This window comes from Chenopodium quinoa, unplaced genomic scaffold (genome assembly GCF_001683475.1).
Source record: "Chenopodium quinoa cultivar QQ74 unplaced genomic scaffold, ASM168347v1, whole genome shotgun sequence".
NCBI lineage: Eukaryota > Viridiplantae > Streptophyta > Magnoliopsida > Caryophyllales > Amaranthaceae > Chenopodium > Chenopodium quinoa.
Genome location: NW_018743381.1, coordinates 178090 through 238928, shown reverse-complemented (window position 1 = coordinate 238928; position 60839 = coordinate 178090). Strand labels below are relative to the sequence as shown.

At 37.2% G+C, this 60839-nt stretch overlaps 5 protein-coding genes across 5 annotated transcripts; 3 read left to right on the top strand and 2 right to left on the bottom strand.

Moving 5' to 3' along the window:
• Positions 1-11237: 11237 nt before the first annotated feature.
• LOC110738216 (calmodulin-like) lies at positions 11238-12378 on the top strand. The gene has a single exon (XM_021918588.1). The coding sequence runs from the start codon at positions 11597-11599 to the stop codon at positions 12098-12100; it is 504 nt and encodes a 167-aa protein (XP_021774280.1). The 5' UTR covers positions 11238-11596; the 3' UTR covers positions 12101-12378.
• Positions 12379-15512: 3134 nt separating this feature from the next.
• LOC110738215 (DNA replication complex GINS protein SLD5-like) lies at positions 15513-23731 on the bottom strand. Its single transcript, XM_021918587.1, has 6 exons — positions 23344-23731; positions 22075-22197; positions 21856-21935; positions 21667-21776; positions 16106-16181; positions 15513-16012 (listed from the first exon to the last, which is right to left on the bottom strand). Exons 1-6 carry the CDS (start codon positions 23506-23508, stop codon positions 15913-15915), a joined length of 654 nt encoding a protein of 217 aa, XP_021774279.1. The 5' UTR covers positions 23509-23731; the 3' UTR covers positions 15513-15912.
• A 1190-nt stretch (positions 23732-24921) lies between these two features.
• LOC110738213 lies at positions 24922-28953 on the top strand. The gene is made up of 4 exons (XM_021918585.1): positions 24922-25318; positions 25401-25535; positions 25644-26086; positions 28272-28953. The coding sequence occupies exons 1-4, from the start codon at positions 25214-25216 to the stop codon at positions 28399-28401; spliced, it is 813 nt and encodes a 270-aa protein (XP_021774277.1). The 5' UTR covers positions 24922-25213; the 3' UTR covers positions 28402-28953.
• Positions 28954-35496: 6543 nt separating this feature from the next.
• Positions 35497-37467, top strand: LOC110738214 (transcription factor bHLH147-like). The gene is made up of 2 exons (XM_021918586.1): positions 35497-35886; positions 36401-37467. Exon 2 carries the CDS (start codon positions 36516-36518, stop codon positions 37251-37253), a length of 738 nt encoding a protein of 245 aa, XP_021774278.1. The 5' UTR covers positions 35497-35886; positions 36401-36515; the 3' UTR covers positions 37254-37467.
• Positions 37468-53955: 16488 nt separating this feature from the next.
• On the bottom strand, positions 53956-56510 carry LOC110738189 (zinc finger MYM-type protein 1-like). Its single transcript, XM_021918563.1, has 4 exons — positions 56115-56510; positions 55309-55983; positions 54552-55185; positions 53956-54278 (listed from the first exon to the last, which is right to left on the bottom strand). Exons 1-4 carry the CDS (start codon positions 56508-56510, stop codon positions 53956-53958), a joined length of 2028 nt encoding a protein of 675 aa, XP_021774255.1.
• Positions 56511-60839: the final 4329 nt, after the last annotated feature.

Sequence of the window (60839 nt, the reverse complement as noted above, 5' to 3'; positions counted from 1 at the left end):
CATGTTGTAAACCGATATGTTGGTCGTTTTAAAGGCAAATTGGATGGTTCCGCCCACCTAATGGGACTCCCGGACGGTATTAGGGACCTTGATAAACATTTAGGCAACTTTTATTTCCGGGCGAAAAAAGTCAAAAATTTCAAAATTGAAGGCTAATATCCACGCTTCTGAGAAATTTTGGAGGATTCAGGGCCCGGTGTGGAAAAGTCTTGAAATTATAGATGATACATCTCGGGGTTATTTAATGCCGTTTGGAACCATATATGACCATTATTTGTTGTTATAAATAATCGTGGTAGGCTTGAGTTAATGAAATCGGTGCAAGTTATAAACAGGTAAATTGATCGTTTAAAGGCAAATTGGATGGTTCCACCCACCCAATTGGACCCCCAGAGGGTATTAGAAGCCATGGTAAGAATTTCGGCAAATTTTAATTTCCGAGGGAAAAAAAGTCAATAAATTCCAAAATTAAAGGCTAATATCTACGGTTTTTGAGAAATTTTGAAGGTTTTGTGGTCCAGTGTTGAAAAGTCTTGAAATTCTATGGGATAAATCTTGGGGTCATATATGCCGTTTAGAACAGTTTATCATCATTATTTTTGTCATAAATGTTGGTGGTATGCTTGAATTAATGAAATCGGTGCAAGTTATAAATCGGTAAATTATTGGTCGTTTAAAGACAAATTGGATGGTTCCACCAACCCAATTGGACTCCTGGAGGGTATTAGGGACCATGGTAAACATTTCATCAATTTTTATTTTCAGGGGGAAAAAAATCAAAATTTTTCAAAACTGAAGTCTTGAAATTCTAGGGAATAAATCTCGGGGTCATATGATGTCGTTTGGAACCATATATGATCATTATTGTCATAAATATTCGTGGTAGGCTTGAGTTTATGAAATCGGTGCAAGTTATAAACAGGTAAATAGGCCATTTAAAGGCAAATTGGATGGTTCCACCCGCCCAATTGGACTCTCGATGGGTATTAGGGACCACGTTAAACATTTCGGCAATTTTTATTTCCGTGTGAAAAAAGTCAAAAATTCCAAAATCGAAGGCTAATATCCATGCTTTTTAATAAATATTGAAGGTTTCGGGGCTCGGTGTCGAAAAGAAATGAGATTTTAAAGGATACATCTCGGAGTCATATAATGCACCATAATTGATCATTATATGTTTTCATAAATGTTCGTGGTAGGCTTGAGTTAATGAAATTGGTGCAAGTTGTAAATCGGTAAATTCGCTGTTTAAAGGCAAATTGGATGGTTACACCCACCTAATTGGACTCTCGGAGGGTATTACGGACCATGGTAAACATTTCTGCAATTTGAATTTGCGTGCGAAAAAAAAGTCAAAAAATTCCAAAATTGAAGACTAATATCCACGCTTTTTGTGAAATTTTGGAGGTTTTGGGGTCTGGTGTCGAAAATGTTTGAGATTTTAGGGAATACATCTCGGGGTCAAATAATGACGTTTGGAACCATATACATATATGGTCATTATATGTTGTCATAAATATTCGTGGTAGGCTGGAGTTAAAGAAATCGGTGCAAGTTGTAAACCGGTAAATTCGCCGTTTAAAGGAAAATTTTTATTTACAGGAGAAAAAAAGAAAAAAATTCTAAAATTGAAGCCTAATATCCACTTTTTTTGAGAAATTTTGGAGGTTTCGAAACTCGGTGTAGAAAAGACTTGAAATTTTAGGGAATATATCTCGAGGTCATATAATGTCGTTTGGAACCATTTATTATCATTATTTGTTGTCATAAATGATCGTGGTAGGCTTACCTAAATAAAATCGGTGCAAGTTGTAAACCGATAAATTGGCCGTTTAGAGGCAAATTGGTGGTTCCACCTACCCAATTTGACTAGCGGAGGATATTAGGGACCATGGTAAACATTTCAGCAATTTTTATTTTTGGTGAAAAAAATTCCAAAATTGAAGGCTAATATCCACGCGTTTTGAGAATTTTTTTAGGTTTCGGAGCCTGGTGTTGAAAATCTTTGAGATTTTAGGGGATAAATCTCGGGCTCATATAAACTGTTTTAAACCATAAATGATCATTATGTGTTGTCATAAATGTTTGTGGTAGGCTTGAGTTAATGAAATATGTGCAAGTTGTAAACTGTAAATTCGCCAATTAAAGGAAAATTGGATGGTTCCACATATCTAATTAGACTCCTGGATCGTATTAGGGACCATGGTAAATATTTTGGCAATTTTTATTAACAAATGAAAAAAAATTCAAAAAATTTCCAAAATTTCCAAAATTTTTGAGAAATTTTGGAGGTTTCGAGACCCGATATCGAAAATCCTTGAGATTTTAGGGGTTGCATATCGGGGTCATATAAAGCCATTTGGATCCATATATGATAATTATATGTTGCCATAAATGTTCAAGGTAGGCTTGAGTTAATGAAATCGGTGAAAGTTGTAAACCGGTAAATTGGCCGTTTAAAGTCAAATCGAATGGTTCTATCCAACCAATTAGACTCCCGGAGGGTATTAGAAGCCATGGCAAACATTTTTCCAATTTTTTTTCCGAGCTCAAAAAGTTAAAAAATTTCCCAAATTGAAGACTAATATCCACGCATTTTTCGAAATTTTGAAGGTTTCAGAATTCGGTCTCGAAAAGTCTTGAACAGTGAATACATCTTGGTGTCATATAATGTCGTTTGGAAACCATATATGATTATTATATGTTGTCATAAATGTTCGTGGTATGCTTGAGTTAATGATATCGGTGCAAGTTATAAATCGGTAAATTTGTCGTTTAAAGGCAAATTGGATGGTTCCACCCACCTAATGGGACTCTCGGAGGGTATTAGCGACCATAGTAAATATTTCGTCAATTTTTATTTCAGGACGAAAATAAGTAACAAATTTCCAAAATTGAAGCCTAATATCCACGTTTTTTGAAAAATTTTGGAGGTTTCGGTGCTCGTTGTCGATAAGCCTTAAGATTAAAGGGGATACATCTCGGGGTCATATAATGCAGTTTGGAATCATATATGATCATTGTATGTTGTCATAAATGTTCGTAGTAGGCTTTTATTAATGAAATCGCTGCAAGTTGTAAATCGGTAAATTGGTCGTTTAAAGGTAAATTGGATGGTTCCACCTACCCAATTGAACTCCGGGAGGGTATTATGGAACATGGTAAATATTTCGGCAATTTTTATTTCCGGGCGAAAAAAATTTAAAAAAATTCAAAAATTGAAGGCGAATATTCTCGATTTTTGAGAAATTTTTAGTCTTCGGGGCCCGGTGTCTAAAAGTTTTGAAATTCTAGTGAATACATCTCGGGGTCATATAATGTCATTTGGAACTATGTATACCATTTTTTGTTGTCATAAATGTTCGTGGTAGGCTTGAGTTGATGAAGTCGGTGTAAAATGTAAATTGGTAAATTGGTTGTTTAAAGGCAAATTGGATGGTTCCTCCCACCCAATTGGACTTCCGGGGGGTATTAGGTACCATGGTAAAAATTTTGGAAATTTTTATTTCCGTTCGAAAAAAAGTCAAAAAATGCTAATCTTTATGCTTTTTTAGAAATTAATTTCGAAGGTTTCGGGGCACGGTGTCAAAAATAAATGAGATTTTAGGGGACACATCTTGGGGTCATATTATGCTGTTTGGGACCGTAAAAGATCATTGTATGTTGTCATAAATGTTCGTGGTACGCTTGAGTTAATGAAATCGGTACAAGTTGTAAATTGGTAAATTCGTTGTTTAAAGGCAAATTGGACTGGGAGGGTATTAGGGACCATGGTAAACATTTCTGCAATTTTTATTTAATTTCCAGGTGAAAAAAAGTCAAAAATAGCTCAAAACTTGTAAAAATGTGATAATAAACACCCCCCTTTTTTATTGGTAGAATCCAAATAATGGGTATTAATCTACATTTTAACACTTTTAATTTTTTAAAAAAAAGTTAAAAGTGGGCCCAAAAAATGGAAAAAAAAAACGAGAAAAGGGCGATTATTGAAAAATTGGGGAAAATTACCTACTCTCAAGAGATGGGGATAAGGTTGGGAATGATGGGGGGTGTGTTTTTGACACTTTGGTACATAACATATTACCCTTATTGCACTTTTTTCGAGGTTTGGTTGTTTTTGATCGGGAATGATGGTAATAGTAGTGTGATTACACATAGTTACATTTTTTTCCATCACTATAGTCAAGTCACATCACTATTATGGTCATATGACATCAATTATATGCCATCATTGTACTGTAATCACATTATATTATGACATCACATCACTATACATGACATCATTATATTTCAAAATTTCCTCATCATCAAATGGAAACAAAACTCATTATTGGTATTTATAGACATCTTTATAGGTGTCTTATAGTTTCAAACCACTTTATATGACAACAAGAGTTACCCCACACGTTAAGTTCATTTTTTGAAAAAATGTCAAAAATTGACCTGAAATCGTATATAGCCTTTAATTTTGGACAATTTTCCACTTTTTTTAATCCGGAAAGATAATTTACCGAGATGCTTTCCACATACACTAATACACCACAGGTGTCCATTTGGGTGGGTAAAACCATCCAATATGCCTTTGATCGGTCAATTTACCTTTTTACAACTTGCACCAATTTATTAACTCAAGGCCGCCACAGATATTTATGACACCATATAATGATCATATATGGTTCAAAACAACATTATATGACCCCGGGATGTATCTTCTAGTATCTCAAGACTTTGCGACATCTGGTCCCAAAAATCTCTAAAATTGCCTAAAAAGCATGAATATAGCCTTCCATTTTGATAATTTTTGAACATTTTTTTACCCGAAAACAAAAATGTCCGAGAAGCTTCCTATAGACCCTAATACCCTCCAGGAGTCCAATTGGGTGGGTGGAACCATCCAATTTGCCTTTAAGCATCCAATTGAACCGTTTTCGTACACGCCTCTTGTATTGGCTATACGCTTTCACAAGGCTTTATGTAGCTTAGCCTACAACATTATATGACCCCGGGATGCATCCCGTAGAATTTCACCAAGAAAGCTTAGCCTACAACACGTGCCCTTGGGGGTCAAAGCCCCTAATGTAAGACGACAATCGGGCGGCGGGCGCATGCGTCGCTTCTAGCTCGGATTATGACTTAGAGACATTTAGTCATAATCCAGCACATGGTAGCTTTGCGCCAGTGGCTTTTCAACTAAGTGCGATGATTAATTGTGTGAATCAAATGGTTCCTTTCGTACTAGGTTGAATTACCATTGCAACACTGTCATCAGTAAGGTAAAACTAGCTTGTCTCACGACGGTCTAAACCCAACTCATGTTCCCTATTGGTTGGTGAACAATCCAACACTTGGTGAATTATGCTTCAAAATAATAGGAAGAGCCGACATCGAAGGATAAAAAAGCAACATCGCTACGAACGCTTGGCTACCATAAGTCAGTTATCCTTGCGGTAACTTTTCTAACACCTCTAGCTTTCAATTCAAAAGGTCTAAAGGATCGTTAGGCCACGCTTTCAAGGTTCATATTCGTACTGAAAATTAGAATCAAACGAGCTTTTACCCTTCTGTTTCACACGAGATTTCTGTTCTCGCTGAGCTCATCTTAGGACACCTACGTTATCTTTTAACATATTTGCCGCCTTAGCCAAACTTCCCACCTAACAATGTCCTCTGCTTAAATCGGTCCGCAAAGCGGACCTTAAATCTAAAAAGAGGGGTTGAATGTAGAATGATTTAGGATATACATTCATTTAAATTACCTTTTTGACTCATTCTTTCTATGAAATACTACCTCCGTTTTTTTTTATGTGCAACTTTGGCACATAAAACGGTTCACGAGGCAAAAGATTGAAGGGCAAAGATTAAGAAAGTATAATGGTGATTAATATATTGTAAGAGTATGTAATTAAGGTGGAGAGAGAATAATTTCACCACCAAGCCACCAAGACCAACCACCACCGCCGCCGCCTTCACCACCACCACTGTCGGCTTCACCACCACCGCCACTGGCTTCACCACCACCACTACCACCCCCACAAAACCACCACCACAACCGACCCCACGAAACCACCACCACCCTCACGTCTTTCCTTCTTTTTTCCGGCAGCCCCCTCCCTAACCAAAAAACCCAGATCTAACCCAGACCACCTAGACCCACATCTAACCCAGACTACCCCACCACCTAGACCCACATCTAACCTAGACCACCCCACCACCTACGCCACCAAGACCCAACCCTAACCCAGACCACCCCACCACCCAAACCCACCTCTAACCCAGAAAATCGAAACCCAGAAAATCAAAATCAAAACCCTGAAAATCAAAATCAAAATCAAAACCCTGAAAATCAAAATCAAAGATGAAAGAGAGAAAGCCGGTGGTCATAGGGAGCAACAATTGGGCCGGAATCATCACCGGTATCCGAGAACCTACCATCGCCGGCGCCGTGAACAAACTTGCAGGCGTTACCATTCGAAAAAGGGTCGTTCAAGAGACCCAGTTTTCGTTCAAGAATTCGGGTCTTTCATTGATGGGTTCGGGTTTGGATTCGTGTTTCTGGGTTTTGTCGATGAGAGGGAGGAAACGACGGTGGCGGAAATGGTGGTGGTGGAGAGGGCGGAGATCGGCGGAGACGACGATGAAATGGGGGTTGTTGGGGAGGTCGGAGTTAGGGTTTTGAGGGAGGAAAGAGGAGTAGGTGGAAACGATGAGGGTGTTGCAGGGGTGGAAAAGGAGGCCGGGGCGGGTTGAGACGACCGAGAGGATGGTGGAGATCAGGAGGAGAGAGAAAATGGAGGTCACCGACGATGACGCCATTGAAGGAGAAGTGAAGAGAGGAGAGAGAAAATGGCAGATTTGGGGGATATTGGGATTTCTGAGGTGATGAAGAAATTGGGAATGAATTTCTGAGGGGAGGTAGTCTTGGAGAAGGTACAATTAGGTTAATGATTTTAGATTAGATAAAAAAGTTATTGTGATTAAAATAAGATAAGGATAGCATTAAGAAAATCTGAATTTTTAAGTAAGGGTAAGTTTGTAATTTTCAGGGTTTTTATTTACCAAAAATAGAATGAAAAAGGAAAGTTGCACATAATAGTGAACGGACTAAAATGGCAAAAGTTGCACATAAAAAAAAAACGGAGGTAGTATTATCTTCTTGTCTTAGGAAGCTCTAAAAGCAACCTTGACTCTCTTTGCATCCCCTTAGCGTCGTCTGGCAATCTAGTGGCGCCTATTGTATGGTTGGTCATAATGCTGGTCATAACAGAAATACTTTTTGCAATAGCTTGTTATGTTCAATAAGTGGTTATATCAATAAAATAATATAATCACTTAAAATCATATGAGTCCTTAATAGAATCTTAGACTTATTTGAAGTAAGACACTACTTTGAGTCATGCTAAATATGCCCAAACAATGTCATTGACATTACTGCATATCAATTACATCAATCAACCCATAATTTTACCATACATTCTTAAATTTAGAAATGCATAATAAAATCATTTACCAAGTTGTGCAATTTTTATCATATACAAAACGTTAACTTGTAGCCATATTCATTTATTTGTGAGAATTATACATAAATTAGTGATAAATGGTATTTCTCTCAGACAAATGCCTCGTTTTGTCCTCACGATTTAAAGAATGGATTGATCAGACTCGTCATCTGTTGTAATCATCATCGAGAAATCCTTCACTTTTCTTTTTGTTGTCAAATTTACCGATTATAACTCATTTTTATTAACACTCATATAAATCTTCATTACTGTGTTAATCCTTCATGACATCATGTCCAAACAATTTACACATTGCAGCTTATTAATTGAAGCTATTAACTAAATTTAATGAAAATAAACTTAAAAGAAGGGATTTCTCTCAGACAAATGCCTCGTTTTGTCCTCACGATTTAAAAGAATGGATTAATCAGACTCGTCATCTGTTGTAATCATCATCGAGAAATCACTATCTTTTAATTATTTCATAACTATTAAATCAACAAATTAATATTAATTCTAATTTCTAGGATCCTCAGCTAAATGTTTGTAAATATATTTCATCAAATTAAAATTCAGCTCTGATGATTCGTATTTAGAACATCCTTGGACCCATAAACCCTCGGATGAATATCAATCTAGGATTAAAATCAATAAAAATGAATTGAAAAAGATCAGAAGAAGCTTTTCTAGGGCTTGCAATTATGCATCAGAAATTTCAGAGCCCAGTGCACATTCATCCTCTCAATTTTTAAATTAATTAAAAAATTTATTTAAAATTTTTTTTAAAAAAAAAATCAAGAGAATCCTCAGAAAACATGCTTGAAAGTTTGTCATCAAGGAAAGACAAATCTCAGGTCTCAAAGATTATTTACCATCACTGGACCCTCCAACTAAAATTATATAAATAAAACCCCAAATATTAAAATTAGATTTTTTAAGAAAATAAATAATTTAAGGAGAGAGAATATGGCAAGGTATAATTCATTGGACCTCATTAAATTTAAGGCACAATGACTCAACTCCTGCTATGAAAATCTCTGCCCCTTCATTTTAATTTCTTCAATAATTGAAGAGAAACTGGGGATATTTCCCAAGTATCGATGAAAATTGGATACTAGGGTTCCTCCAGAAAGAGGCAACATTGATTTGAAGATGAATTTTGGAGTGAAGAAGATTAATAAACCCAGAAAAGCGAAGAAAGAGAGCAGGAGAAGTTGACGATATGGAAGATGATTGTGAGTTGATGAATATATATTGAAAAAATTAGGGTTTTGCTAAAATAATACAAGCCCATGTTATGTCAACCTAATGTTTTATGAGGCCCATTTCATTTTTTATGAGTCAATGGATTGAAAACAAGCTGGATTGTGTTGTGTTGCCTACTTGCCTCTTAGATTGGGGTTGCCTCAAACTTTGAGTGTAGCCTTAAAACTTAAAGGAGTGATCAGTGATTTTGAAGGTTTTTTTTTTAGAAAAGTTAATTGACCTAATTCGGTAATTCGACTCTTACAGTTGAACCTAAATTAATGCCCTGTTCTCATTAGATTATTTTCAGTTCAGTTCAGCTCATAATTCCTTCTCTCATAAAATATTCATTTCAATTCAGTTCAGTTCAGTTCAGATATAATAAGTTCAATTCAATTCAGCTCATTTCAGTCGATGAGAAAAGACCCTAAGAATCACGGATAAATTTGGTGGTTTTTCCACTTTTGTGTGGGATAGAAAAACCATCATTAAAAATTCATTATATGACATTTTTATATCAATTTTGGCGGGCACTTGATAGTATAATGGAATGAATTTGAAATTAGGAATGAGATATAGGCGATAAGTAGCAAAGTAGATGAAACTTGATACTTAAAACTATGTGTTTGGTTTTGTTCAAAAATGAATTATTTTCTTTTGTTTGATTTTTGAAGAATGGTATGAGCCACTTACCTCCTCTTGATTTATAAACCCCATATCACGAGAGTTTAAAATGTTGGTTTTAAAGTTGACATCCCTCTTAGCTAGAATGAGTTTGGTGAGAACTGACCCCATACCTTACACACGCATGAAAGTTAAAGAACTAGTTAACTGTTCCAGTTTCTTATCTCACATTATTTCCGTTTAGCTGTTTGTTAAAATATCACCATCCTTTTTTTTTAATACAAATCTATAGCCATGAAACAATTCTACAACAATCTATCAAACAAAAAAGCAAAACCTTTTCTTTCGAAGGAGTAAAATCCTCTTAAAGAAGAAGAAAAGCCATTTCTTTCGAGGGAGAAACGTTCCTCCAAGAAGAGAAAGAGTTATTTTAAACCTAAAACAAACAAAAATAAAGTAAAAAGACACACACGCCAAAAAAAAAAAAAGATCGGAGCTTTCCACCGATGAAAACCCCTCCGAGACTCAACAATGGAGGCTAAGGTTTTTAGAGAAAGGAGAGGTGAGAGGAGTGAATCTTTTTGTTAAATATCACCATCTTTTCAAATACTCTAAATTGGACGATTAGGGACATTGGCGATCAAAGTTATATACTAATATGTTAACAACCATATCACCTTTTAAGATGTTACAACAAGTTAACACAGACAAATTATGCATTATTAAAATCTTCAAACATACAATAAAGTAATTACTACTAAACATACAATGAGTTACAATAAGAGGACTTATATATACTCGTAATTAAAAAGTGACAAGTAGTTTTGGACAATCAAAACGTTTCTAATAACATGTTAGTGTCTTCATATTCATATTCCTCTAATTTTAAGTATTCCAAAACGTTTCTTGTTGGGTTACAAAAAAGTCAAAATAACTATGTGGACAATTGCTTGCTTTACAAATCTAACCACAAATGACATAAGAAGCAAAAATGAAAAGAAGGTGGGGAATCAATTATTATAAGCATAATTCATTTGAAAATTCCAGCTCCACAACTTTTTGGTGCCGTTGCACAATCGAATAATTCCGATATAAGACTGCCATTCCACGCTTTTTTTTTTTTAAAAAAAAATGAAGTATGAACCACAACAATCTTTAGAAACAGCCAAAGTACAACTCCCAAAAACTAGTAAAGACAAACAATTCAACACGTTTCAAGGCTACGCCTAAATTCATTTTCGTCCATAATTTGACTCGACTCATCACATGACATCACGACATACGTTTTCTCACTTATAATTCTAAATGAAAAACCGTTTCCCAAGTATTCAAAACATTCGAGTCAAATATATGCATACTATTAGGAAAGTATGAATTTAGTTGACAAAATTTAATTTTAATGGGGATACTAATAAGAGAATTTATGATAAAATCATATAAAAGATACTCCGTATGTTGTAATAATTAGATTAAATGTATAAAGTAAGCCAAAGTTATATGGAATATGAAAAAATATTATACATGCATGTTTGGTAAGCTTTGATTAAGCATTATTATTACGGGGTAGTAAAATGGAAACAAACTAGGAGCAACAATAGTGACAATAATGGTGATTACGTTATGATATGGAGTGTTTTGTACGTTGTATCATCCCTTTGTACCAATGAATAGGTAATGTGAAAGGTTAATTTATGATATTCCATTGTACATTAAAAAAAAGAGACACGATAAATTTTACTCTGTATAGTAGAAAAACATAAAAGTTACTCCTACAATTTTAGATTTGTAAGTGGACTAAATTTTATTTTTTATATGAGTTGTCCAGGTCCATTTCATAAAATTTTTATTATTACTATTTAAAATAATAGGTAATTAAACAAGGTCGGGCGGACCACTACACTACTTTGATACTCCATAAGACCATAAGAGATACTCTACTTCATCATATCCTTTAAATTTTTTCTTTTTTTTTTTCACACGTCTGCTAATGAGACAAATTAAAAGACTAGAGGATCAAGTGATCATTCTAAGGACAAATGAAGTACTAGTATTGTTTTAATACTCTTAAATAATGTTTTTTTTAAAAAAAAAAGAAAAAGTCTTAAATCAAGGAGAGAGGCTAAAAACCTCTATAAATACCGCTAAACTCCTTAGTCCTTACACTCCTCTCAATTTTCTCTGGCAAAAAAACTAACTTTTGAAAAACCCTCCCTATTTATAACACAAAAACAATGTGTCCTACCGGAACTACCCTAACTCCGGCGAGTTTTTCCGACGAACCCACGTCAGGATTCCGGCGAGCATTCGACGTCCTAGACTTCGACCACGACGGTAAAATCTCCGGCAAAGACCTCCGATCATTTTACTCCTCATTCTCCGGCAGCGGCGACGACGAAGAAATGATTAAAGCAATGATTTCAGTAGCCGACGCAAACAAAGACGGGTACGTACAATACGACGAGTTTGAGAAGATTTTGAAGGAGAGGAGAGAGAAAGAGAAGGTGGAGAAAAGCTACGGTGACGGCGGGGTGATGGAAGAGATGTTCAAAGTAATGGATAAAGATGGTGATGGAATATTAGGGGTTAATGATTTGAAGGATTATTTGAAATTGGCTGGATTAGAGGTTGGTGATGACGAGATTAAGGCTATGATTAAAATGGGTTGTGGTCATGGTGGTGATGGTACTAATGGTGTTTCTTTTGATGGGTTTGTCAACATTTTTGGATCTTTATAAAATTAATTAGTAAGTTTTTTTTTTTTTAAAGCTTTTTTTTAAAGAAAAATTTGAATAGGTATGTGAAATTTTTTGTAAGTAATTTCACTTAATGTGGGATTGAATTTTGGGTTTGAGAAGTAATGTGAGGAAAAATTGCTTGTTGATATGATTATGATATGGTAATTAATTAATTATTGATAAATGAATGAATTTAAGTTATGTTTCCATGTTTGTTGAGTACAAATTTCTTTTACTCTTTTGCTTATCTCTCAAAATAAACATACTCGTATAAATTAAAATTATACAAATAAAAATTGATAGTGTAATGTAATTAGTGGAAGTTGAAGAGTTCTCAAAGTTTAGTGAGTCAAAGTAGGGTGATTGGGCAATTGGTGGTTGAATTATTTTGTGGCCACACTTTCCAAGGAAGATGTGGTAGTTTCAATATTTTTCCCACGGGCAACTAGCATTCATTAGTTGTAAAGTCATCAATTAATCAAAAGAAAATTAAATGTCAAAGCCAAACTAAAACTAGTAAACTATGCTCTCCCACGCAAATGGCCTAACCTTGTGGGCAATGCAACTCTTTTACCATTTCTATGCAATCTATTGATATACACTATGGCAAACATCTCTAAACGAGATATAGGAGTTTTGTATCAGCTAGCACAAGATAGAAAAACACTCATACATTCTATTTCAACAACATCATCGTGTGATGAAAATAGGCGAAAAGTGAACCAATAGATGTGTGCATAACGCATGATGATAAGAGTTATTTGAGTGAAATAATGGTAAGATTGGTAACTGACCAATTGGATGTTACTGGTATTATTTTTCCCCGTAACTACACAATTTGTGTTGTATGAGGAAAGTCCTACGGACATTTAGCTTTCATTAGTCATAAAATCACCGTTGAGCAACACAAAAAAACAAAATTAGAAAACCATACTTTTCCACATGTAACGACTAGCAACTAGCTTACTAATGAGCAATGCAACTCCTTTACTTTACAGGAAAACAATTAATAAGATATTATCAAAATAGTGACAAACATAAGAAATAGGTGAATTATATCATCTAACCAGGGTGAGTATTGAAATAAACAAATGAATAAATAAAAATTTAAAGCGCAAAAATCACTCTAATACTATTTTTTGACAATATCGTGTGATGAAGAAATACAAAGTATAGCCTTTTGCAACCTCTATGCTCTATCAATTTTTATTTTTAGAATTTTTATAATTATCAATGTAACAATTTGTTTTTGAATCCTTATTTTTTTTTTAAAACATATCAGTTAAGAAGGTCTTTATTTTTTAGGAAAAATTAGAAATAATTATCCCAACTTTCATCAATTTTGCTACAATAATCCCAACTTTGATTTATACCAGAATAATCCGAACTTTTGGGGTGTTAATTTTCTTCAATCCCTTACCGGTCAACAGAAGTCAATGACCTATTATATCAGGTAACTTGACACATGTCAAGTCTTGATTGGTCCAAAAAATTTTAAAAAATAAAAAACAAAAAAAAACTCAAAAATTGCAAACACACCAGCTAGCCTCTCCTTCTCCACCAACCCATCTAAACACCACCAGCCCGTGCCCAGACCGCCGCCTATGCATTGCCGGCCAGCCGCCTCTTTCCAGCGCCGACTTCTCCCCTCCCCTAAACCCCCTGCTATTCCCTTAAACAACCACGAAGTAAACCCCTCCCTCACTCCCAAAAACCCCTAACCGCCCTTCCCCCACCTCAAAACCCTAGCGGCTAGGATTTACGATGGTGGGGGAGGGGTGTTTGGGGGGTTTTTGAGAGTTAGGGAGGGGTGGAAAAAGAGTTTCGAGTGGTGGTGGTTTTCGCAGCCACCAAAATCCCAAATTCGCAGCAACCGATACCCTAAATCGGAAATTCAAGGGAGGAGTTTTTGGGGGTTTTCGGGTTTAGGAGGGAGACCGTGGTCGGTGCTGGTGAAGGGGAGTTCGATGATGTTGAGGTTGTCGGATTGACGGCGGAGATTTGCGGCGTTTAAAGGGGTGGTAAGGGGAGAGAGTGAAGGGTGTTTGGGAGAGAAGGCGGTGAGCGAGGTGGAGGAATGGTCGGAGGTGGCCTTGTGCTAAAAATGGCAGAGTGGGAAACCGCCTCAGGGGGAGGGGAAGGGGAAAGCGGCGAGTGGGAAACCGTCGCCGGGGAAGGGGGAGGGGAATTAGCGCCGTCGTTCAGGGTTAGACTAGTGATTGTTGGGGTTGGTCGGTGGTTTTTGGGGTTGCTGGTGGCTGGGGTTTGATTGGTTTTTTTTTTTTTTAATTTTTTATAAATTGTTTTAGCCAATTCAGTTGTGACAAGTGTCACTTTTATAAAAATAAAAATAAAAAATAACCCATTCAACCGGTTTTTGGGATTGAAAAAAAAGAGGAACTCCCAAAGTTCGGATTATTCCAAAATAAATCAAAGTTGGGATTATTGTAGCAAAATTGATGAAAGTTGGGATTATTATTTCTAATTTTTCCTATTTTTTATGAGATATAAAACATTCATTTATTGCAACTAAAAATTAACGTATGTGACAAACCAAAAACCGCAAAGACCGCAATTAGATTATAATTTGTTAGGTGCCAAAACAAAAACCAAAAAACCAATAACTTGCGTTCAATAATCTAATGACATTGCCCCTTTTGACCATTGGTACATACTTCCTTCGTTTTAATTTGTAATTATTTTATATTCAACATGTCTCTATACATAATTTCAACCATTGATATCTTTTATTATACATTTAAATATAAATAGATTTTTGTTGAGGAAAAAATATAATTAGTTTTTAATAATCTATTGAGATGTTACAAAAGTAAAAAAATAATAGGAAAATTATACAAATGTAAAAAAGTTTTTATTTTAATTTTTATTTTGAGGCTGAGATAGATATATTTGAGGCTTTATTTTCCAACCATTAAGGCAAATTATGAATGTGATAGGTGGAAAAAGATAAAAGTCATTATGTGATTCTGAAATTCATTTGGTCGGCCAAACTATTGTGTATAGGTAAAGGCTACACATACAATTGTTATATGTGAAAGAATTGTGACCACATTTAATTGCAAACATTGCAAGCTCGGGAGTCCTGCAAAAGCCACGTGCACTTTTGATTTTTCTTTTTAGGCCCGTGATCCAATGTCGATTTTTCTAGACGGGGATCTTGTCAAATTTCACAACAGTTCACCCACAAAGTTTTTATCAAGTCATCAGCTCATCACCATCCAAATTTGATTGTTACTTTACGTTTTCTATTCTTATCAAATAGTGTATTTAGTGTATAATTAGCGCATTTAAAAAAAGAAAAAGAAAAACTGAAGTACAAAAACTGGACAAACAAATAGCTATGAAGCAATTGACGAATTGAGCGAGAACTTCCACTAAAGGAAAATTCAAAACAAACAAATAGTACAGTTAAATATTGAGTAGTTTCAAATTTTCGATAATACATTTAACATCTCATTACATAACATTTGCCAGAGGAACCTTAATCTATTCTGGACAACCAGCCTCAAACATGTTCATAAAAATGAACATATACCAGACCCAAACTACTTGTCCCCAATTCAAGGTATTCTTTCTCCCTGATATCAGACCATAATGTAGAAATTCCAAGCTAGCAAAACGCTATTAGCACAATCAGTCATCAGCTGAGTGAAATGATCAAGGATGCTCAGACAAGCTACATTTTCATATTCTCTATAGATTAAGCTAGCTGTAATACGACCTCCAGTTTCACTGAGGGCCCAGGAGAAGAGGTTGAAGTTGTAAATGTTCAGGAATGATAAAGAGATCCCTCAAACAAGATCAACCTGCCCATTCTCCACAAAGGGCTTAATTGACTTGTAACGAAGAACATATAAATCACCAGCAACAAGGTCCACAATCTCATCCGCACTGTAAGACCATCAAAATTCAGACTTGTCATGCACTGATAGACAAGATTACGAATATTTGACATTACATTTGTTAGTAAAACAAGATCCTTACCTGTCATCAAGTGGAATGGCTCCAATAGAACTATCACTCTTGCAAAACACAAATGTATCCAAATTTGGCTCCGGAACTGGTGAAGAGAAGGTAGTATTTCAGCATGTGTAGAGCAGTAAAAAGTTGTTAAAAACATTAATATTGTGGTTTGGAATCTAAAACAATAAGAGCAGTTATCCTGCCCCAAGATTTTTCATTCTTGTTTGATGCCTCAATCGCCATAACTTCAATGTAATTCTCCGAACTTCTAGTATAAACAAGAATATAAAGAAACTTCTTCACCTTCTCATGTCTTGCTACTAGCTTTCCTCAAAAAATGAGGAAAAGAAAACCATCTTCAACTTTAACTGATCTAAGAGGGTGCAGATGATCAAGTAGCAAGGGCCCAAAAGGAATTGAGAGAACTGTAGACAGCGGAGAGGGCGGTACTCCATGAACACGTGTCACACTTGTGATCAGAAGCATGAATGCTCTTCTGTTATGATATTGAACATCAGTTTTATAGTAACATAGTTTTAAAATGTTTTCTCTGACTGCCGATGTACTTCATAAATTGAAGATCCCAGTGGAACCCTTCTTCTTCAAGCAAAGCAAAACTTGCCCTGATTAACTGACATACAACGCAGGGATACCCTTTATCTTCTCTGTATTTTTGTCAATTTCATCTATATGCCCGGCGTATCTTCTTCTCCAGAATTACTGCTTTGCAAGTAACAGATCCTATTGAGTTTTGACATCCATTAACTATTCCATTTTTCATGTTTGCTAGACAACTGGAAGCCAAAGTATGGAATTCGTTCTACCCCATAATTCAAATTTCCAATATTCCAGCAAGAAAAACAATCAATTCATCACCACTACAGCACTAAAAAACATTAAGTAATATGCTCACATAAAACTAAAACCAGTTTGTTGATTTCTTCTCCTGCTCTCTAAACCACGCATATCCTTGATATCTGCTTAACTGTCAGACAACCCCCTTCTCTTGCAAATCAAGCAAGTTTACTACTAAAATTTTCAAAATTCAGAAACAATTGAATTCAATGTTTAATATGAAGGTACAGTATAGCTCATGTCAGCAGCACCAAAGGACTAGATAGGAGACATTAGGAAAATTGCCCCTTTGGCTTTTCTAGAGAGGGAGAGAGAAAAAGAGAAGTAGCAATTTTCCAAAGAAAAGTATGTTTTTCCCCTCTTCCTCTAAAGTTTCTTTTTTCTTTTCTTAGCCCAAGCAGAGGGAAGGACACTCACATTTACCCTATATATCTCACCAGAGGGAAAAGTATGCACAGCTATATACATGTGTTAGGCCGCCGGAACATGCTCATGCAATCACTAGTACAATATTGTCCGCTTTGGGCCAAGCCCGCACGGTTTTTTTTTTTGGGCTCCTTCCCAAAAGGCCTTGTACTAGTGTATTGAGCACCACTTTATAAATAGTTCCTTCCCTTGTTATTTTTTCCATGTGGGACTTGGGATGAAATTCCCAACAATCCTTCCCTCAGACCAAGGACCACATCATCACTCATGGCCTTCCCTCGATCGATAAACTTGATCTGTTACTCACCCCCTTTCAGTACCGCCGATGCACTATCGGAACCTGCCGCCTGATTACACCATTAGCTAACCATGGCTCGCAAACCACTGGACCATGCCCACTTGCTCCAACCACAAGTTACAGGGCAACCCCACCGGTTACAGGCTCACCGCAAACCATCATACCATGCCCACCGGACCATGCCCACTCGCTCCAACCACGAGTTACAGGGCAACCCCACCGGTTACAGGACATCCCTTGGTCCCACCAGCTTGAACACCATCAAGAGGACTTTCGACACAAAGGGCACAGATCACCTAACTTCGAGGACACACGAGGAACACCCCCACATACTCCACGGCAGCCACCTGCCCCGGACCGAACTAGCCCGGCTCTGATACCATTTGTTAGGCCGCCGGAACCTGCTCATGCACACACTAGTACAATATTGTCCGCTTTGGGACAAGCCCGCACGGTTTTGTTTTTGGGCTCCTTCCCAAAAGGCCTTGTACTAGTGTATTGAGCACCACTTTATAAATAGCTCCTTCCCTTGCTATTTTTTCCATGTGGGACTTGGGATGAAATTCCCAACAACATGTACCCTTTATTCTAAGGACACTCAAAAATCAAATCCATTGCTCCTCAAACTTGGCATCTAGCACCACAAATCTGGAGTCCTTGGTGTTAACTTTCCACAACTTATCTTTGTATTGAATATCTAAATATGTTTTAATAAATAAAGTTCTTTGAATCATATATATCTCACCGGTCTTTGGTTGAAGATGATGGTTGGAGCTCACAGATTAAGGAGAAGCAAAAATTCCCTAGTTCTACTTCTGCGCTTAACCTTACATATGAACCACAAGATAAAAAATAAAAAAAAAAAAAAATAAAAAAAAAGAAGGCCACTGAAATCTCAATGATTAAGACCCCCATGACATGGATATGGCATTGGGTTGAGACCCTGTAGTTTGGACTCCCAAATTTCTTAACAGGCCAAGAGATGACGTATATCCTTGAACCTTACACAAATGAACATGTTCCTTAAAAAAATTGAGGACATACACCCAGATAAACCAAAACAAAGACTTGAGCTATAATCTTTAGCTTTAAAGTTTTAAGTCTTATGTTTAATTCTCTTCAAGATTTCTATGAAAGAGCCTAAGGGATTTACTTCCAGCCACTAACCCTTTGAAAGATAACTTCTTAAAATTTTCCCGCAATACCTGCAAGATCTAAATTACATCTTTTGACTTGATGGCTCCCAATTCTGGTAATTCTGCCATATATTGGAGCTTGATAAAGCTGAATGTCCACCTAACAAGCTGAATCACAAATATGGCAGAAGTCCTAGTGTTAGAATCCAACTCCTTTTGATGTATTAGATCCCCTTTAAGTGCTTTCCTAGAGTTTGGTTTATGCTTTCTTAGCTTAAGGTCCCATTATTGTGTTACTGTGAGATCAGTGTGGATTCTCCTTGTATGTCATTTAAAGCTCTTTAGAGAGTGAATGATTAATGAAATCTTAAGCCTTCTACCAAGTGTTGCTTTGCTCTTATGCTTGTTTGTTGTTAGACCTTTATAGATATTGTGTCTTACTTGCATAATTGCTCCCCTCCAAACCAACTTGATGCACTAAGAACTCGTGGTTCGGACCCGCTTGTGCCCGCCTTGAATTATCGGTCGTCACAAGCCCCGACCACCCGCACTCCGTCGCCCAAATAGACGTGAGTGCTGTTTGATTCAATTGCCCGCTTGTGTAGCTTTGTGCTCGCAAGCCCCTCTTCCGCTCAAGGCTAGCGTTCTTGCCGCCAAAAGGCTAGAGTGCGCCGCACGTTTCGGGGTCCAAACTCCCGAACCGTGACACCTAGCCTTCAGACCCCATGCTCAAATTAAACTTAAAGCCTGCCAACATCCCTTTTCATATTAATGAAAGTATGAAACTTAGGCCCTGTTTGGTAATTAGTTGGTAGCTGATTGTATTAGCTGGTTTGACTAGCTTGTTATAGTAGCTGGTTTGACTAGCTGGTTATGATTAGCTGATTGTATAAAAATGTTTGGTAAATAGCCGTTAATTGTTAGCTGTTTTAGTGTATTTAAGAAACAAAAAGCTAATTGTACAATAAGCTAATTTTAAAAAGCTCTTATAATGAGTTTTTTCTAAAAGCGTTTTTTAGCCCAAAAAGCTCTTTTAATAAGCTATATACCAAACACCCAAATTAGCTTTTTGAATTGGTCAAACATCTAATTGGACAAAATAAGCTAAAAGCTCTTTAAAAAGCTTTTTACCAAAATATGCAAGTTGTTGAAGAACATTCCAGGTTTAAGGGGTAGACTTGGAATCCCTAATATACCCAAACAAAATCATATTACTCACACCTTATCAGTCTTAAAAAAAAATGTTACAACAAGTTCAATTTATAAAAATAAATAAATAAATAAAAAACGCGCTATCCAAAGGGCTTAGATGCACGATTATCCATGAACCAAAGCAAATATCCCTGAAATTCTCACACCAATAGTAGGCAAACATTGCCAGGATCAACCATCATGTATCATTTAGCCTTTGTATTCAGAATAGATTCCCCACCCCCACAAAGTATGCTCTTACATAATAGAGGCCAACTTTTGTTATCAAACTAAAAGAGTCATTACCAAACACTTTGATCCACAACAAATACAATCCCTTGCATCCGCTATAAAGTAAGAGTTATGAATCTAGGCTAAGATCTCTTAGGGAATATGTTTTATTTCAATGTTCTCAAACTCCACCATTAGGATCCCTACAATTTTAGGGGTTGGTGACTTACCCAATCAGTTAATTTGGTAATCTATGTTCTCAAAATGGATACTATTAGAGCACTTTGCTTCTTGTCTAACAAATGCATGTTTCTAGTCCTTTAATACAAGGATAACAACAATGTCCTAATCAATCAATCAATCAAAGCCTTAATCCCATAAGTCGGGTCGGCTAACAATTTCCTAATGAATCTATTTAAATTTTCCTCGAGAAGATTCATATTCAACAATCATAACGCTCTTTAAGAGTCACATATAGAACCGAATCACTCAAAGGCATGATTAACTTTCAGCTTAATGGATTTCTGTATCGTTACTCTTATTCACTTCACTTACTATAAGATAGTCAACTCAAAACTCTAGTTACACTATCAAATCCTTCAATCCCCGCCCCCGCCCCCACACCCACACAAACAACTCACACACACATACTCTGAAAAAATACCGTCTTTAAAATAGTGTCCTTAAGATAAAGCTATGAGGCATAAGACACATGCAGATGCATGGAAAATTCAAGTGCTACAGTTTTTAAGGGTAAAGATAGATAAATTCACAGCATATCATCTACACCAACGAAATCATTAATGCAATTATATTGACAGGTTCAAGTTTCTTCTACTTTAATCAATCAATTAGACTTTAAGGAAAAGAGGAAGAACAAAAGGATGGATTCTGATCACATAAGCTATTTTTCTGCACTAACACTATGTTTGGATAGGAATAGTGAAGGGAAAGGAAAGAGAAAGAAAAGAGGGAAGGGAAAGGGAGGGGAGGGAGAAGTAACCTTCCATTTTCCTTCCATATCTCTCCAACATTGGAGAGATTTGGTTTATTATAAGGGGAAGGAAAATAGATCCTTCCAATTCCCTCCCCTTCCCTCCTTGCATTAGATATCCAACACAAAGGATAATGCATCTCTACTTTTCTCTTCTCTTCCTTTCCCTCTATATCTCTTTATCCAAACATAGTGTAAGACGTGTATATTTGCATCAGAGGGATTTTTTAAAAATTAAATGTCACAAAAGAGTTGAAGTTCCTTTCTTCCTTTCTTTTATCTAGGGGGGAAAATGGCATCCAAACAAGGTTTGCCATCATCATACGGAAAAAATAAATAAATAAATAAATAAATAAGGGAAAACAAACAAAATAAAAAACCCTGCACTTAACATGTAAACAAGCATGCATGAAAGCTTGGAAATAACCATAGGATGAGTATAAGAAGCTACCCATGTCATTTTCTTCACTAGCATTGGATTGCTTAAGATCAGACTGGTATCCAGTTGGCAGTTTTGACAGAACTGACTCATCAAGATAACTCTTCATATTTTCATAGCACCTGTAGCCACAAAATGAACCTTACAAAACTAACTAAAGAATTCCAGGCATTAAATGAAAAAAGGGGTTGCCACACTTGCCTTTTGGCGAAGTTTTGTTCCTCTTTTGAAAGTCGGTTCCAAAGGTCTGTTTTTGAGATATGAATCATATTCTTCTCTATCTGCAAAATGCTGTCAGTTTTTAAGTGAACAATAGAAGGAGATGCTATAACTCACAGGCTAAAGCTGGTTGGATCAATTGCAAATAATATAATCTGCTATAAAGTTTTTTTTTTAAAAAAAGGGAGAACCCAAAGCAACCTTTTGAAGACGAGTCCGAAGATATGATCTCAACATATATTGAGCCCGATCCATATCCATTTGATATATAGACACTATCAGAGGATCGAAACCACTTTTTGTAAACTCCTCGATGGTTTCCTCCTGAACATTTGACCAAAATTAGAATATTCCCAAATGTTATGAACATGATTAACAGATAAATAGGGCATTTAAAAAACCAGGTAAATTTAAGAGCACGTTAGGTGCTAAACTGCTCGTGCATATTTTCTCACATATCTTTATGATGTGAGTTTGATGCATTGGTCATCAGCCCACTAATCAACAACCATAAATAGAAGATTAAAATACAACATCCATTGTAACCAAGGTAGAAGGTTGCAATTAGAGCACAAAGCATATTACAAAAAGGGAAGGAAAAATCCCACGGTTGAATTTTCCTTGACATTTCATAAGTCACAATAGAATTATTTGTGAGAGGTAGGTCAGGTAACAGCACAAGGGATGAAAGACTTGAATAGAGTAAGTACAGTATATACAAGTAAACTCCAAGATTTACACCACATAAAAATCATAAGCTACTCGTAGGATATAAAATATCAAGCCAAAAATAAACCGTTTCAACGAATTTGTTCGTTTCAGGCCATACAGTATTCGTAACCTTTGATATCTAAACAAATTTCATCTCACTGACAGTCAGACCGCAATTTCATTACTTCCTGTACCCTAGACAAAGTTGGATCTCTGTAATTATAAGATATCATTAGAATTAGATCGTATAATTAGCTACTTAACCTAAGAAAGATAACACTCCGTTTTTAATAACACTTAGATCATAGTGTACTGGTGTACCCTATAAAAGAGAAGAAACCAAATGAAAATGAATCATTATACTTTTATCATTTTCCCTGTTGTTTACGACACTGCGTAAACATGATACAAACTATTTCAGAATTCACAATAACAATGCCATAGGCCCATAGAGCTACACTTCAGGATAATCGACACTTCAACAGATTGGTTACATACTAAATAAATTTTGCACTAGTAACTGCCTCTCTTTCACTTCACATACAATAAATCAGCTTAAAGCATAAACTGGAGCAAAAAGTATAGATTATACCATAATTTCTCAGCTAAAACCGTCAAATCTAAGCTACCAATATTTTCAGTGATTTAAACAAAGAAATTTCACAAATAGGAGAAATTTTACACTAACTCTAAAAATTGAATTGATAATATAATTATAAAGTGAAAATTAGGGTTTGTAATGAAGAGATAATTGTATACCATAAGTTGAATTTGCTCGCGAGATCTGAGAACCAAAGAAGACTGGAATTGAAGAATTTCGGGAGCAGATTTCTCGTTGCGCCAAGCTCTCTTTAAAAGCTCAACATCTGATGTCGCCATTAATGACTCGAATTCTTCCATGGAAAACCCTGATCCACTCGCCATTGTTACGCTCAGGACTCAGGAGACGGGAGAGATGAGAGAGAAAGAGGAGAGAGACGGGGAAGAGTTGAAGAGAGATTTGGCGGCAAATTCCAAATTTGTTTGCTACTCGATTACTGGAGTTGATATTTCAAACGCCAAACGAGCCCTAGAGGTTAAGAGAGTGAAATAAAAATTACTCCATGTTGTGGTTTTTTTAGGGGGTTTGAATTTTGAAATTCGTTATGCATTTGAATGCTAATGCCCAATAGCCTTAATTGCCAATTTGGCAATTTATCTTATAGGTTAACCGTTAAATAAATCAATATGTATTTTTTTTTTTTTGCTGCTAAGATACATGGACACTTCACCTAATAGCGCATTCATATCGAGTGTACGGAGTAGTGTAGTTAGTACTTCGTATTAGATAATGCAATGCTTATTTTCTTACTTTCTAACTAGTCTACTCAGAATCGCAAGCAAAAGCAAATATTTCCTCACATTCAAACTAGCTAAGACATTTATTTTTGAACCGACTAAGAGAATCTCAATTAGTACACAAAAGACATGCAAATTAAATAAAATTGAAAGCGTGTAGCTTACAACTGGAGGGAAAACATTGATGTAGCTTGATTAAGTAACCCTGCTTTGGTTTATAAAATAAAACTTCATTCATTCCAAGCTTGACGTATGTTATGGGATGTGACAAAGTTTTACACCGGTTGTCACTAGCCTACCGAAAACCTCATCCTTTATCCAGGTTTGGGACTGACAGCGGGAAACCCACTGACAAAGCTAAAACCTACTAACGGGAGACCGAAAATGACTTGGTTGGAAGGAGTTATAAAGTATATGGATTTACATAAGGAAAAATTTTGGATCGTAAGGGATGGAGGAGGAGGATCTTTGTCGATGATTACTTGGAATAATCAAATTTAGTTCATGTAACTGACCCCACTTATGGGATTAAGGTTTTGATTGATTGATATTTCCCTTACAATATGCAATTGTTCACTATTAAAGCAGTTTGTAGCTACAAAATACTCTAGCTTAAAAATTTAATGTATCTAGGTAAGTTACAAAATTACCATTGAAGATGCTCTAATAGGTTGTATAAGCAACCCAATAGCATTGAATTTCATAATATGTAGACCAAAATTCTTAGTTTAGAATAATGTACAAAAACTTATCAGTGCTTATTGAGATAAGAGATTGAATCTATTATTAACAAGACTACAAGATGCCTATAAGATTTTACTTGACTTAAGTTTGAGCAAAAATCTAGTCATGTTGGTTTTTGATAAATTTAACAAGAAACAACTAACAAATTGTCTTGTCCTACTTGTATACAGTATATTCGTTTGCACTATTTCATAAACCAAAAATGGATTCTATAAGTACTTGCAAATTTCTCCAAACTACTCATGGATTCAATGATTCATGGTTATGCACTTCACAGTTTTTGCAGTGGTGAGTTACTGAATGGTAAGTGGACTTCTTTTTATTTGGGCTTTATTGTCTTTAACTCAAAACCCAACCCAATCCAAACCCAAGCCCAATACTCCTAAGCTCGACTCCGTGTATCAGATTTACCATACACCAGCAAATCAGACGTCAACTATTTCTTCAGTCCACTTATATAAACACTTAGATCAACTGATCATCTATTTTCCCAAACAAATTAACAAATTTAATTCAAATTCTCCCGCCATTGAAGTAGAGAAAAAAAATGAAGGAAAATCAAACTCCTCGGAGCAAGGACATCATCCACCGCCGGCCGAAAGAATCTCCTTATTCCAAATCAATCTCCGATCAATCAAAGAAGCATCAAAAAGTAACAATTTCTAACCCTAATTTTTATTTTTTCCTTCTGCATGTTCATCATTTTGATTTCATTTTCTGGAAAAATCGATTAGATTACAAAGAAGAGCTTGAATGCTGAATTCGCTTCAGTTTCCGAAGATTTTTCGGCTGAATCAGTGCAGGAACCACTCAATTTATCGGTCATTTCTGAAAATTTGTGCGAAGAGAATTTAATTGGAGAATCTGAGGTAAAATTCGTTTCTCAACTTTTCAAAATTCCGACGAAAATTATCGATTAAATAATCGGCAAAATCGCTGAAAAATTTCGTTTTGTTTTCGTGTTTTTCGCTTCACAGAGCCTTCTGAGTTCAATTGGAGCAGAAAATCAGTCAATCATTACATCAGAGGAAGCATTTACACCAGTTTCGAAGATCTCAACAGTTTACGATGAATCAGTCAATTCCTCAATTGATTGCAGCAATGTAGTTGGATCAAACAGTTCCGTCGAGGTGGATTTGGTTGTGAATCTTCTGAAGCAAGCTAGAAGTCAAGTTTCCAGCTCCAGTGATGTTTCCGATACATCAAAGAAGCTTCTGGATGCATTGGTTGAGGCCTCTGTGAGAGACTTGAGTGTTTTGCCTGACGAAGGAGACATAATTGGTGCAGTTCTATCTAAACGAGTTGGAATTGTTGCGGTTTGTTTTATGGTTTGGTTGATCTCTGTGGCTATTATGTTCTTTTTTTCGCTGTTCCGGAACTCGAAGCTCCTCTTCTTTCAATCCTCAACCTACCTGAGCAGGTAACTCTAAATTTTAGTGATATGTGCTTTATTTTATACTGGTACATGTTTCAGTCGTATATTATTGTTGTTATAGTAAGGTTTGGAAGTATATGCTACAAGGCAAGAGTTATGGAAGTACATATTATTTAGTATATACTATTATGGTGCTTGTTAATTAGTGGCAAGCTGGTTATTAACTCAATTTTGAAACCGCGTAACCATATATTTGTTGCTTGCATTTAGATGATGCATTATGTGAACTGTTCAATGTCGTTAAGCTATTCATCAAGATATGATTTGAAAGTTATTTTTGCTGTAAAATCATACCTGTTTGAAAAGTGGAACTTAAGGCTAAAGTGGCAACCATTGTACCATATGCTCTACATGAAGCAGATGTATGCGTCTTGCACATTATAAGAGCTTCTGTATCACTGTATTGTTAATCAATGACTTATTCTTTGATGGTCCAATTGCAAATGACTGCTGTACAATTTTTTTTGAAGTCAGTTATCCCCAACCTAAAGGCTAAATGGATGGTATATTTTAATACTTCCCTAAATGTTCGAGAAACCACATTCCACCCAGCTAAATATATGTAGTTATGCTAAAGATTGCTAGATTTGCTACACATGTTTAATGTCAGGGACGAATAAGCTAAATGTATGTGTTATCTAAAGCTTATATCTGTCACTTGATCAGTGGACTAATCGATCAAAATCCTCCTATATTGAACTCTGTAAATCTTGCTAAATTCTTGTAAGTCTAACTTTTAACACTAATGGTACTTTCATAAACATATCTGGTCCACAACAACCTTTGTTTTAGTTAATCAGGAGCAGTCTCTTGAGACATCATTGTTTACGAGCTTCCTAAACAGTATATATAAGAACATGTCTGGTCCATTTGTGTTAGAAATTAACCCAAAAGTTAGTGCTGAGGCTTACACATGAAGTGCTGGAAAATTATGCTCTGTCTGTGTACCTGTCTGTAATCAATGTTGGAGTCTCTTAATCTATTCATCAAATCACATTCTAGATTTCTACTTAGTGAATGCCACACATAGAAAACACAGTACACCTAGCTCTGGTAATTACTGCTCTTACACTCTTTTCTGCTGCCTTTTGTGGCAACAGATGCTATTTCAGTGTCAAATCCATGAGGTTTTGAAACCTTAGATGACTATTTATGTATTGACTCTTGCACATGTAGCTGAAGTTTGGAAAATCTGAAAACAAGCAAAACATTAGTTTGACATGAATCTTTATTGGTAGTCAATATTACCACTATGGTGCCGATATTCCAACTGTCATCCGAATATCAGATTAATTATAGATGGTGTATAGGATGAGGATGCTTTTGCCTTTTACTATGTGATTTACATGAGCTGGGTAAATGTACAAGGTGATTGTGATGTTTCTAAATATAAGGTAATCCACCGAGATTCTCATGAGCATGTCTTGAGCTATGTGGCATGGTCTTATCTGTCAACATTAATACCAAATCATACAGTTTCCCCATTTGGGAAACATGATAAACCTGATGAAGCTATATCTGTTACTGTATGCTGGAGCAATTATGTGCCGAAGTGCATTATCACTGAGATTTAAACTATATACGGAGTACATTAGTAGTCTTTCAACCTGGTCACTAGTATGCATAGTGCTATCGCCTAAGTTATTAAAAGATGATCTAAATTATGTTTCATCATTTGAAATGGATGTTTGATTTTTCTTAATTTTAACTTATTGGTTCATTTATATAAGGCCCCCCCCCCCCTCATATTTTGAGCAATTTAATCTTCTGTTTCCCATTTTAATCCTTGTGTAAGATACCTAGTTAGTACCAACTCAAACTAGGGGAATACTCCCTTTGTGAACATATATTATCCTTTTCTATCGTGTATCTACTCCTGACAAAAGTTTATTGTGAATAACCAAAAAGTTGAACTGTAATGGTGAACAATAAGCTGGTTATTGTGATAGTTGTTTGATTAATTTCTTTTAATAAATATGATTCTAATAAAACAGAGTTCTAAAGCATACTTCGTAAGATTTAAGTAGTTCAATGGATGATCATCTGGTAAAATGATATTGCAATTTGATACCAAAAATTAGTGCAAAATACATGGTAGGCTGTAGTTGTAAGTTGTATCAAATATGAAAATAATGCCTACTAAGTACTGACTATAAGTCATATGATGCAGATCCTGGAGTAAATTCAACTTTTGGTCCACTTTTTTGAACAATGAGTTGGGACAGGTTTGCTTCACATTCGCTTTTGAAGTGTTAGATGAACAAGCTGTGCTTTCTCTGCAAATTTACCTGGAGGATTAGTGTAACTAAATCTGCAATACCACCTTTTACACAAGATCGTCGAAGTTGTCATCTTGTCTAGAGGTAATTCTTCTTTTACACTGGCTCTTACGAGCTGATGCAGTTTCTTAATCTATGTTGAACTATGGCTCATAGGTTGTTACTTCATTCCTCAAATAGTCAAATTACTCCTCTTTGTTTCCATAACATAATCAACTACATAGAGAAAATATGACACTCAATGTGATGTCACTAGCTCTAAATATGATGCAGATTATATGCTGATTAATTAGCAGCAATGTTAGGTACAGTAATACATACTATTATAGTGGAGCTAACATGATTAAGCTCCTTAGTCAAAAGCTATTGTTGAATTTCATTGTACAAACCTTGATGCTCAAGTTTTACTCTGTGGTAGGCTGGTAGACCTTTTCACTGTGTGTAATCATAATTAGCATATATTAACAAATCTAAACAGGATTTAAAAGTCAAATTACTAAGATTATATAATTAGCTGATTTGGCTTCGTGCTATTATAGGAATATTCAAGTGTGTGAAGTTCTATATTAGCATTAACACACTATTGTGCTTCTTTCAACTAGTCTATGGTAGTTGTGTTAAGTTGCTTCTTTCTTCAAATGCAACAGATAAGCTGAGAAAATGTCATTTCTTCACTAAGCTACAAGTAGTAGTGTGTTTTTTTTGGAATTAGTTCAAGTTAGGATTAGTTTTATCTAGGTAAATAAAGTAGACGAGATTTGACCTTTGGTCTTAGATACCTCTTGTGTTCTTGGAGCTACCTGCAAACTCTATCTGAAATTATTAGCTTCAACCTGAATTTGTTAGGCGAGGATTAATTGTGCAACCTTTTAGTTTATTAAGATAGAAGGTTTACATCCTTCCACTTCCTTGTACTAGTAGTAGTATGACTTTTGATGTGTTTTACAAGATGATTTGTTGTAAGTAGATGTTTATCGTAAATTCGTAATCATTTTCATTTGAAACTATATTTGTTGTTACTCCTGTGAAAGCATCTTTCTTATATCGTTTCATCAGTTTCTGTTTAGCATCTAGGGCTGAGCAACCCCCACCTCAAAATTAATGGAAAAAACATTATTATGTTATTTAGCAATCATTTTTCTAATGCACTATGAGTCTATGATACTTGGATTTGAAAACTATTTGTTTAAGTCTATTGTCTTTTCCTAAAGTCTACGATGAGAAAGTATATATTGCTTAAGACAATAATAGATGCCTCTGCAATTTAATTTGCCGTGAGAAATTCTCTTCAACGTATAGATTAGCCAAGATTTATGATCCAATTAATTGTTGGTTTAGATCTAGTAAAAAATCATATAATTATGAATAGCACTTGAATGCTTAACAGTGGCTTAATCAAGTTTTAATAATACTTGTCCCTTTTTTACCGGATTAAGGTAGATAATTAAAAAGCAGATATAGATGGTAATCAAAAATAGTAAATGTATTAAATCTATTCGTGATTTATATAGAGATTGTTACTGTCATTAACTATGGTTGTGGTTGATAATCTTAATATCTTCAAATATCAATTTATTTTTTTTCTCCAAAATAATTTTTATCATCCATAGTTCCATACCACTATAAGGAGCATTGTATGGTAACAATTTGTTTTTCTACACTACAGAGTAATATCTGTGTACCGGGTTATTTTTTTACTCTTTTTTTTTTTTTTTTTTTTTGAAAACAGGTTATTTTTTACTCTTAAGCCTTGAGTCCTTGACTTACTTATTCAATACTGCAATGTTTCAAAAAAAAAAAAAAAAACTTATTCAATACTGCAATAATACAGAGTTGAACTTAGCCAATATGTGATCTCAATAACCTCAAAATTATTCTGAATATAGAAGTAAGAACTTTATACGTATACTGCAGTTACGTTTAACTGTAAAAAGCAGGGGTTACTATTCTAATGTTTTGGTTACGGTGCAAAATCATAAGGTGTAAAGGCTGTTTAGCTATCAATAACTGATGCAGCTATGACTGCATCCCATGCCTTTTGTTGGTGATGGTTTATGGTTCACACAAATCTTTTTCATTCATTTTCGTTGGTGATTGTGCTCCAAAGGTGTCTCATACAAGGGGGGCAATCATTTTTGCCAACCTCATAAATCATAATATCTCTCATTTCTCTTTGGTCAGGTTTTTTATTTAAAATTTGAAAGAATAAAAAAAATCTAACATGGTACTTGTATAAATTTACATATTTATCCATTACTAGACCATATACTCTAGTTACAATTTTAAGGGTGTTGTAGTCTTTATATAGGATATGTAATCTTTTATCTTGGTGTTGGGTCATTGAGTTATTAAGTAATGACTAATGAGAGAATAGTTAATTACTTATCGAACTAATAAGCATTGAGAGAATATTAGAGTAATAAGACGATTCATTCGAATTCTGTGTATAATTAATAAGAGAATATAAAAAATATTACATATTTGACCTTACGAAAGTAGGTAACTTAGTTGCATACGGAGTATAAGGTTATGTTTGTTTGTTTGTTTTTTTTTTTACTTTGATTTAATTTTATTTAATTGTAAGTTTAATAAATTGTCATGCTTTAATCTCCTGGTGTACTGGCATCCACTGATCTTATGATACTAAATTTATGGATTAGGTTCATGATTAAGATAAAGTTTGCAATCTCCTATTTGTAGCCTAATCATCATTCTTGCCAGTATTAATTAATCAATTAAAAAGTATCTCTGTTGGAAGTTGTCAAATGTATTTGTCCATTACCCCTTGGAGTTATATATGGCTGCGACTTGGCTCATGCATCGAGCTCCAAATTGTCTACTTACGGCTACTAGTAGTAGTGGCTATATGCCAAATTGTATTGGTGCTATACTCTACTCTATTACGCATCATAAGTTCCGCCATCTACCAAAAACCATAATACACCAAGCCACCCACTTACCACCTATTTACATGTTCACTTTAAAAAAAAATACGAAGTACTAATAATTTTTCACAGTTTTATAACCTGAAGGAAAAATGATGACAAAAAAAATACAGTAATTATTATATACCTTAAAGGCGGTGTTTTACAATAAAATATCATTGAATAAATTTTAGAAATTGATTTGTACTTATATTTAACTGTGTTAGACCATTGAACTGCACAGAAGAGTATAATTAATCTCCTGCATTATTTACAGTACTGCTTAATTGTTGATTTTGGTGACCATAGATACTTGTTTCAACAGTAAAGCGCCTACAATTTTGCTCCCCCCTCCCCACACACTATGCAACCACAATAATTTACCATCTTTAATAATAATAAGTTATTAAACTAATTGTTCTCATACCAAGTAAATTTTGTTACTTTTTACAATTAGATGATTAAAAGTATCTATGATTAAAGTTGTGTATTGACAAGATATATACATATTATGCTATGTAAGGCTATATTCAAGTATATTTTTCCTTATACGTTGATATATAAAAAAAAAAAAAAAAAAAAAAAATTGGTGATCAAGCGAAGTTTGTAATATACAAGAGTTGACGTTGATTGAATTGTTGAGAGTTAATTAGTTGGTAGCTATTTCAACTCCTGTAACATTGATGGTAAGATTAATATGAATTTTTATGAATGTACTATCTTTAGAATGTGTTAAGAATAAATTGAAATTGAGTTAGTTAAAAATTTCACCAGTTATTAAAATAGTATAATAGCATACCCTGTAATAATCGTAGTATATTTTTTTTTGAAAACATAATAATCGTGGTATATAATTAAAAGTGTTGAATAATTCTTGAAAATTCAATAATATTGTAATACATCATCTAATTTTTAAGATAGTGCTTGTTTTCTCCCCAAAAAATGAAATTGTTCTAACAACTAGCCTGCCCTTCCATTAATAAAACCTAAATACTTAACAATAAGTGAAGGAGCAGCTGGCGTGATTTATGTAGATAATTAAACTTTCCAGAGTGTTGATTCAATTATTAATTAAGTCCACAAAAAACTAATCTTTGATGTGGTGCATACAATTAGAACAAACCACCACTTAAAAAAGAGAATAATACCTAGCTAGTGATTATGTAAACAATGTTATTATTTGGAGCACATCTTTAAAGAAAAAGTTTTTTCTAGGGAAACAAGTCACATGGAAAAACCTTTTGTTTTATCATTCCTTTTCTCCACTGTAAAAACCTCAACAATCATTGCATGAGACTTAAAGATACGACATTGAAATTGAATTTTGAATAGAATGTTTGGACCGCATTTGTGTGTTAATTATGATTGGTGATTTGCTTAGTTAAACGTTAAGATAAACTTCATCAATTGTGACTAATTTTGTTTTTAAATTTTAATAGAGTGATCGTTATCGGATTCCCTTGAAAATTTTTTTTTTACTCATATGTTATAAGAGAAAAGAATAATTATGGATATTTAAAAGTGTTAAAAATTAATTGTAAAATTAAAAAAGCATAAATTTTATCTTTGTTAGATACAACTATACAAGTACTTTGTAGGAACTTGGGTTAATTTAATTTGATGTTCTTTATAGATGTCGGATGACTATATTGATGAATGAATATTTCATTTTAAAAACTAGGATATTATTGAAGGCTTGACTTTTGTGATTAAGATTTATGACTTAATTCTTCACAGGGGGTGGCTCAATGAAATCATTTATGGTTAGGGTTCACATACTAGATAATGGTGTGTAAGAAAATTAAGATTACACAATCTAACTTGTATGGTAATTTGGTAAACATATGCAACTTAGGGTCTGTTCTTTTACGTTGAAATTCAGTTCAGTTCAGCTCAGTTTAGTTCAGTTCAGTTCAGCTTAATTCAATTCAGTTCAGTTCAACTCCTAATTTCCTTCTCTTATAAAATATTTATTTCAATTCAGTTCAGCTGAGTTCAGTCATTGAGAACAGACCCTTAAACCATAATAATACTCAAAGTACGAAATTGTGGGAAGTTTTTTTTTTTTTTTATTTATTTTTTTTATGACTTTATGTAATTGAAAGTTTGAAACCTATTTGAGAAGTATACTTTTTTTATTCAATTGAAGAATATTTTGGATTTCCTTATAAATTAAACAATGGCATATAGTAAAAACAAAATTTTTAGGATACATTAATTCTATTTTCAATCAAATCATTACAATCCAAACAACTTGTTTTCATCTCCCATTTACTAGAGTAGATGGTATTCCGTATTACCATAGGAGTCCTTTTATTTAGGTGAACTGTGAGTCTGTGACATGTAGGAGTCTTTTCCAAATGGTTACCATGCGAACCAGCTACTGACACGAAATATAGCATCAATTTCCTTTCTTATCAAATACACACACATATGAAGAGTATTTATGCACAATAGCCCCCTGATTTGAAGATTATAATTAGCATTAGCAATTATTTATGATTTGTTTGAAGATAATGAAGATGAAATAAAGGTGGTTTAGCACTTGTCATCATCATTTCAAACTTTTCTCTAATCTGGTCATTTTAACAAGACATGCCTTCCAAGTTAAGAAGATAATTAAATTATTGAATTTTAATTAGTAACACTGTTTAATTGATGGGTTTCACCAAAGATCCACCAAGATATTAGTAATATAGAATTTTGCTTAATGAGGATAGTTTTGCTTCTGTAAGCAACAAGTTTTCTAGAACAAAGCCAACAAGATGATATATGCGACATACATTCTATCTTCTTGTAATTTTTATTAACGATCTTAACCTTAATATACGATTAAATAAATACGAATATTTGTACTTTGGCTGAACAATCGTGTGATTTGTGTCAAATGTCAATGGTGGAATAGTACTTAAGGATGCAATACAAACTTAATCATCTAAGTCTCTCCCTCATACTTCCTATTACATAGCCCTTATTGGCCAAATTTGTTTTGGTGTTTAGAGAGCAATAAGGGCGGATGATGAGAATTGATCCCATTATCACTTGAAATCGGAAGGAGAACTCAGGAACGCTTGAATCTACTCCCTCTCATTTATAAGTTAGTTTGTTCCCAATAATTAATCGTGTCCCATTAAATGACATTGTAAAAAAAAGTTATGGTATTACGTGTTAGTGACCGACGCAAAACAAACAGCCCAACCCCACGGAATGCGTATGCATGCGCATATGGTCCGTCTTGGTGCTTGCCACAGAGTAAGGGATGGTTATGGCTAGGGAAAGCAATGATGTAACGGGGGCAGGCAACTGGCAACGGTGAGGTGAAAAGGGGAGTGTGTGTGACGGGGCTTGCGTTGTCGGGGTGGTGATGATGTGGCCACGTGAAAGGGGTGGGGAAAAGGATGAGATGATAGTGTTGTTAGTTTGTTAATGGGGTGTGTCATGTGTGTGTTTAAAGGGTCACTACTCACTAGTGACTCTCGCTAAATCATACGTCCACTGTTCTATGTTCCATATTTGGTTAAATTGTTTGTTTTATGTGAGGGGTTGATATGGTGGAAGAACGATGTCAATTTTAGGGGTTGTTTGGTTGACAAATAAAAACATGGGAAGTTGGAAATCCTAAGAATTGAAATTTTTTGAAGTTGTTTAGTTGACAAATTCATGGGAAGTAGAAATTCCCATGGGAATTTCCACTTCCCTTAGTTAACCAAACACTTTTTAAAATTTCCTAGAAAGTTCAATTTCATGGGAAATCAGTTTTCCAAAAAATTTGCAATTCCTACATTTAACCAAACGAGCCCTTAAATTTGGAAACGAGTTACCGAGTATTTTGCAGATAACTCATATTATAGCTTTCATTCCAATCAACCTATATTCAATTTTGACTTGCTTGAAATTATGTGAACTTAATTACTTGAATAATTCAAAATGATATTAGGAGAAAACATCAAATTAAGTACATTTTTCCATTAAATTAAAAGTATTTTTTATTAGGGTATTCATAAATAACATCACATTGAACTATGGGTTTGTTCTCATATGATTATTTTTTTTTTAGGAAAATATGATTATTTTTAGTTTAGTTCAGTTCAGCTTTAATAAGTTCAGTTCAGTCTAGCCTTCTAATTTCCTTCTCTTATATAATATTCATTTCAATTCAATTCAGTTCAGCTCAGCTTTAATTAGTTCAGTTCAGTTCACCTAAGTTCAGTTAATGAGAACAGAGCTTTATAGGTTCCTGTGTTATAAAATCAAGAAATAGAGAAAAAAAAATTAAAAAAAAAAATCAAAACGACACCGAAAACAGTAAAGCTTGATTGTGAAATAGAAGAAACGACGCGTGCTTTTCCAACTCCACCACATTTTAATTTATTTATCTCCTTTTCCTTTTCTTCTTCCCCCACTCTTTCGCTTTTATTAGCCTTCTCCTTTCTCCCGCACATGCAATTCTCTCTTTCTGTCTCTCTCTCTCTCTAACTTCACTTTCTCTCTCCTCCTCTTCATACTCCTAAACGGTTGTTCACTTGTCGTTTTATTTTTTGTTCGCCATTTTCTCTCTCTCTCCTCCTTCATCAACATTAAGGTAATTTCATTCTCTTCATTTCTTAATTTTTTAAAATTTTGCAGTAGTTATTGTTGCTATGATTTTCGAATTTTGGATGATTTTTCATCAGTTTAACAATAGTTTTTGACGATTGATTTTTTTCCTTTTTTTTTTAAATGATAATTTGTGATTATTCTGTGACGATTTTCAGAATACGTGAGTGATTTTCGCTTTCAGTTGACAAATTTTCGTTAAAATCACATTTTATCGATATCTTTTCGTAGAAAAAATTTCATTATATGCCCTGTTTTCTGGAATTTTTGATGATTTTCGACGATTATTTCAACTTGTTCATCATCTTTAACGTTTTAAGCTGAATTTGTCTGTAAATTTCGTTTTATCAGGCGTTTAATTTATCATAATTTTTTTTTTTTAATCGAGAAATTTGATTCTAGAGAAATCAGTAGAATCTCACCTAAAAGAATATCCCTGAGATAAGCCTTTTGTGAATCTAATCATCTCTGTTATTCTCTCTCTTTTTTATTTTCTGCAGATTTGATCATCAAAGCTGAATTAACCGTCAGAAAAAACTTTTGATCATCCGCAACATCCTCGAATTTCTATTGGTTGATCGAAGAGAGAGAAAAAGTTCTCCAAAAAAAATAATAATGGAATCATCACCATCAGTAGTAGCAAATCCCGTCGCAAGCAGCTCAAACAGAGCAAGAGAATCAAGGCGTCGGAAAAAGAAGATGAAAATTTCTCAACAACAATCATCTTCACAATCTCTCTCTTCTACAAACCCTAACAATGGCGACATTCAAACATTTTCCTGGAAATCCGAAAAAACTCAACAAATATACTCAACTAAGCTTCTTCAAGCTCTCCGTCAAGTTCGAATCTCACCGTCAACGTCATCGTCAGCGTCATCAACACCGTCTTCGGCGGCTACGCCACGACCAAGCCGGATTGTTCGAGAAGCCGCCGACAAAGCCTTAGCAGTGGCGGCGCGTGGGCGAACGCGTTGGAGCCGAGCCATATTGAAGAGCCGATTTCGGCTTAGCTTCCTACACAAGAAGCTTCACAAACGGCAGCGTGTTACGGGAACCGGGGTTAACCGGTCACCGCCACAGAGGAAGCCGAGGATAGAGATATTGAAGCTGAAGGGAAAAGGTAACCGGTTACCGGATGTTCAAAGGAAGGTGAAGACTCTTGGTAGGTTGGTTCCCGGTTGCCAGAAAGAGCCACTTCCGGTGATTCTAGAAGAAGCGACGGATTATATACCGGCGCTTGAGATGCAGATTCGTGCGATGAGAGAGATTCTGTCTCGGCTTAGCACCGGTAATAGGGATGGTGAAGGGTCAAGTTCCGAACCCGCGGTCGCGCCGGAAACGGGTTCGGTTTAGTTTCGTTATTGTTATTGTTATTATTATTGTTATTATTATGTATAAAAATCTTTGTTTGATTTATAGGGTAGTGATGTTTTTAATTTGTTATTCACCAAGAAAAATGGTAATTACAGATTATCCTGTTTGTTTTTATTTATCCATATGGGAGGTAGAAAGAAAACATTTGGTGGTAAATAATCTAACATCACATTTTCGGAATGTGGATTTTATATTTGGTGTGATTAAATTCTGTTATTTTTACTTGCGGTTGTAATGTCCTTGTTGAATGAGTGATGACAATGTGGATTGTGGAAAGTTGGTAAAATGGATGGAGTCGATGTGTGAATTTTGTGCAAGTATTATCCATTATATATACCGTAATCTTTCACGTGTTAGTTAAATTGGCATAGCAGAAAGTTGGAAAGTTTGTAAATGGATAGAGTCGATGTGTTAAATTTGTGATGAATGTGAAAGTACGTAGTATATTCATTGTATGTACTGGAACGCTCTATGTGTCTACCTTATTTAGCTACGTAGCTAATGTGGCCAAAGTGAGAAGTGGAAAGTTTGTAAATTGATGGAGGGAGTTGGTACGTAAAATTTGAGATTAATGTACATATATATTGAATATACTTGCATTGAAATCCTTCACAGGTCAACCTAGTCAAGTTAAGTGCCTAAATAGGCCAAATCCGGCAAGGTGAGCACTGAGCAGGGTTGGAGATGAGACAATTTTGGTAGGAGTTATGATGCTTTACCAAGCTACCTTGCCACCTTGGTTACATGTGTGATGTATCTCATGTATGTGACTGATGTGAGTATACTACGTATCTAGGCAATGGACAGTTATAATTTTAAGCAGTAACTTGTATTATTGCTCAAGTTCAGGTGGTGGTTGGTTGGATTAAAGGAATTAATTATTGGTAAAAGATCTGAGAAGTGTGAGAATGCGTGCATTTATGAAGGCAAGTAATTGATTTTTTACTCTTCCATTTCCAGTTTTCGGGTAGGATAGCTTTCAGAAACCATTTAGCTAAGGCATGTGATGAGGCCAGTTTAGAATACCATATACAGAGAAGTTTACATAAATTAATATTGGTATTCAATTCCAAATTATTTTGATATAAAAATGATGATCCAAGTAGATATTTATCAATTGGTTTGCTTGACCTACTTACTTGATTTAATACAAAATAAAACTCCGTAGTATAATTGTAGTTTAAAAAAAAAATAAAAAACTCCGTAGTATAATTGTTGAGTTACGGAGTATATCTTATTATACTTGCAATAATCATGAAAAATGCAAGTAACATATTGGAAACTTCCTTTGTTCTTAGTAAATTATTGCAAATTGAAAAACAACTAGCAATTGATCATGTATTATTACAAAAAATATACATAACATTAAATGAATGTAATATACTCAGTAGTATAGTTGTACATTGTGTTACTTGTATAAAGTTGTATGTCATCATTGGTTTTTGGTATCGATAATGAAACTAATGCTGGTTTATAACTTTATACTACTAGTATATTAGAAATATAATTATATATGCACGATAATAGATTAATAGAGATAGAAAATTAGGGTTATGTCGGCAAGCAGGGAGTTTTGAGTGAGTAGTAGTGAAGTGAGTTGGGAGATAAGATCAAATTTAGTTGAACTTAAAGAAAATTAGAGAGTAAATGCAAGCAGAAATGGTAGCAGAAAGAATTAAGTGATGAGCTCCTAAGAAGCAGGTAGATAGCATGTGGGATTTACCATAAAAGCAAGAACGCAGTGGAGGAGTATTTGAGATTGGGAATCCCTGTAATTTCTGATTCCAAAACCCAATTTAAGGAAAAAGGTGCCAATTTTTTCACTTCTCTCTGATTTTGTCACCTCTCTTGGGACTAGGGACTCGTTTCTGCCATTTACTTTTTTTTGCTTTGTTGTCAAAATTAATCACACCCATTTTTATTTATTTTTTTTATAAAAAAAATTAGGGTATTATGCTCATGCATTACTTAGCTTGTAAAAGATATTTATTAAGGGCTTGTTCTCATTCACTGAATTAAATTGGAGTGAAATGAATATTTTATAAGAGAAGGAAATTAGAAGCTGAGCTGAACTGAACTGAAAATAAACGTATGAGAACAGACCCTAAGTACCTCCGTTTTATATTATTTGCGACGACATTTTTCCTATCTACTTTAGTCAAATCGTTGCAACAATATATAACGGATCGGAGGTAGTACAACAAAAACAAATAAGAAATCTATCTTTAAATTTGAGATGTAAGAAAAAAATTACGAAATAGTCTATTTTTTAAATCAACGGTTGAGAACGCATGAAGAAAAATATGCACAAAGGTTATCCTACATTTTGAATTATATGCTAACTTTAAGCTCTTTGTTTCACTTTTCAGTTGTGAAAAATTGTGTATCAACGTAACCCTTGCCGATTTGCCGTGGCCTCTTGATACCAATTGTTATAAGTAAGTGACAATTAGCATGGGCAGTGTTAATTGTAAGGCAAATCATAGAAGAGATTACAAGGAGAATTCTCAATATTATACCTAGCTTAGGAAACCTCTAATGATTGTGATGGTACCATAGATAGACTAATGTAAAAATTATGTACTTTAAATCTATCTGACTTAAACGATAAACCTACCTTTGGCAGTTGACAGTAGTAATCACACCAAAATCTATTAGTTAACTTTCATTCTATTCATTGATACTTGTTTGACCAAAAGAGGATTAAAGTTGCAAAACTATTTTAAAATTTGAAAGCTTCAATCTATCCTTTATAATATAATACTGCTAAAATACAAACATACCTAAATCAGGTTTACACAAAATAGAATAGACAAGTTGGGATTGACTTAGGTTGGGAGATTTTTTTGGTCGATAAAAAATTCTTACCCTAAGTAAGTTAACCCAATTGACCAATTCCCAAACTTAAGGCCCTTACAATACAAGGAAAATGGAACTCATATAAGGTATGGAAGGATGACTTGAATTTCAATTATGTGATTAAGTGTGTGTTTTTTAAAAAAAATCTTCCAAAATAGGCTCGTGATATATTGATATACCTCTAACAACTTGATCTGATATGATATTGCGAGTACATAACTTATCAAAATTATGTGATTGGAACAAAACTTTTAACTTCGTATATGCAATACTCCTATAATATATGACCGTTTACCAAACAACAAGTAGTATTACTACTCCGTATTAGCTAAGTAAGCTAGAAAGTGGCCCTTGTTTAGAAGAGCAAAGTCTAAAACTGACACGTGGTAGCTGTCTAAATTAAGAGGCCACCTGTGAACATCAAATGCAATAAGCAATTGGCAGCATCTGGAGTAACATATACAAGTACTGTAATTAATTTGGAAGAGTTAAAACTTAAAACAAAAAAAGAAAAAAGGTTAGTAGTAGCAGTAATCTGAAATATAAAATATCCAATGAAGAGGAAGAACATTTGTTGAGTCACAAGTTTGCAAACAGATCAGATTCATCAGGGTTCCAGTTGGTTAACGTACGTAACTATTTGGAGGGAAACCCCAGGCCAGATTTAATTTTAGTTACTTGTATTATTATTGGCCGAATGTCTGTTTTGTTTCATTTTTATAGAGAGGGGACCATGTTACACTTCACGAGGGGGTGCTCCAATTACTCAATTTTAATTTATTTGTAATCACAACATTTACTTTTTTTTTTTGGGATCCAAGCTCATCATCACATAGTTTTATCATATCTAATCTAATGGGGTATCATGTTTATTTTTTTGAGGACTAGTATTCTGACATTGGTCCTCCTTGTATTTGCAAATTAGTATCTATGCTAGTTACTATGAAAAAGTCATGTTTATCGATTGTTTAATGTACACACATGTAAGTTCGTTATTATTGGGTCGGGTCATGACCTAAGATTAATTGAGTAAGGAGCAAGTTTGAATCGAAAAAATTAACCCAATTTTGGCTGACCAACTAATGAAGCAATAAACTCACAACAGATATAGTTGACGTTTAGCATTAAGATCCTCCATATATATGCATGATTACCTAACTAACATCACTATATATGTCATTTTATAGTGAGTAACAAAATTAAATATAATTAACATGCATGCATAAATTAAACCCTAGCTAATTCAAAGTTTGTTGGAGATTTTCAACAAAACATGTGCTTATGCTAATTAAAGCAAGGTTAACTAAAAAGACAGATTTGACAACTGAGATGCAGCAAGCAAGAAATTTAGAACGGATAGGGGGTCCATGCCCATGCATGCATGCTTTTATTTGACATTGTTTTCAAAGTTTTTGGGAGTTTGTGTGAATAATGTGTGATACATAAACATACTGTCTAATAACATGATCATAATTTATTACTATAAGGTTATGTCCTCTCATCAATTCGTGGCAATCATATAGAGTACGTAGAAAAGAAAAAAAAAAATCTATTGCAAGTATGTAGCTAGGTTTTATAGTGATGTTCCAAGTTAAAATTTTGGAAGATCGATCCCTAAAGTAAATGGTGCATATATAATGATACTCCATGATGTAATTTTAAAAAAATATTTATATATCGTCTAAGTATAATCAGTGGCGGATCCAGGATTTCCGTCCTTGTGAGCCACCCTGAATAATTGATCACCTGTAAAAGAAAAAAAAAAAAATTCGAATCCAAAAATACTAACAAAAATATATATATGACAACCACCTTCATTTCAATCATTCAATCAAACAAAAATAATCCATACTGATTAGGGGATTTCGCTCCCACCAATCGAAATGCGCCACGTGGGCCAATCAGGTCCTGCCAAGTGTCCCCCAGTTGAACCTCTCAGGGCTTGCCACGTGGCACACGCTTATTCGTCCACCCTGGACTTATTATGTCATGACATGTGGCATACTCCATGCCTAATGGAGAAGCCGGTCACCTAGGCCCAACTTCCGAGGGAAGCCCAATCAGCCCAAGGTTAACCTAAACCTAGATTGGTACGTTTCCCGAGGTTATAAATACCTCCCTTAATCCTCATTAAGGGAGAGGACGCAGATTACACACATTAAACACTCTCACCTAGAGAGACCCAATCACTTTAATTTCCGCATTAATTACTCCTTAATCAAGTACTAACTTGACCGTCGGAGGCGGATCTCCAATCATCCGGAGCATCCGTTTGTTTTGCAGGTACAGGCGTCCGGTTCCAGTCTCGGAATTGTAACTCTCCCGCAGGACATTAGAAAACCCCGAAACATTTTGGCGCCGTCTGTGGGGAGAGTACTTTCGAGATGGTATCACAGTCTGTACCGATTCTAAGTGAGAAGCGTCCCATGGACGACCCCCTGGTCCAGTCAGACCAGGGTACCGACGAAGAATATGAAGTCGAGACTCACACGGCCCCTGACGGATCCCTCAGAGCTCGACGCACCCGTCATACCGAAAGGAGGGAACGGGAACATCTTCAAACTGGAAGCGAGCCAGCAGGCGCACCGCCTGTTCGGCAGCAGCCGACTGATGGGTCTGCTCCCATCACAAGGAACGAACTCATGACCTTCATGAGGGACTTCAAGGGAGAAATTCAAGAGTTGATCAACAAGAAGCCGCCTGCTCTGGACAAGGAGCAGTCGGCTAAGAAACCCTTCACTTCACGGAAGAGGAAGCCAGTTCAAGGGCGAGAGGCGACCCCTCATCCTAAATCTAGGAAGTGGGAGCCACCTGCCCTTGATTTCACAAAATACCGTTTTCCTACTCCAGGAAATAGGAAACCTGTTCGTCATATTCAGGCGGACGGGTCGAGGAAAACATACACAGACGCTCGGCTACTGCTAGAGCAGAAGAAGAGTGACCGATTGTCAGAGTCGGCCTCTACTTCAAACTTCCAAGACAGTCTGCGAAATACCTCGATGAGGCATACTCAGTCGTATCATGAGAGTCAGTCAGGCGGCACCTCCCGTCAGTCCGGCTTTCATAGCGACCAGGCGGTACCAAACTTACCGTTTGTACCGCAACAACAGTATTTTTTACAGCCACCTCCGTTTGGTGGACATGCAGCAAAAAATGTCCAACCTATGGACTGGCAGCTACGGTTTCTTAGACTTGGTGAACAGCCGTCGGCCTTCTCCAAGGAAATTACCGAAGCCGCTCAGCCGGCCAAAGTGAAAAATGTATTAGTAGGCGCCTATGACGGCACTACTAACCTAGAAGACCATCTGATGGCATTCACCAACCTGATGTACCATCAAGGGTTGGATGATCCCACTTGGTGCAAGTGTTTCCCAGCGACTCTCAAAGGAATCGCACAACAATGGTTCGGCAACCTGCCGACTGGTTGTGTAAATAACTTCAAGACGCTTGCTTACTTATTCACCTCCAACTTCGCCATGAACATCCCTGCGAAGAAGACGACCCTTGATTTAGGAACAATTCAGCAAGGCGAGAAGGAGGGGCTTCATTCTTACATCAGGCGATTTAACCTGATGAGAATACAGATTCAAGGGTTACCGGATGAAGTAGCCTATACTGACTTTTTCAGAGGTCTCAAAGACGGGTCGACCTTCAAATTTGATTTGGTCCGAAAGAGGGTGGCAACTCTTCAAGAGGCCTTGATTGAAGCGAAAGCCTATATACAGGCGACTGATCTTTGTAGTACGGTAAAACAGTCAGACGGGAAAAGGTCCGACAAAAGAGAAGGACGACAGAAGCAATCGTCAAACAAAGACGAGAAGAGAAAAGAGGTCTGGGAAACTGATTCCTCTAAACAGCCGTCCCAGAAGAAGAAAAAAGAATTCAAACCATACTCCCCAAAGTATGTGTTTAACAAGGATAGCCAATTTATCCTAAAGGAAATCAAGGGACGGATCTCAATTGAGAAGCCGGTCCCCATGAAGGGTTCTGCAAACAATCGGAACCAAGAAAAATTCTGTGATTATCATGAAGATGTTGGTCATCACACCAATGAATGCATCACTCTCATGCGGTATCTAGACCGCCTGGCTGAGCAAGGTGACCTTGACACTTATGTCAAGAAATCTACGGGGAACACTTCCTCGAAAAAGCAGTCGACCAAAAAGAATCAACAGGCCGACAACTCCAATACAGATGATGCAGTCGTCTACACCATTGCAGGCGGCTTCTCAGGAGGCGGCCCCACTATTAGGGGCAACAAAGACAATATCATACAGTTAGATGTAAATTCCGTTCACCAAGAACGGCCCTCCAAATATTCATTTCCTGAGATTGTCATCACTGAAGAAGATCTAGGAGGGGTAAGAGGGCCGCATGACGACCCTATCGTTATTGAATGTAAAGTGGCCAACCAGAGAGTTGGCCGAATCCTCATAGATGAAGCTCCTCAGATCTCATCAGTAGCAAATGTCTGTCGAAACTAAAATATCAGACTGATTGCATACATCCGGCATCCCACCCTTTAGTAGGGTTTGGAGGAGGAGGAGTCCACCCAGTGGGACGAGTGGATTTACCCATCCGCCTGGGCGAAAAAGGGGAAGGACGACACATGTTAGTCCGGTTCCTGGTAGTAGAAGAACTCTCGGCCTACAACATGATTCTGGGACGACCAACCCTGAATAATTCCAAGGCTGTTATAATCCCATCTCTTATGTTGCTCAAGTTTGAGAGGGATAATGGAACAGTCGGGTCCCTAAGGGGAGATCAGAGGATGGCCCGAGAGTGCTATCTCTCGGATGTCAAGCCCACTGTTATGGCCACTATGTCGAGTGGTGGAAAAATAGACCTTGGCAATGTCAAGGAGAGTGCGCCTGTTCAAGAAGCAGGCGGTAAGAAGAGAAAGGCATCCCAGACAGGGGCCGCAAGAAAAAACAGAAAATAGCAATCATTGGCAGAGGAGCGGTCAGATGAATTCCGCCCTCAGCCAGCTGGTGAGCATACGGACCTGATCTTAGATGACTCGCGTCCTGACAGAATAATCAAGGTTGGGACGACTGCTCTAAGGGACCTGGGTTACGACTTGCACAAACTATTGAAAGAATACAAGGACATCTTTGCATTCGAAGTCCATGAAATGCCAGGCATTAGTCATGATCTGGCGGTACATAAACTGGCCGTGGATCCGAAAAAGAAGCCGGTACGGCAGAAGAAGCGGAACCATGGCGAAGAAAGAAGTCAGGCGGCAGCCGCCGAAGTTAAAAAATTACTTGATGCAGGGTTCATTCGGCAATGTTACTTCCCAGATTGGGTTGCAAATGTGGTGCTTGTTAAAAAGCCGAATGACACCTGGCGAATGTGTGTAGACTACACAGACTTAAACAAGGCGTGCCCCAAAGACAGTTACCCTCTGCCTAAAATTGATAACCTGGTCGACTCAACAGCCGGCCATGCTTTGATGAGCTTTATGGACGCCTACTCTGGTTTCCATCAAATTCCCTTATGGAAGAAAGATCAGGAGAAGACGACCTTCGTCACTGATCAGGGGTTATACTGTTACACGGTCATGGCGTTTGGTCTTAAGAATGCCCCGGCCACTTTCCAGCGAATGATAAACATTGTGTTCTTTGATCAGATTGGGAGAAATATCGAGGCATATATTGATGATATGATTGTCAAGTCTAAACTTCAGAAAGATCATCTGTCGGACCTCCGAGAAACTTTCGCCACACTCAGGCGGCACCATGTCATGCTCAATCCCAGGAAATGTTTCTTTGGAGTTGAGTCTGGGAAATTTCTCGGATTCCTTATCAATCAGAGAGGAATAAAGGCGAACCCTGAGAAGGTGCAGGCGGTCATCGACATGCAGTCGCCTCGTACCATCCGAGAGGTTCAGAAGTTAACAGGTTGTCTGGCGGCCTTGGGAAGACTTCTAAGCCGATCAGGCGACAAATGCCTATACTTTTTCCAGGCAATTAAGAAAAAGGCAAGGTTTGAATGGGGGCCGGATGCTGAGGCGGCCTTCCAGAAATTGAAAGTTCACTTGCATTCCTTGCCGAGGCTGGTCAGCCCTTTGCCCAAAGAAGTACTCTACATGTACCTGGCCGTCTTTGATCATGCGTTAAGCGCTGTTCTCCTTGCTGAAAGAGACGGCTGTCAGCTCCCGGTCTACTTTGTCAGTCACGTACTGAAAAATGCCGAGTTGAGGTATCCCTTAGTGGAGAAATTTGGTCTTGCACTCTTCATGGCTGTTAAAAAATTGAAGCCCTAATTTTTGGCACATGCAGTCGTCGTGTATACAGACCAACCTATCAAGCGGCCACTGACCATCATGGAGTCGTCAGGCCGAATGATCAAATGGGCCATAGAAATACAGAGCCTTGAAGTTACCTTCGAGCCTAGAAAAGCAGTGAAGGGGCAAGCCTTTGCTGACTTTATTGTTGAGATGACTCGTCCTCCTGACTCTCAAGTTCCAGACCAAGTCTGGAAGGTATATGTGGATGGAAGCTCTACTTCAAATGGTTGTGGAGCAGGCGTCATATGTCAGTCGCCAGAGGGCGACAGGTACGAGTATGCTCTACGCTTCAGTTTTCAGGCCTCAAACAATGAGGCAGAATATGAAGCTTTACTAACCGGAATCCGCATGTGCAAGGCGGCAGGGGCAAGAAAAATAGACGCCTGTTCCGATTCACAATTGATAGTGAGTCAGTACAATGGCGAATACAAAGCAACCCATCCGGCCATGATCAAGTATTTACAGGAGGTCCGACAAGCAGTCGGCTCCCTTGAGGATTTCCATCTGACCCAAGTGCCGAGATTAGAAAACAACCAGGCGGATGCACTTTCAAAATTAGCATCATCCGCCTCCTGTGATACTCCTCGAACTGTTTTTTGGGAAGTAATGGAGAGGAGAAGCATTGAGGAAGACCCTATTGGAATCTTAGACAGAAGCTCAACTTGGATGGATCCAATCAGGGCATATCTGACAAATGGTACCCTGCCGGATGATCATCAACAGGCGGCAGCACTGAAAAAACGAGCAACCAGTTTTGAAATAATAAAGGGAGAACTTCACAAAAGGGGGTACCTTCGACCCTTGTTAAAGTGTGTTACTCCAGAAAAGGGGCGAGAGATACTAGATGATCTTCACTCTGGTTACTGTACTTCCCATATAGGCGGTAGGACGCTTGCTCAACGGCAAGGCGGCAGGGCTACTTTTGGCCTACTTTAGAAGCAGATGCGATGGAGATGGTGAAAAAATGTGACAAGTGCCAAAGGTTTGGCAAACTAATTCACCGTCCGACTACTGACCTCACTACCATTCATAGCCCACTACCGTTTGCTAAGTGGAGCATGGATATTCTGGGTCCATATACGCCTGCTACAAGCGGAAGGAGGTACATACTTGTTGCCGTCGACTACTTCACTAAATGGGTAGAGGCGGAGGCTGTAAAGGGAATCAAGACGAAGGATGTAATTTCATTCATTTGGAAAAATGTCATCACTTGATTCGGGGTTCCCATGTCTATGGTTTTTGATAATGTTCCCCAATTTGAGACGCCTGTTCTCAAAAGCTGGTTGGGTGACCAAGGAATTGCACACTACTTTGCATCTGTCGGCCGTCCACAAGCAAACGGCCAGGTAGAAGCCTTTAATAAAATCATCTCAGACGGTCTCAAGAAAAAGATTGAACGAGCAGGCGGCCTATGGGCGGATGAATTACCACATGTTCTCTGGGCCATTAGGACGACTGAAAAAGGGGCGACTGGAGAAACTCCATTCCTCCTAACTTATGGTGCGGAAGCTGTTCTTCCAATAGAACACTACGAGCCGACTCTTCGAGTAATGCTATATGACGAAGAGGCAAACTGGGAAGCCATGCGCCTAGCATTAGACTCACTTCCTGAAAGGAGGGGCAATGTTGTCTTGCGCCATGAAATTTACCGCCTGAGAATGACTAGATCATACAACAAAAAAGTACACAGGCGTCCACTCAAAGTGGGGGACTTTGTACTTAGAAAAATGGAAGCAGTTGGAAGGGCTAATGAGTCTGGCAAACTAACTCCCAACTGGGAAGGACCCTACCGAATCTGTGAAGAGGTCAGGGACGGTACCTACCGTCTGGAAACACCAGACGGCCAACCGTTGCCTCGAACTTGGAATGTAGATAATCTTAAGAAATATTTCTTTTGAATGATGTAAATAGTCAAGGGCTACTTAATAAAAGTTTGCATACTTGATATTCAATTTTGTACTAAGAGGGGCACGCCTACTAACAAACAGTCGGCTACTCTCCATACTCAGTTTTCATTTTTACTTAAGAGGGGCATGCCTACTGACAAACAGTCGGCTACTCTCCATGTTTAATTTTTATTCTTAAAAAAAAAAAATAAAAAAAATTTGCCTAAGGTTATTAAACCCGGCAGCATAGTCAGTAACCAATTGAAGACCGTCTCCCTTCAGGGATTACCTCCACTTATTTGTGTGACAGTAAGAGAGGCGGCATGAATAGTAGCCGGCCCCCTATACAATGAAGTCTCGTAGCTATGAAAGCAGCCGACTCTCATTAATAACACCATCCATCATTTATGGAAGGGAATTAGGTGATCCATCTGCTCTAACACTTGAAATGATTTCAATACTTGATACTGATTCAGAGGGGCAGGCCGCCTATACATTTACAGTCGCCTACTCTCCATTGAGTATTTCACTTTATCATCAGAGGGGCATGCCGTCTGTACCTTTACAGTCGGCTACTCTCCATTGAGTATTTTACTCTATCATCAGAGGGGCATGCCGCCTGTACCTTTACAGTCGGCTACTCTCCATTGAATATTTTACTCTGTCACCATAGGGGCATGTCGTCTGGACATACAGTCGATTCCAAGACAGACAACCACCCTCCTTACTTAGCTAAAAATGATGGTGGCCTGGCCGACCCTGTGCCTAAATTGGCAGCTGCCCTCCTCTTACTTAGCATCTGCGTCCACCAAAGGACTAACCAAGGCCACATGCCGAATGATCAGACCAGGCGCCAAGCCAACTGATCCAATCTTCCAAACTAATACGACCTGTCCCAACATCATAGCAGGCGTCCGGCGGCATCCCTCCGGATGAAATTCGTCGCAGAGAGCAGCTCCCTTTTGGGTGGAACATTGCTCTATAAACTAATTACACAGCACCTATACGACTGTCCCCAAGGGCAACCACGTAGCCGTTTTTGAGACAAGGATAACTCTATCACTAACCAAACCAGTGGTAGCAGTTGACATCTGAGTCAGATGAACGCCTGTATTACTTGGGATAAATGCAGGGGGTACCTCTTGAGTTAATAGCCAACAAACATTGGCGAATCAAAAGGTTCAGCCGGCCTCCGCCGCCTGGTACCTTTACTACTCAAGCATGAGTGACGGCGACTGAGTAACACCAAAGTTAACTCATAGTCACTCTCTCAAACTTAGTATGGAGCCTAAAAGGTATGAGTCGTCCGCCTGTTTTTAGCAAACAGGGGCTCTCAACCACTACTCCTGCTAGGTTAACAACCTATGAGTTAAAAGCCAACAAACATTGGCGAATAAAGGGGAACAACCGGTACCCACCGCTTGATACCTCTACTACTCAGTTACTTGGCGACTAGGTAACAATCATGTTTACTTGGTCACTCCTTAAAAATTTAGTATGAAACTAAAAAGGTGTTCATACAACACCTGTTCACACTAGATTAAATATGGCGGGGAACAGTCGGCCTAGACGGCCTAAAGTCTCTAGCCTAAAAACATGACAAGTAGGAAACCACTTTCCTACTTGGTTAATTTTACAAATGACAGGACCGCCTGCCTAAAGGGGATCCAGTCTTTAAAATGGTTCGAATACCGATTGGATAAATGGCCGACTGATCGTCTAGCCTGGAAACAGACAACCAGTCGTCCAGGGGCATAGGCGGCGTGACTAACTATCCGTACCTGTCTGCAACTATCGGCCATGTAAAACAGTCGGTATAGTGTACAATTGGATATCAGAATATTCAATACTTAAACAAATTTGAAGCAAAACAAAAATATTCATTAAAAGGAAGCCGGTTATTAAAGACCGGAAAAATATTCAGAGCCCCGGCCCCCTGGCCGGGTAAATACAAACAAACGGCACGCAGGCCGGGGAAAGAAGACATAAAGCTTATGAAGGGGGCAGATCTTCAATATTAGCAGCTGCCGCCTGGTCAGCACTCTTTTTGCTGGACTCGGCTTCAGCTGCATCCTTCTTCGATGCATTACCCCCAAGCGGCACAAGCGCCACTACCGGCTGCTCCTCCTCCTCCAACGCCTCTTCCTCAGCAGCCGTCAGGATCTCTTGATTATATCTATCAGAACACTAGCGGTACGTTTTTTCCCAGGAGGCAAAGTCGGCATTAGGGAAGAGGCGGCCCCAAGTCATGCGCTGGATTTGAGCAGAGTCTTCCATCATCTCCCGGACCAGCTCTTTCTTTTCTTGCTCGGCCTTTTCCGAGAGCTCCTGAGTAAGACTCTTCTCCTGGGTCACCAGGCGTTCCTTTACGCTCGCCAAGGATTTCTCCAAGGTTTCGTATGAGGACATCTTTTGGCGAAGAGGTCTCAGCTCGGTCTTGAGGTTGTTGATGGTCGCCTCCAGCTCGCTATTCCTCTTCTGGGCCGCCTCTAACTGAGCCCGGATAGCGGCGGTAGCCTGCGCCTGATAATAAAGAATATCAATTGTCAGAACTTCATTTTGGGCAATTTGAAACATTGCCTTATCACAGTCAGAGGCGGCCATAGCTTTTGCAGCCTTTACCTCTTTGTTCTTCCGGTCAAGCGCCTTGCGAAGGCCGTTCACTCGGAGCAGGGCCTAAGTAAAAAGGGGAACAGGCGTCATTTTCCAAACAAAAAAGAAAACAGGCGTCCTGGAATTCAAATACTCAAAAATATGCTAAGTATACCTCAGCAAGGACCCCTGCAATCCCGTCTAGGTCAAGGGTGCCGACACCCCTGACCGCCTCCCTTTCAGCTGGAGGTACGACCTTGATCATAGACTTGGCCACTTCGACCAAGTCAGGCTCCTGAGGGCCGGATGCATCAAGCATAAACAAACGGATTAGACCTAGTAAAGGAGGGAGCAAGTCTAAAATTTACAAGGACAATTTCATACTTCTAGGTGGCCCAGCTGGAGTTTTAGAAGAAGTGGCCGGCTGTTTCTCAGCCGCCGCATGTTTCCTGGCAGAACCAGGAGAGCTCGCAACAGTCGTCCTCCGGGCCTTGGGTTCCGACTGTTGGGAAGAAGAAGCTCTTGGAGCGCCCGTCTAAAAAAGAAGAAAAGAGTCAGTATATGCATAAACACAACTCCAAAAAGAGGGTGAAAGGTTCGAAGCCCACCAAGGGTGCCCCCTTGTTGGGGGAGTCGGTTGAAGACTGTTGCATGATGGAGGCCCGCAACATGGCCGCCGCAGTCTTGGAGGTGGTAATTTTGCTCATGGCGTCCGCTGCAAAAACAAATAGCAAAGTTAATAAAAGTCATAACAAGAAATGCACGGAACAACAGAGTATTCGACAGGCCGGCTACCTCTTGAGCACCGACTGCTGAGGCCACAGGCGGCCAAAAAGTACTCGTCGTAGAGCCATTTGAAGCTCGGGACGCAGTGCAGGGGTACTTGCTCTCGTACCCCTGAAGTAGAGTTCACCTTCGACTCTACTTTGAAGAGTCCTTTATCTAAGATCTCTTTCTTAGCCTTGGGGGGAACAGGCGGCATGCTGCGGCCGCCTGCAAGAAGGGGCGGGTTCCTGTTCCACCTGTTGAAGCGCTTGTTCAGCTCTGTGTCTGAACTCTCAATGATAAGGAAGGTGCTCCGCCAGTCCTTCCATTTGTTTGCTTTACCTCTCGTCATGAGGTAGCCCCTGTGGCTCGTCAATTGATACCAGCCGGTACCGCCTGCCTTAGGGGTCCGGCTGAGGTAGTTCATGTGGGCGAAAGCCTCGAAGTTCGGCTCCACCCCGTGCAGTTCGCACCCGGCCACATAGCCGAGTACGTTGACCCAGGAGTTCGGGGCTAACTGCCATAACCCCAACTCATACCCATCCAAGATCCGCTGAACAACCGGATGTAGTGGGAAGCGCAGCCCAGCCTTGATGGCCGCCTCGTAGCAGCCAAAGCAGGCGCCATCATAACTGGTACCAGCCGGCCAGACGACTGTTTCTTCTGGATCCGGCACAAACACTAAAAAGCCGGGGCCCATTGTGTGGTTTGCGATAAAGCTCTCCACTTTCTCTTGCATGGCCGTGATCCGGCCCCGAGGTACCGTGCAGTAGTAGGGGGTATTTTGCTCTCGGTGAGAGGCGGATGGCTCCGCCCAATCGTCTTGTAGGCGACTGTTTTTCTCTTCTGTGTCTAGAGAAGCATGGCCAGAAGAGCTAGACTCGGAATCGTCCTCTGACGAGTCCGAAGAGGACGACTCCTCCCCTCTCCCGGAGGGGCCCGCCTTCTCTCCTTTAAAAGGAGCAGGAGAGAATATAGAATTGTCAACTGTAAAATGGGAAGGGGTCACTTTGACTCCTCCCTCAGAACTGCCGGATTTCAAGCCCCTTTGTTTCACTTCCACATCTGGCGCCTGGTCAGATGTTTCACTAATCGGCACCCTGTGGGAGGAGCCGTCTGAGTTTGAGATCCTGACAGTCTTTTTTGTTCTGGCCATCATGCTCTGCATAGACACAGATACAGTCGGACTTTGTATAAAGGGCAAAGATGGGTCCAGAAAAGGGCAGGCGACACTCCTAGTCCTAGATTCAGCCGTCCCCGGTGACCGGTTGATCACTAACCTAGGTCGTGTCGTGTGCTTCCGTGGTGCCATTTCAAAAAAGAATAAAGTAAAGAGAAAATTAAGAGTAAGAGAACCGACGGTTACCTGAACGAGTGACGATTGATGAAGTTCTGAAAATCCTTTGCAGTCGGCTTGTCAGAGCAGGCGGTAGGCAGAAAGGGTCCAAAATGTCAGAGCAAGTTCAGGGGTCCGAATGTTCTCTCACAAAGTTTTCAAGTGTGAAAATGACCGAAGTCAACACTCCTTTATATAGGCGAAGTGAGAAGGCGAAGGGTCACTTCCAGAATTCAAAATTTTGGCGGGAGAATCTCTCGGCCTCTCGCCGAGTGACACCTGTAGCAGGTCGTCGCCTGTTACAGGGCGACACCTGTCACAGGTAACACGTGACCAGTCACGTGCCACCTGTGAGGGGCAAATGATTAGGGGATTTTTCTCCCACCAATCGGAATGCGCCACGTGGGCCAATCAGGTCCTGCCAAGTGTCCCCCAGTAGGACCTCTCAGGGCTTGCCACGTGGCACACGCTTATTCGTCCACCCTGGACTTATTATGTCATGACATGTGGCATACTCCATGCCTAATGGAGAAGCCGGTCACCTAGGCCCAACTTCCGAGGGAAGCCCAATCAGCCCAAGGTTAACCTAAACCTAGATTGGTACGTTTCCCGAGGTTATAAATACCTCCCTTAATCCTCCTTAAGGGAGAGGACGCATATTACACACATTAAACACTCTCACCTAGAGAGACCCAATCACTTTAATTTCCGCATTAATTACTCCTTAATCAAGTACTAACTTGACCGTCGGAGGCGGATCTCCAATCATCCGGAGCATCCGTTTGTTTTGCAGGTACAGGCGTCCGGTTCCAGTCTCGGAATTGTAACTCTCCCGCAGGACATCAGAAAACCCCGAAACATATACTACAACCAAATAGTACATAAATAATTCATCTTACAAACTAAAAGTACTACAAATAATATATTACAATCACATAGTACAATAAACTATTACAATTGTTCACGACGAGTTTTCATATTTTGATATCGATCAATAATGTGATCTATTTTAACATTCGAAAACAAATCACTTTCTAGAAAAGTAATCAAACAATCATTCAACATTTGATCTCCCATGCTATTACGCAATTTATCTTTCACGATCGTCATACCAGAAAACACTCTTTCAACACTTGCCGTTGCAATGGGGAGAACCAACACCAACTTCAAAAGCAAGTATACTCTACTATGAGTTTCGGACAATCCCGTCTCAACGAGTTTCTTTGACAATTCACTACGACTCTTCAAATTCCAAAACCTTTCATCATCTCGATCTAACGGCCACAAAGTAATTTTGAAGTGTGTGTTCAAAGTAAATCAATTCCGAGCTTGAAAATTCATTTGGATAGAATGTTGCTAGCTTGGTCAATTTAACTTTGTTAAAAGAAGAGAACTGATTAACTGGACTAAAACAAGACATACACACAAGAAGTTCTTTACTTATCTCGGGAAATCGATTTTCAAGCTCTTGTAACTTAAGATCAATGACAATAAAAGAAACACCTCAACTCAAAAATGATGAAGATTTGACACTCCCGGACGCTTACCTCTAAACATCCTTCTCCCGGGAACAACATATGTCGCATTCATATCTGGAACCTCAATCTCATATTTGGTTGTGAAAGACAAGATCTTTTCCATAAAGGAATCCCATCTTTCATCTCTCAACTCTTGCAAATTAGCCTTGGTTACGTTAACCATGGCCATTGCATTAACAATATCTTGATCATGTTTTTGTAAAGCCACATTCAACTCATTTGTAATTGCAAATATAGTAACCATTAAGTGAGCCACAAACACAAAATCAAAAGTCATTAACCAACCAATAATACTTTGTGCTTTGTTAAAATAATATGCCATAGATTTTGCTTCGGCAGCTTTAGCAATGTCATCAAGTGAGCCAAGGATTGAAGGAAATATATCAAGAACATTTACAAGTGTTTTAAAGTGGGAACCCCAACGGGTGTCACAAGGTCTTCCTAACCCCCGTTCTTGATTTAAACCCGAACCCGTTTCAAGTTCACCTAGGGATAATGCATCAACAACTGCTTGAGCTTGTTTTTCACAAAGAAATTCTTTCCTCTTTGGTGAGCAACCCAAAAAATTCAAGAGAGGAGCAAGCATGTCACTAAAGAGCCAAGCACAATCAGGATTCTTTCTAGCAAGTGCAACTTGAGTCAACTGAAGTTGGTGAGCAAAGCAATGAACAAAGTATGCTTGTTTACATTCTTTCTCTATTAAGGTTCTAAGGCCATTAATTGAACCTTGCATATTACTAGCCCCATCATAACCCTAACCCCTTACTTGAGAGAAAGACAAAGAATGTTGAATTAATAATGACTCAATAGCAGCCTTAAGAGTTAAAGAAGTTGTATCCCCAACATGCACAATACCAAGTAAACGTTCACACACTTCTCCTTTTTTATTTACATATCTCAAACAAAGAGCCATTTGTTCCTTATCATAAATATCAGCCGACTCATCAGCAAGAATAGCAAAAAAACCACCATTAAGATCTTCAAGTGTTGCTTTAGTAGTTTCTTTTGCACATGCATTTATGATGTCTTTTTGAACAACCGGAGAAGTAAGTTGACAATTACCAGGAGCATTTTTCAAACAAACTTTTGAATAATCAGGATGTAGTTCTGAAACAAGAGTCAAAAGTCTGAGAAAATTACCTCTGTTTGAAGAAGTTTCTTTTTCATCGTGAGCTCGAAAAGGCAATGCTCCAACTAAAAGCCATTGTACAGAAATAATTGATGCTTCCAATCGCTTCCTATAGTTACTCATAGACTCCTTGCTTTGTTTTGAAAATGCAGTGGTGATGCTTGACTTTTGTTTCTTGAACAAATCTATAGCTAACACGGCATTGTTGTGAGCACTCATGTGCTTACCAACATGAGCTTTTAGTATGTCTAATCTATTCCAAGATCGAAAACCATCAGTAACAAATGCATCACCTCCAAATGCATTTTCATCCTTGAATAAGTAACAAATGAAACAATAGGCAGCATCCTTTTCCACACTATATTCAGCCAAGAACCCCAAGTTTCAAACCACTTCACACAAAATCGACGTTTTTTAGGGGCAGTGAGTCTTTGAGGAAATACATGGTTTTTAGGTTGGCATGGCCCTTTTTGAATGTAAGTTATCCTCACTAAGTCTCTATCATCAGGATGGAAATCACTCATCTTTTTTCTCAATCCCGGGTCGTGAGGAAGATTGGCAAGATCATTTTCACTTAATCTAACACCATCTCCCGAAGCATTAAGAGGACTAGAGTGTTCCACTTCATTTTGAGGGGAGTTGTGAGTGGAATTTTGAGGGGAGTTGTGAGTGGAATTATGAGGTGATCTTTGAGGGGAAATTTGAGGTGAACTGTGTGTGGGAGAGGTATGTTGTTCACTAGTATGATGTGGAGTGGAAATTTGTTCATTTGGAGAAGAATTTTGTTGACTAGGAGGATGAGGATTACATTTAGCAAAGAAACTAGCGATATTCTGCATTTTATTTGGAGTACGTTTCCGCTTCATTCTGAAAATCATTTAAGCAAATAAGCAATTACGAAAAAAAATCAGCAATTCATTTATACAATCATATATACACATTACACAATTTCAATTCATTTGAATACACATAATACATTCAAATATCAATCAAATCTGAATCAAATGACCACCTAATCAACAATTCTGCATTTCAACACCACAAATTATCCACACCACAAATCCACAATGAACAACATTACAAGATTTACAACAAGCAACAAGGCCAACAACCTGTCATTTTGACAATTTCAATTTTCAAATTTTCAAGAGATCAAGACTATGAAATTATAATTTATAAATGACTGAAAATCTGAAATTATAATTAATTAAGTTATTAACACAAAAATGAACAACAAATCAACAATTCAGTTCAATTTAATCAATCAAATGACTAAAATTATACAAATTTATAATTAACAAAACAAATTAAAAGGTGTAAATTAGTAAATACCTTGCTGCTTCACTGCTTGCTGGCGCCTGCCTTCAAAGTTCAAATCCTTCAATCGGTGATTCGGTGGTCCGTGCTAGACAGACGGCTGCTCGCCATGCTCGGTGGTGTTACTGGCGTAGATCTGAGATTCCGAGGGGTGAGGGCGCCGTCCAGTCGGGCAGTCGGCCGAGTCGGGCCTTAGGGATGAACGACGAACCACGATTCCACCGTTTTGTTGTTTGAACGACGAAGGGGACGAACGGATGAACGTGTGAAGACTGAAGGTAGGCTGCTCAGGCGTGGTTGGCTGCTCCGGCGAACTAGTAGCGGCGAATGCGAGATTGCGAGAGAGGGATTTAGGGCTGTGAGGTTTCCGTTCTTTCTTTCACGCGTTTTGGGCCTTTGTGCTTTGTCGTTCAGCCGTTCTTTCTTGTTTTTTTGTTTTTTCTTGTTTTTTTTTTATTTTTTTTTGGCACTGCTGAGTCACGTGACCCAGTGTACACACGTGTAGGTCCGCCACTGAGTATAATTATTAAAAATAAGGTAATAAAGAGAATATATTTTAAATTATGGTGATCACAAATAAACATGAAAAGCTTGAAATAAATAGGTCGAAGATAAGGAACGAACTTTTTACATTACTTACATACTCATAAAATTACACTCCGTAATTGAAGATATAATCTACATAAAAATAGCCATGCATGCATCTCATTTTACTTTCTTTTATATCTTCATGCTACTCCTTTCAGTTTCTTGTTTCATTTCCTTTTCTTCCTTAGTCTGCAAGAAGAATTAGCATTTTCTCGTTGTTATATAGAGTTTATCCAAAACAAAACGAAGTATTACTGTAGAAGGTTAAGATGAAAACCTCATTCGGATTTATTATTAATTACTCTATTAAGAGTTTATCAAATTATGATATAAAATTAAAATCTGTATTACTCCTCATATGATCCATAGCAGTTTTGGTGGTTTTGTTAATTATATGGTGGTTCATACCCTTTTCACCTTACTATTTACAGTTTAATTAATGGGAAATGTCTGAATTTTATAGTACAAATATAATTTGGAGGCAATCACAAGAGTACAATGACATTGACATCATATAATAATTAAATTAACATTGCATGTGTCATTATCTTATAGTTGATCATGAAAGATGAAACTTAAGTTAGAGTTTGAGTAAGGTTGCAAGTTTTCATTATCATTTTCAAGACAAACATCCATATCTATCTCTACGGTTCCAAGTTTCTTGATGTACTTGCATTAATATCATGATTTGGTAATTGTACTTTAATTTGTACAATTACTAGAATAACCCCTTGTGCTGTTATATATTTTCTCTTCATTTTATATAATCATGCATATCACATATATAGGTTCCTCTATAGTTGATAATAATGATTTATAGCATATCAATATATAGGTTATGTTGCTTAATTTATATAAAAAATATTACAAGTAAAAAAAAAAAGGTTTAGATTGTAGAGATCGATAAAAGATCAATATTTATTGAGAAATAAATCTCATTTGTTAGTTTAACTAAATTTCTTACAAAATTGATTGCACTTTATTCATTTTTAAAATAATACAGAGCATAAATTTATTACGTACACAATATTGATACATTAATTATTTTGTTTTGAGTATATGCATACTATCTCCGTCCATTCTTTTATATTGTCTCGATCAATATTAAAGCTATTTAACTTCAACAATTCAAATGCAAATCCACATTTTAAGCCTCAACATTCATTCCTTAAGTGGAAGCTTTTATTCCACTTAAAGAAAGTATGGTTGCGACTTACCCTTTTCTTCCAAATAATAATTTTTGTAAGAGAAATAAATAAATAAAATTCCTAGATTAAGTCACCTCAAATTGGTGACTTTAAAATTAATAATTGAAACCCTCATGCTTAAATATATTGTAGAGGAAGACAAAGGATGAATAGGTAGGTGATAATTTAGAAAGTGACAATGCACATGGCATTGCATCTTTTCGACTAAACCTTTGATTAGGTAGCCACTTAATTTATTATTATAATAATCTTTTGAAATTGACAACTAAATAAAGTGGCCAATGGTCCACTTCTTAATTCATTGAAAACCATACATTAATCTTTATATAATTTCATTTAATTAAGAGCATAAATAAAAAGATGGAAGGCTTAAGTGTGGGTGGGTCCCACAAAGCATCAAAATTGTTGGTGCCTACCATGTGGCATGCCTTTAGTGGTTAAAGGATGTTGCATCTACGTTACATCACTATGCCAGTATGCCTATACACTTCTTGTGGGCTCCATTTTATCTCATAAGAAAAATGAAATTATTCTAGCTTTTGTTTAATTTAATTAAAGTTAATGGACAAATTGTAGTATTATTATGCCTTGAAATATTGTGAATATGAGAACAAAATATTGGGAGACTCTAGTTTTGGCATCGATGTGGATGTTTAATTGAAACACTCCCTTTTATCTCACCCTAGGTATAACTTTATTTCTATTGCATTTTAAGTGTAAAATATTCAACCTTGTGTGCAATTAGATTATTAAAGTGACACAAACATAAATTCCTTGCTTGGCAAGGAGTTATATGTTATTTCACTTAACTAGACTGATCAACTGTTTGTATATCGATCACCATTTTTATTAGTAGTTCGAGTTAGCTGGTAGAACCAAACATTAGATGAGACTAATAAAAGTTATCAACAAAATTTATCTCCCTCTTTGATCGATACCTTATTGTGGTAGGGCGTTAAAAATATAGAAAGGGAAGAAAGACGGCCTCGATGAGGGAGACAACACCAAAGAAGAATATGAAAGAGCTAAGCTAAGCAAAGACTCGAATGAATTACCATTCTGGGAGACGGTGGTTAGGAACGAGAAGGCAAGTGGGGTGGTTATGAAGGGCTAGGCACATGAAAGGGGCAACACTAGGCTTGGTGATTGACACAGGAGAGAATAATAGGAGGTAGATATTTTGGAGAAACAAATATCTCACCCAAGTGTTATTTTCACCAATTACCTTTATTCTAGCTCCTCCTCTAAACTTGTAAGACATATATGAAAACTATTGCTTATTAATATATTACCTCTATTATGTATTAGTTATAATTTTTTGGGTACTATATATTTATTAAATTATTTTTTTAAATTCACAAATAGTATTAAACGGATGTAGTATTAAAATTGTTACAACGTGTGAAAGTAGCATAAGTTTAAAACATGTTGTTGATTAATTCATAGTATATTAGAGTGTTATCAACATCAAGCATTTCAAACATGCTTACATATTCAAACGTGCTTACATATCTAAGACTTTGTTCTTGACAAAATATGGATTACTAATAATCCAGATAATTTCCTAATTAAATGATACATTACGAATGAAGTACATTACTCCTCGAAACAAATAGATCTTCATTGAATTACGCAGTACTCGACTTGAGCTTTCTCAATTATTCATCCATCTTATAAAGAAATTGAAAAAGACTTCTCATTTGCTAGTGATTGGGATTATATGCATCTACTACCCAACCAAATTCTATTTGTATGCAAAAATACAAAAAGTCATAGTCATAATTTAATTAATGAAAAGGGAAAACAAAGGAGTGTGCAAAATGCATGGCACAATATGACCAAAAATTTACTAAAAACCTAGGGCCACATTAAGAGTCATGGTATAGGGGCCTAATAAAAAGCTAACAAATTGTGACACAATAATAAAAGAAAAGGATGTATTTGAAGGTTCACTACTTCACCACTTGATAACTGAAGTAAGAAACTGCCAACTTTAGCTTTGGGTTGATTGTCATCTTCATTTCAGACAAATTTTTGTCCAATTTATTTATGTCA

Bases quoted from the DNA above. Each gene is read 5' to 3' on its own strand.
- LOC110738215 (XM_021918587.1), bottom strand. From the start codon at position 23,508: ATGGCGAGTGGATCAGGGTTTTCCATGGAAGAATTCGAGTCATTAATG. The intron at 22,198-23,343 runs GTATACAATTAT...TCAAATGTTCAG, and splicing joins GCGAGCAAATTCAACTTATG to GAGGAAACCATCGAGGAGTT. The intron at 16,013-16,105 runs GTAAGGATCTTG...ATGGTCTTACAG, and splicing joins GCCATTCCACTTGATGACAG to TGCGGATGAGATTGTGGACC.
- LOC110738189 (XM_021918563.1), bottom strand. From the start codon at position 56,510: ATGCAGAATATCGCTAGTTTCTTTGCTAAATGTAATCCTCATCCTCCT. The intron at 55,984-56,114 runs GTATTTCCTCAA...TACTTATTCAAG, and splicing joins CATGCCAACCTAAAAACCAT to GATGAAAATGCATTTGGAGG. The intron at 55,186-55,308 runs GTAAGGGGTTAG...CACCAACTTCAG, and splicing joins ATTCTTTGTCTTTCTCTCAA to TTGACTCAAGTTGCACTTGC.
- LOC110738213 (XM_021918585.1), top strand. From the start codon at position 25,214: ATGAAGGAAAATCAAACTCCTCGGAGCAAGGACATCATCCACCGCCGG. The intron at 25,536-25,643 runs GTAAAATTCGTT...TTCGCTTCACAG, and splicing joins ATTTAATTGGAGAATCTGAG to AGCCTTCTGAGTTCAATTGG. The intron at 26,087-28,271 runs GTAACTCTAAAT...CATATGATGCAG, and splicing joins TCCTCAACCTACCTGAGCAG to ATCCTGGAGTAAATTCAACT.
- LOC110738214 (XM_021918586.1), top strand. From the start codon at position 36,516: ATGGAATCATCACCATCAGTAGTAGCAAATCCCGTCGCAAGCAGCTCA.
- LOC110738216 (XM_021918588.1), top strand. From the start codon at position 11,597: ATGTGTCCTACCGGAACTACCCTAACTCCGGCGAGTTTTTCCGACGAA.